The following is a 72,089-nucleotide window of genomic DNA, read 5'->3' on the forward strand; positions in this document are numbered from 1 at the left end:
TTACGACAACCCCGCCCACGTTCAGGAGGTACTATTTGCGGTGGAAAACGACCCGTGCTGCCACCAAACCAAGTTGAGTCGAGACCAGTTGAGTCGAGTCGAGCTACATGTGCGGTGGAAAAGCGCCATAAGAGACCAGTCTGGATTTTTTCTTAAATCTTTCTCTCTACATAACTTGAATGCTCAATACAATAGCATGAAAAGGCTCTAAATGACAATACTTTTATTGTGAATTTGGTAGAAATGTTGTCAGTAGTGTATACTATAAAATCAAAATGTTCATTTTACTCAAACATATGCCTCTAAAGACTAAAAAAAGAGACAATGAACATTTGGAGTTGTCGCTAATTTTTTTCCGGAGCGGTTTATATTTTCCTTGAATTAAATTATCTTATTTTGATACAGAACAGTGCAATTAAGCTGAAAACCTGTGACTCTCTTTTGACAGATTGATTGATTGATTGACATTTTTAGTTCGAACATGTAAAAGAAAAACAGAAATTATCGCACAGAAAATAAGATAAAAATGTTAATTGGAATAACATGTTGGAAAAGAAGTGGGAAGAAGTTTACACTTATTTAATCCCACCCCATATCCTTAACTTATTTAATTAAGCTTCCTTAGTCATAATTATTATTATTATTATTATTATTATTATTATTATTATTATTATTATTATTATTATTATTATTATTCACATTTTCATTTATTATTATTAATTATTATATATATATACAGTATGTATATATTTTTTTAAACTTTTTTAAGAGTTCTGGATGGTTCATAACGTATCGGCGGGTCAGAAATGCATTTTGGCACTAACTTCAGGCATGTGTGTTTCAGGAACGGGAGGTGAAAGCTTCCTGAAGCAAGCTGTGGTCCAGAACTACGAATATCTCAGTGGTCATAGGATTGGTGTTAAAGGAGGAGGAACTATCTGCTTTGTAAGAAACACTTCTTTTAAAATGTTGTTCAGTTTCCTTAAAGGTGAAGTAAGCGATTTATATATGTTAATATAAGTGTTAAATCGCTCTTTATTCATACAGTGATCACCTATAGGTTGCACGTTTCATAAAGCCGATCTCTCGGTCACTTGCTCTGCTTGTAATCATCAAATAAACTTTTCGGGGATCCCACTACTAATAACCAATCAGAAGAGAGAGCGCTACAAAGCGGCACCTGTCTCACTAACGGTGCACGCGCAGAGCAACAGATGGGTGAATGTGTATGCGCCTACAATGGTGGAGCAGGTAAAAATCCTTCCCAATATATATGAAGGTTTTTATTATGTTTTATCACACCTATGGATCTGAGATGATGCTAGATAACTCGCTGCTTGAAGACCGCAGTGCATTAATGTGGTGACGTGGGGACGAGGACAGGAAGTTAGCTAAACTGAACATTCCGCTTCCTGAACGTCTAAGGCGATGTGCATTGAAGAAATCAACATTTTATAAGGTACAGTTTAACTTAATATTGTTCTACCTGCAGGGGGACAGTGGGGGTCCTATGGTGTGTAAGTCCCAGGACGGGTATGTCCTACATGGTGTGGCATCATCGACAACACCAACATGCAGTGATCCCGGTTGGGCTTATTTCGTTCAAGTTTCCAGCTTCATGGACTGGATTGACAGCACCATCCAAAACAACTGAAAACTTTCCACCTTGAAAACATTACTAGAGCTTCAAATGTGATAGTCACATAAAAATGACGGTTCATTGTTTAAAAATACTTAAATATGTGTGTACTGTTATGGTTCCACAGCACTACTTAAGTGTGTTGCCTGGTGATAATATCTGACCCAAAACCCAATAGGATGTTTAGGATGTTTTGATTTTATTTGATTTATTAGAATCCCCATTAGCAACACACCGGAGTGAGAGCTAGTCTTCCTGGGGTCCGAAACATACAATATAGACAACAGACAATCACTTGTTTGACATTATGTCAAACCGAAATAGACAAATAATAACAACAATATTACACAACACTATGATTTAAAAACATCATAATTAAGGATGTAATGGTGTGATTATGTGAGAGCTGGAAAATAAAACATTGAAGTAGCATGTGGAACTGTTTCAAATTTGGTGTTGATTGTACAATTTACTCACTTTAAAATGATAGAATTGTGCATTGTCATATGCCTGCAGTTTAGCACTGGATGCAGTACTGCAGATCTTTTAAGAAGTGCATATCGCTTTACAGCACGAGCAGCGTTAGTTCCAAGCCCCAACCACAGCGAGTTCTACCAGCATCCAATGTGGAATTGACAAAAAATGCAGTTCATCAATGGCCACTAAGGGCAGGTAGCAAAACGGTACGGTAACGGATGCTACATCCATTTTACACACAACAACCTTCAGTTATATTGAAGCTAATGCTAAGGAAAGGAAGAGAACGGTAACAAATGAAGCCAGGAAAAAAAAGAAAAAAAGAAAGTGACTGAGCAAGAATGAATGATGCCTGACAAGCGTGAACATTGGGCAGCCTTTTACACTTTAGTGAGAGCTTCGATAAATAGTGGGCTGCAAGTCCAACACCGAGGTTAGCAGCTTTTTCAGGTGCCGGAAATCATCGAATAGAAGTTTTGCCTGTTTTGGAAACAGCCTACCAATGACCTTCCTCCTACATACTCAACATGTACAGTGGAGGAAATACGAACCTCGCATACACAATCGATCGTTGAGTGGATAGTATGGAGTGGAGGAAATAAGTATTTGATCCCTCACTGATTTTGTAAGTTTGCCCACTTACAATGAAATGAACGGTCTATAATTTTAATGCTAGGTTTATTTTAACAGTGATACACAGAATATCAAAAAGAAACTCCAGAAAACCACAAAAAGATAGCAATTATTTTGCATTTCATTGAGAGAAATAAGTATTTGATCCCCTATCAAAACATTGCTTAGTACTTGGAGGAGAAACCCTTGTTGGCAAGTACACAGGTCAGATGTGTCTTGTAGTTGATGACCAGGTTTGCACACATCTCAAGAGGACATTTGGACCACTACTCTTTGCAGATCCTCTCCTAATCTTTAAGGTTTCGAGGCTGTCGCTTGAGCTTCAGTTCCTTCCACAGATCTATTGGATTAAGGTCTGGAGACTGGCTAGCCCACTCCATGACCTTAATGTGCTTCTTCTTGAGCCACTCCTTTGTTGCCTTTGCTGTATTTTTAGGGTCATTGACGTGCTGGAAGACCCATCCACGACCCATTTTTACGGACTTAGCTGAGAGAAAGAGGTTGTCACCTAGTATTTACATGTACATGGCCCCATCCATGGTTCCCTCAATGCAGTGAAGTCCACCTGTCTATTTAGAACAGAAACACCCCCAAAGCATAATGCTTCAACCTCCATGCTTGACTGTGAGGATGGTGTTCTTGGGGTCATAGTCAGAACTCCTCTTCCTCTAAGCATGGTGAGTCACTATGATACCAAAGAACTTAGGGCTGCACGATATTGCCCAAAATGATTATCACGATTATTTTGGTCAATATTGATATCACGATATTTTACCACGATTATTCAGTAATTGTAGTGAGTAAAATATTTTTATTGGATTGTCACGTAAACATAACAGCGCTTTCATATCCATGTGATCGGCTATGCAATATTACTGATAATGTACATATATTTGCATAAATATAATAAATATTTACCTGAAGTCAATGCATTTCCACAAAGAAAATATAAATCAAAATATTGCACCAAAACTTTACTCAAAATCAAATCAACAGAGCACTGCTTTAACTTTTCCTTGTGCTACATTTCTGTTGAATAACACATCTTTGTTTCCTCACCTGACCTCATTGCATCTCCTAAAAGCAAAAATATAAAATATTTTACTCCATTCATTGTACCTGCATGATGGATGTGTATAAAACTTGATTTTGAACTAAATAAAATTGTGCCCACAATGTATAACTAAAATAAGTATATTATGAGCTGCGCCCTGTCAAAATAAATCACAACCTATATGGCTCTACTATGTCGGAATTTAATTTGAAAGGACGGAGACGGGAAGTGGCAGGTAACACTCAGCAACACGTTAGTTAAATGTTGCTGCCTCTCATGCCTTTACTCCCAACGCGAGGTTTCATCTTCGCTTCAGGTCGCTGAGGCACTGACTGTATGGAGTTATTAGCAACCCTGGGAGCTTGTCTAATAACTGGAATAGTCATTGCAAACCCACTAGGTTCTTATGTAATGAAAACGTAGTTCAATACGCCAGCAAATAGGAACGACCAAGGATACGAACTAGCAACGGTGGAATAGTCTACTCGCCCAGCTAGACTGCTTCAGCTGACTGAAGGCTCCGGCTCAGCTGTTAGCCACAGAGCTACTGTTTTGCTAACACAACTCAAGACTCGCACACTGTACAAACAGTAAATGTAATCGGCCAACATGCTTAACCAGAGCTCCATCTAGCTAACAAAGCATTATTCCCCAAAATCTATAACAATTCACGGAGAAAATGACTGCCGAACATTTACATGGCGGGCTGCAGCCTGAAGCAAAACGTACTCACGTCGTCTTGCTGGAGTCCTGTCGGACATTAACCATGACTCCTGTGTTCCCTGCTCTCCTGATACATGCAAAGACGTGTTGAAAAAGTATTCCATTGTTTTCTGAACGAGTAGCCCTGTTTGTGGACGTCTATCCATCAAAACTATGACGTAGGTCCTTAGGTGACCCATTCGCTATACTTTATACTCTTGACAGCGGTCTGTCTGGCTGGATAACAGACCTGGCAAAGTGTCATGTAATAATGGGTTATAAATCCGGTCCCACACAAAAAAAGAGACTAACAAGGGGATGTATGTGATTTCACAAGCGCAGATGTCTGCTCTCGCTCGCGCGATAAGCAGCAGCAGCTTGCTTCTTCGCGCGGCTCTTGGAGTGCTTTCTGTCTATGCGGGCAGAAAATTGTTCACACTTTGGGGGCGGAGCCACTGGACTTTGATTGACAGCTCTCGGGGAACCTGGGGTTGCCAGGTTGGAGCATGAACAGGCACATGATCAGCGAGTGGTTTGGGGAGGGATTGATTTGCTTCGCAGCTGAGCACACATTTAAAATATCGCACATTCATGTACACGTCATCGTGGGAAGCCAATATCGTCATCGCGATGAAAATTCGATATATTGTGCAGCCCTAAAATAACTTTTGTTCTTATCTGACCACATCACCTTCTCCCAAGCATTCTCTGAGTCGTTGAGGTGTTCATTTGCAAACTTCAGACGGTTCTGTACATGTCCCTTCTTGAGCAGGGGGACTGTACGGGCACTACAGGATTTCAATCCATTACGGCATATTGTGTTACCAATGGTTTTCTTGGTGACTGTGGTCCCAGCTGCCTTGGGATCATAAACAAGCTCCTCCTGTGTAGATCTGGGCTGATCCCTCACCTTTCTCATGATCATTGATACCCCACAAGGTGAGATCTTGCATAGAGCCCCAGACCCAGTTTCTTACCAATGGTCTTATAGTCTATTCCGGCCTTGCACAGGTCTACAATCTTGTCCCTGATGTCCTTAGACAGCTCTTTGGTCTTGCCCATGATGGAGATGTTGGAGTTTGATTTATTGACTCTGTGGACAGGTGTCTTTTATACAGGTGACAAGTTGAGACAGGTGTGTTTTATAGAGGAAACTAGTTGAGATTAGGAATACTTTTTTGAAGCACGAGGACTAATCTGTGGGAGCCAGAATTCTTTATAATTGGTAGGGGATCAAATACTTTTTTCACTCAATGAAATGCATAATAATTTATATATTTGTTTTATGTGATTTTCTGGATTTCCTTTTTGATATTCTATCCATCACTGTTAAAATAAACCTGGCTTTAAAATTATAGACCGCTCATTTCTTTGTAAGTGGGCAAACTTACAAAATCGGTGAGGGATCAAATACTTATTTCCTCCACTGTATATACTCCATACTATCCACTCAACGATCGATTGTGTATGCGAGATTCGTCGGACCGTTTACACTGAAGTATACAGAAGTAATAAAGAAAAAACTTCTGTGTCGTTTGAACAGACGCAATGCATTGTGGGGCGGTTGAGTAGGCAAAGTGACCTATCGATCCATACACAAATCTTGCATACACAAACACAACATACTCAAATTGACATAAAAATTAGTATGAGTAGGACGTACATATGGCTTTTCGAACACAGCCTATGTCTCAGGCTTGCATCAAAATAAATACTGTTACGTTGTGCGTACACTGTAAAAAAAAATCCCATTGTTTTTACAAAAAAAACTTGGCAGCTGTGGTTGCCAGAACAATTTTGTAAAAAAAAAATGAACACTCTCAACAACTTTACAGAACACACTACATTTTACAGTTCAAAACTGTAGTAATATACATGTTAAACCTGTAAACACAACAGCTCTTTTCTGCTGAATTAACATGACAAAGCTGCTGTTAATAAATAATTATTTCTCTGCAGAATACACACTTTTTATACTTTACAGAGAGATCTGTACTTTTAATCTAATCTGTACTGCTATTGTTCTTCTTAGCCCACACCTAGGCCTACACACACGTTCATTCTCACACATTTTATGCAGCTACAGTCCAAGTGGTGGGCAATTCTGGTGCCGACTAGAAAGGCAGCAGACGTTAACGGACAATGCATCCTTAATAAATTCACGCCAGGAACGCCGCCTGTGCGCTTGCTTGTGCGCGTGTCATCTCATTAGCATCTGCACTTTGGCCACGGCACACCTCTCCCAAGTGTGCCGTGGCCAAGGGGCTGTTCCGTGCTGGAATACGGATGGCGTGGTCACACTAGCCAAACGTTCTAGACTTTAGTATGCAAATGAGCTCGGGCACGGGGCCGCGGCCCTAGTGTGAGTGGCCCCTGACCCTGCGCTCTGACCCCCTCTGGAGTGTGGTAAAAGACAAGTTTCAATGTAGCCATTGACTAATAAAGTAACTTTACTTAACTGCCCTTCCACGCAGCATCTGAGGGAGTCCTGGGAGAGCGAAATAGAGGTAGAAATTTCAGAGAACGTGTGGTGTATTAGATGTTTCTTCACTTAATGACTAGGAGGGCATAAAGGGATGATCAAGAAGTAATTTTTTGAGATGTTACACGGTTAACGAACAAAAGTGTAGTACCTACTACATAGGTTTTTCTTAGGTAGGTAACACACATACAAAACAATTATATGGCAGGTAAAACATATCTATGTAGTAGGTATTACAATTTTGTAATTTTCGTAAAGTGTTACCCAAGCAGCTCTATATAGTTTACACTTTCAGATATTATCCCCTCACTTCCACCCCTCCCAAACAGAGCCTACTTTGTTATGACATGATCAACAGTTGTTGATTAGCTATCAGTATCTCTGTAACTTGGCTTAGCTAGGCCAGTACCGTTAAATGCTCCTGGGTCAATGTGGTAAGAAATGTAATGCGCTTTAGGGCTGAGAAAATTGGCTAAAAAGTTGGATGCAGAGTGTCTGTGAACAGCAATTTAAGTCTTTCCAGATATTCTCAATCGTATTTAGGTCTGGACTTTGACTGGGCCATTGTAACACATGACTATGCTTTGATCTAGGGGGTGCAGGGCTTTGTGTGGTTGGGAGAGATAAGGGGCCTATCCGAAAAGTATTTTTTGCATAGGAAATTTCCTTTCCTATCGAGATGAACAGGAAGTACTCGGCGGATAGGTGATCCGAATTCTCAAAATGCTTAGGAAAGGCATAGGAAAGGAGCCTCGATTCATCCTTTAACCCTCCTTTAGCATAGTTTACTCCGGACCAACCTATGCGAAAGGAAAGGAGATAGTGGTATCCCATAATCCTTTACGGCGGCAAGATTTAAAGCAACAGGCCACCGCCGGAGTTTACAGACTCTACACGAATACGAACGAGAGGTAAAACAGAAGAGAGGAGAAGAGAAGAGAGGAAGATTTAACTCGGCTAAAACAAAAGACAAACATCATAATAGATATTTTCGTAGCACATAATTTACACCATAAGAAAAGAAAATACCAACTTCACATTTAATGAAGTTACTGGGGGCAGTTCATTTCAACATCAACATAAGTGTAGCCTCTTTTTATTCCACATGTGAATTGGGATATATGGGAGTGATTCTCACTCTGTTGGCGACCACCTGATTAAAATCAATATGAAAAGAACGCATGGATCAAACGAGCGCTTGTTGTAGTCAATTTTCGGAGAATAGTGTAGTTTCACGCTAGTGACTCACGTCAGCAATACTCGCCGTCGCGCAATGATGTCGGTTAGGAAAAGTGGAGTCGAATTCATTTGAAACAGCGCTGTCCTTTCCTATGTTCGATAGGAAGCACCTTTCATCTCTCCTTAACCCCGATGACGTTTAGGGGTTAAGGTATAGGAAAGGAGGCTTATAGGTTAGGAGATTGGACTTTTCGGATAGGCCCAAGGCTTTGGATATGAGAGGGGTTTGCCGGGGTCAGAGTGTGACAGCAGGGCACACACACACACACACACGCACACACACAAACACACACACATGCACACACACACAAACGTAGCAAAAGGGTTTAGGATTGAGAGCTTGTTTTTTAATCTGTTTTAGATCTGGAAGAGGCAGAAACAGTCTAGAAGAAATAAGTTATTTTAGGAGCCCCAAGGTCTATTTAGTTTATACTTTCAGATATTATCCCCTCACTTCCGCCCCTCCCAAACAGAGCCTACTTTGTTATGACATGATCAACAGTTGTTGATTAGCTATCAGTATCTCTGTCTCTTGGCTTAGCTAGGCCAGTGTCCTTAAACGCTCCTCTAACCCTGTTTTCATAGAACATTTTATCAACAACAATTATTTGTACAAACAGGAACCCACGTTTTATATTGATTAAATGCTTCTTCCCACCACATTGGCTTGGGCTAAGGGTCACAGCAGTGTACACTCTTGCTCGATCAACTAGGGGTGGCAGTGGCAAAGTGGGTAGTAAGGTCGTCCACTAGGTTGCAGGGTCGGACGTTCGACCCACCCCCGCGCCACATGTCGAAGTGTCCCTGGGCAATACACTGTCCTCACATTGCTACTGCTGGTTCAGAAGCTACTGCCATCGGTGTATGAGTGTGTGTGTGAATGGGTCAATGTGGTAAGAAATGTAATGCGCTTTAGGGCTGAGAAAATTGGCTAAAAAGTTGGATGCAGAGTGTCTGTGAACAGCAATTTAAGTCTTTCCAGATATTCTCAATCGTATTTAGGTCTGGACTTTGACTGGGCCATTGTAACACATGACTATGCTTTGATCTAGGGGGTGCAGGGCTTTGTGTGGTTGGGAGAGATAAGGGGCCTATCCGAAAAGTATTTTTTGCATAGGAAATTTCCTTTCCTATCGAGATGAACCGGAAGTACTCGGCGGATAGGTGATCCGAATTCTCAAAATGCTTAGGAAAGGCATAGGAAAGGAGCCTCGATTCATCCTTTAACCCTCCTTTAGCATAGTTTACTGCGGACCAACCTATGCGAAAGGAAAGGAGATAGTGGTATCCCATAATCCTTTACGGCGGCAAGATTTAAAGCAACAGGCCACCGCCGGAGTTTACTGACTCTACACGAATACGAACGAGAGGTAAAACAGAAGAGAGGAGAGGAGAAGAGAAGAGAGGAAGATTTAACTCGGCTAAAACAAAATACCCCCCTCCCCTCCCCCATTAAGATAATAAAGAACTCATAAAAGACCAACATCATAATAGATATTTTCGTAGCACATAATTTACACCATAAGAAAAGAAAATACCAACTTCACATTTAATGAAGTTACTGGGGGCAGTTCATTTCAACATCAACATAAGTGTAGCCTCTTTTTATTCCACATGTGAATTGGGATATATGGGAGTGATTCTCACTCTGTTGGCGACCACCTGATTAAAATCAATATGAAAAGAACGCATGGATCAAACGAGCGCTTGTTGTAGTCAATTTTCGGAGAATAGTGTAGTTTCACGCTAGTGACTCACGTCAGCAATACTCGCCGTCGCGCAATGATGTCGGTTAGGAAAAGTGGAGTCGAATTCATTTGAAACAGCGCTGTCCTTTCCTATGTTCGATAGGAAGCACCTTTCATCTCTCCTTAACCCCGATGACGTTTAGGGGTTAAGGTATAGGAAAGGAGGCTTATAGGTTAGGAGATTGGACTTTTCGGATAGGCCCAAGGCTTTGGATATGAGAGGGGTTTGCCGGGGTCAGAGTGTGACAGCAGGGCACACACACACACACACGCACACACACGCACACACACACATGCACACACACACAAACGTAGCAAAAGGGTTTAGGATTGAGAGCTTGTTTTTTAATCTGTTTTAGATCTGGAAGAGGCAGAAAGTCTAGGCAAGGCAAGGCAAGGCAAGTTTATTTATATAGCACAATTCAGACACAAGGTCACTCAAAGTGCTTTACAGGGGCAATATTAGAATACATAAAACACATTATATAACATTTAATTATAATAATTAATTTATAATAATTGATAGGTTTTATATAGCGCTTTATTGCCTAGGCACTCAAAGACGCTTTACAGGGTTCCTGGTTCAATTCATTCACACACAGTCATACCGGTGGTGGTAAACTACGAAAGTAGTCACAGCTGCCCTGGGGCAGACTGACGGAAGTGTGGCTGCCATTCAGCGCCAACGGCCCCTCCGACCACCACCTCAAACATACAGCAATCATACACATTCACACAAGTAGCACTATCTTCGCCAGGAAGAGGTAAACCTAGTGGCATGGGTGGTCCCAAGACAACCAGTCCCCACCCTGACTGCAGGAGGCTGCCGGGTCCTTGATATGTTAAGGCCCGCCTATTGTGCACCGCCAACACACTGCTTTTCTGTCAGGGTTTGCTCCCTTAGCATTTGCCTAAAGAGGCTGACCCACAATGCAGTGGAGCTATATCCATAGCAGGGTGTGTGTATTCCTGGAACTTCCAACAAAACAGCTGCTTTTATAATTATTTATTTTACATTGACCCTATCATCAAAAAAAAAAAAAAAAAAAAAAAAAAAGCAGCATATTTTATTTACCTGTTCTGCACTTTACTGATGTAAGACCTGACAGGACTACATGAACTATTCTATTCTGTTCTTGTGATCACCATGGACATGTGATTCTATTTTTGTTTTGTTCTGAAATATTTAGAATATTCAAATAAAATGTTCTTTTAGTATCCTTATTGCCATGGTAACATACTTTAACCTATGAATGAAAAGTTTGAAAAATGCCTTTTTTAACAAATATAATGCTTTTATAATATTCTTGCCGATATTTAACATATTGCAATTTTTTTTCAATATTAACACCAGCATATAAGTGTTCCTTAACAACATAGTGATTTAATTCAGCTTCTATCTCAAAAAACAAGTAAAAGAGTGCAGTTACACTTTAAAATAATAATAATTATGTATATATTATGTAATCATGTATATGTATATGTAAAACACTTCTGAAAATTATGTTTATGGCTAGGATTATGATACAATATTACTTAATTTACTCTGTAAATACAGACGATGTCAGTCTCACTGAGACAACATACTAATTCATCACAGACTATAATTTGACAAAATATTCCACTGTTTTGGATGCCGTTTGATAATTATCTTCTATACATATTCATACATCTATTTAACAAGTTTCATCCAAACATTTTAACTTTTAACCAAAATTATCACTAAATTATCAAAAAGAAATAAGTTATTTTAGGAGCCCCAAGGTCTATTTAGTTTATACTTTCAGATATTATCCCCTCACTTCCGCCCCTCCCAAACAGAGCCTACTGTGTTATGACATGATCAACAGTTGTTGATTAGCTATCAGTATCTCTGTCTCTTGGCTTAGCTAGGCCAGTGTCCTTAAATGCTCCTCTAACCTTGTTACTAACATTTTATCAACAACAATTATTTGTACAAACAGGAACCCACGTTTTATATTGATTAAATGCTTCTTCCCACCACATTGGCTTGGGCTAAGGGTCACAGCAGCATACACTCTTGCTCGATCAACCCACAGTGGCAAAGTGGGTAGTAAGATCGTCCACTAGATTGCAGGGTTGGAGGTTCGATCCCCCGCCTACCCGCCACATGTCGAAGTGTCTCTGGACAGGACACTGAACCCCACATTGCTCGTGATTGGTCAGAGAGCGCCTTGCATGGCAGCTACTGCCATCGGTGTATGACTGTGTGTACGAATGGGTCAATGTGGTAAAAAATGTAATGCGCTTTGGGGCTGAGAAAATTGGCTAAAAGCGCTATATAAGTCAAGTCCATTTACCATTTAACTCAAGGCACCAATTCATTCATTATAAGGTTGTACATCGGCTCCACTATTTGCGTGTCAAATTGCATTCATTCTATCCCTCCTCGTCCTCACCCTTTGCATTAGGTGCAAACACTCTGATGGAACTCTGGCTCATATGTTTTGGTTCTGTCCCAGACTCCACAGTTCCTGGTCAAGCATGTTTCATTTATTATTCAGATGTCCATGGACACACTGACCATCCCAACCCAGAAACAGACATTCTAGGCTCACCACAACAACCAGAGACTTTAGGTCGTAAGAAAGCTTCGTCAATCCAGTATGGGGAAACAATATTCTTAAGGTTTGGAACAAAGAGAGAGTCCCCTGTTCTGATATCTGGCTCATAGTTTTCCGGTACAAAGTGGAGCAGAAAAGTGCTACGATCTTTTAATTTGTAAAACAAGCATGAAAATTGGTATGAGCAGTCTCCATGGGTCACATTGTCTGAGACAATGAAGTAAAAAAAAGAAATTATGAAAAAAACAATACATTTCTATGATTTTTTTTCTATCTTGAAATATCATACGTCTCGGACAATTTTCTTGTCAAGTGACCCATGGAGACTGCTCATGCCGATTTGCACGCTTGTATCGTCAACTGAAAGATTCTGACGAAAATAAACACTTAGCCACTCGACTAATATGGAAGAAATTTGTAAAGACATTTCAGGGAAAGCAGAGATGTGTTTAGATATGACAGCCTTTCCTTGTCTATATAACAGTACTGAAGGGACCTAAATGCCACTTAGTTGACTTATTTTTTTATTAACATTTACTTCTAGTTTAAACAATGTATTTGGAAGTCCTTAGAAACCAGTAAAGAGTATGCCATGTTAGTCTATTATTTTATTTTGTCTTAAGTTTTTGTGTTCCTTTTTTTGTCTGTGTATGTGTGCTATGATATGATGTAATAAATAAAATAAAATAAATAAATACAGAGTATACATGAAGTCTTTAAAATGGGTTAGACCTGTGCTTTAGGGATGGATTTAAATGTTTTTAACATTTAGAGTCCCACACATTCCCTTGAACAGAAGTCAAAATCCACCACCCACGTTTTGTAAACAACTGCGATCCAAAAGTTCAACTTAAGGCAACTTCCAAGTCATATGTGTACAACAGCCTGTAATGCCAGTCATTGGCTGTGTTCCAAAACCCCTGCTAATGTCCTACTCATACTCATTTTGACCTCAATTTGAGTGTGTTGTGGTTGTGTATGCGAGTTTGTGTGGGCGAGAAATGCCCGGATGAGTACTTACTCCTACTCAACCGCCCCACAGTGCATTGTGTCTTTTTAAACAACACATACATATTTTAAAAATTCTTTATTGCTTCTGTATACTTCAGTGTAAACCGTCTGACGAAACTCGCATACACAATCGATCGTTTGGTAGACAGTATGTAGTACAAACATCTTGGGTAGGGGAGACAGGGGCCAGTAGGCACACTTTTCCCTCTGGTGAGAATTGCTCATCACCTAAAAATCTTTCAGTAGTCATTCCTACATTAAATCAAAGCTTAAGGTGTTGGCCCCTCACTGTTTCTAACTTATTGTAAAAAAGAAGAAATTAATCATCAAAGACACTCTAACACATTGTGACATCCAAACCCATCTGTCACAATGTTATCTTAATGGGAATAATCTTAAAAAGAAGGCAAAGAAGGGTCTGATAAAGCCCATCTGAAATCTGCAGCATTATAGTCAAATAATGCCCCTAAGCTTGCATGTATTAAGTTCACTGAACACCATTTAACACCAACCAGGACACAGAGGTGAAACTCGAAAAATTTGAATATCGTGCAAAAAATCATTTATATCAGTAATTCAACTTAAAAGGTGAAAATAATATATACTCATTACATGCAAAGTGAGATATTGTAAGTAGTGCTGTCAAACGATTAAATTATTTAATCACGATTAATCGCATGAATGTCATAGTTAACTCACGATTAATCACATTTTTATTTATTCTAGCCTGAATGTCCCTTGATTTCTTTTTGTCCCATTATTTTTTCTCATTTTAATGCTCTTATCACACCCATTCTAATTATGATAATTTAGAAGAAATACACTGAATTACAAGTAGAGTCTACACCATTGTAATTCAGTGTATTTCTTCTAAATTATCATAATTTGCAATTCAGTGCAAATAACAATATGAAAAGCTTTCTTTTCTGTTCTTTTTCCGCGTAGTCCCCGAGTCACACACGGAAGACTAGTGAAGGTCGCGCACAGCTGAGCTAGGAAGTTTCCGGTTTCTGCTTCAAAATAAAAGTCAGAATTGACTTAACGTTTCGCGGTTTTGCTAGTTAAATGATTTTAATGTGAAATTACGCTGTAGGACATGTTCCGTTTGAATTAACAGTAACTTACGTGCGAGCCATATGAATAGTTTGTGGTGTTTCAGTTGTTCTAACATTACTAGTTGATACAACAGCATGTGAAAAAAACACAACGTTTCCTAGGCCATGAAGAGCGTTAATCGCTCGTTTAAAAAATTGACGCCGTTAAAATGGGTTTGCGTTAACGCCGTTAATAACGCGTTAAACTGACAGCACTAATTGTAAGCCTTTATTTGTTATAATTTTGATTATTATGGCTTACAGCTTATGAAAACCCCAAATTCAAAATCTCAGAAAATTTAAATATTACACAAAGTCAATAAAAAAGGCATTTTTAATACAGAAATATCGGCCCCCTATAAAGTATAATCATGCATATGTACTCAGTACTTGGTTTGGGCCCCTTTTGCATGAATTCTTGCCTCGATACCGATTCCTTTTCCATGATATTCTAATAGTATCAGTTTCACCTTAACTGTACAAACATGCTTTGGATCTGTGTGAGTGAGTGAGTGAGTGAGTGAGTGAGTGAGTGAGTGAGTGAGTGAGTGAGTGAGTGAGTGTGTGTGTGTGTGGTGTAAATCATTTGCTTTGCCAGGCTAATGATTGACTGCTGATTGAGCTGTATTATGGACATGCCAAAAGGAACCCAATATAAGTCAGGGGCTACATTGGTAAGTTAGTCGACTTATACTTTACCTAGTATAAGGGCGAAACCATGGACCTGTTCAAAGTGGCATTCTGTCTGGGAGCCCTGGTCTGCACTGGTAAGATATTGTATAATAACATTTAATTTAATTAGACAGACAGACAGACAGACAGACAGACAGACAGACAGACAGACAGACAGACAGACAGACAGACAGACAGACAGACAGACAGACAGATAGATAGATAGGTAGATAGATGGATAGATAGAACATTTCTGTAAATATGCCAGATTTAGCCAGAAGGCTATTTTCCATCAGCAGTCCTTGGCCAGATGTAACAATAGGCAAATAACTTAAAAGCAAATAACAGGAAGAGTTGTAAAAAAAACACATTAACTAAGATGAAAGCAACAGATAAAACATTCATTGTTACATACATTTACTTGTGATTTCAGTTAGCAGTACTGAGGTGGATGGCTACACTAAAACCAAGGGAGCATGGATCCCCTCTCTAAACCAAGAGTACCCTGCAGACTCCGCGACACAGTGCGCTGCGAAATGTGAGGCTGAGACATCCTTCCCATGCAAGTAAGATCACACTTTCAACAGCAGATTAAGTTACCTTTTAAACTGCTACATTGATAGATGGATGGATGGATGGATGGATCGACGGACAGACAGACAGGCAGTCAGACAGACAGATGTAGCAAAGCGGTTTTGTGAATATTCTGTTAAATTACAGAGGAATGTATTAACTGCAAAGGAGAGAACTACTAAATCCACAATGCTTTTTACTTTTACACTTCGATTACAATATCAATGTTTCATGTAAAGCTGTATCTAATATTTATGCTTTCTATTTTGTGTAAAAAATAACTTGTCATCCCAACCTGACACCTGCTCTGTGTTCTCAGGTCTTTCATGTTCGATGGAAAGAAAGAACAATGTTGGACAACAGCAGACAACTCTAAAGCTATGATCCTCCATCGCAGAAGTGGCTCAACCTTATATGAAAAAAATGGCAAGTCTATCTATCTATCTATCTATCTATCTATCTATCTATCTATCTATCTATCATCATTATTTATCTATATAAGTAGCCCTGACTCTTATGATTTTATTATTGTACCTTTTTCTTCATAATTTAGATTTTACTTGATACTTTTTCAGGCTTGATTACATTGTGGTTAATATATTGTGCACCAGAAACAGTGATGTTTGCGCTGTGTGTTTGTCTGCAAACACAATCAGGTGAGGACACACACATTGAACAAACACAAGTCACTCAAACTTTGGGGCTTAACATCAGTCTTGTCTTGTATATTTTGTCCAACGGATAATAATAGTTTATACACAGGTGAAACTCATATTATTAGAATATTATGGGAAATTAATTGGAATTGAGGCAATAATTCATGCAAGTGAACTTTTGCACGATATTGAAATTTTTCGAGTTTCACCTCTGGTTTTATATTTTACTGTGCAGTGAAGGTTTAATGATTTATTTTCAAGTGCCACATTTCTTTTAACTTAATAGCTGGTTAATTTGATTGAATAATACAATGTTGATAGTGTCTTTTGGTGTGTATTGTGTATATGTGTGTGAGTGAGTGTATTGTGTATGTGTGTGTGTATGTGTGTGTGTGTGTGTGTGTGTGTGTGTGTGTGTGTGTGTGTGTGTGGTGGTGGTGTGTGTGTGTGTGTGTGTGAGAGTGTGAGTAGGTTCCTTTCATTGAGTATTTGGTGTTTATGTGTTTTACTTGTTTAGCCTACCTCCTGGAATGTGTGAACGGAATAGGAACAGATTACAGAGGATCTAAGGCCGAGACGAGATCTGGAAAGACATGTGAGAGATGGGCAGCAGAAGAACCACACAAACCAAACGCAAAGTTTAGGAAATGGTAAATGGACTTGTATAGCGCTATATCTCCGTTTATCACAGACCCAAAGCGCTTTACATTGTTTTTGTACACATTCACCCAGTCACACACACATTCATACACCGATAGCAGCAGCTACCACGCAGGGTAGGCTTAGCACTAGGGTGCTAAGCTAACTAAGCTAACTATCGGGAGCAATTCGGGGTTCAGTGTCTTGCCCAGGGACACTTCGACATGTGGCGGGGGATCTCCGCCCTGCACACCAGAGGCGAACTCCTTACCCACTTCGCCACTGCCGCCCAAAGTTTGTATTTAAATTATATAATAATCCTCATTATTAGTCATTTTCCATATTGCTTCATATGCTTTTAAATCTGTTTGTGCATGCACTCCTCCTAAAGGTTCCCCTGAGCTCACTCCAGCAGCCTAGGAATGACTGCTTGTGTGTGTGTGTGTGTGTGTGTGTGTGTGTGTCTTTTCATGGTGTGCCCCTAACTCGTGGAATTTTCTGTAGTGCAACTTACAAATGACTGCTCTTCCTACTTTTGGTTTATTTAAATCTATGATTTCTGAATGTTACACATCTGATATTCATTGTTCATTTAGTTTTCATCTTATTTTATTCTTGCTCTTTTTTGTATTTGATATACTTTATTGAAATTAATAATAATAATAATAATTTGAATTTATATAGCACATTTCAAGGTACCCAAGGTCGGTTAATTCAGTATATTAATGTTTAACTTATTGTATTTCTGTTTTCTCTGTTCATTATATGTTATCCTTGTAATTGTGTTTAGTGTGCTCGCTCATTGTCAATGTAAATGAGGGAAACCTCAGTGTCTTTTGAGTGACAGTAAAGGTTAATGATTGATTGATTGTTTCACCTCACCTGCAGTTACATTCCAGAGAACAATCCCCCAGGATATTTAGAGTCTAACTACTGCAGAAACCCTCGGGGAGACGAAGAAGCACCGTGGTGTTACACTACCGATCCCAACACACGCTGGGAATACTGCAATTTACCCAACTGCACTGGTAAAAATGTATTCATTTATTTATATAGGTAAATCCCATTGAGATCAAAAATCCTTCCCATGCAAGTAACACTTTCAACATCAGATTAAATTACCTTTTAAACTGCCACATAGATAGATAGATAGATAGATAGATAGATGTAGCAAAGCGGTTTTGTGAATATTCTGTTCTTTTACAGAGGAATGTAAACACTGCGAAGGAAAGGACTACAGAGGGAATCAATCCACTACGGAACTCGGCTTTACCTGCCAACGCTGGGACTCCGAGACACCGCACAACCACTCTTACAAACCTGACGCGTAAGACGAAAGAACAGTACACCTCCCAAACCCTTTTCTTGAATAACTACACTGTGTTCCAATTGATTATGCAAATTGGAATTAAGTGTCATAAACATTTACTTTTTTGTATTTAATTTAAATTCATGTATGGTATTGTGTCTCAGGGCGCTTTGGATCATTGAAATCAATCTCATACACCTGTGACAATCAGTTTTATAAGTAAGCCCAATCAAAGGAAATCTACTTAACAAGGACGTTCCACATTATTAAGCAGGCCACAGGTTTCAAGCAATATGGGAAAGAAAAAGGATCTCTCTGCTTCCTAAAAGCGTCAAATAGTGCAATACCTTGGACAAGGTATGAAAACAATAGATATTTCACAAAAACTTAAGTGTGATCATCAGTACTGTGAAGAGATTTGTGGCAGAGTACAGACGGGTTCGTTCGGATAAAGGTAATATGAGGAAGGTTTCTGCCAGACAAATTCATCGGCATAGGAGAGCAGCTACTAAAATGCCATCACAAAGCAGCAGACAGGTATTTGAAGCTTCTGGTGCCTCTGGAGTCCCGCAAACCTCAAGCTGAAACAGTTGCAGTGGGCTCAGGAATACATGAAGACTCATCTTCAAACAGTCTTGTTTACTGATGAGTGCCGTGCAAACCTGGATGGTCGGATGGATGGAGTAGTGGATGGACTCTAACGGTTGATGACTTGAAAATTATGCTGACTGTGATTTGCATCGACTATTTAGGAAAATCTTGGAAAATCTAATTTGCCTTATAATAATTTGCAGTGTAAATTGTCAGATGTGATCAGAGGGGTGTTTCAGGAAGCGGGTTTTGAGGCAACTCAGAGAATGTTCGCTCCGAGTTAGTGGAAACTCTGGGTTTGTAATATCCCCATTAATTCTTCTCCGTACCATATGCTCATTCGTTAATAATTCTAACTCTAGTGGGAGAAGCGGAGAAGTTTTTTTTTCACTAATTTTTTTTAAGTTAAAACATTGCTTTTGTATCTCATAGATTGTTTCTGGTTCTATTCCTTCAGTTATCCAGAATGGTCTCTTGAGGAGAACTACTGCAGGAACCCGAATGGAGATGAGCCCCGACCCTGGTGCTACGTCACCAACAAAGACCCATCTTGGGATTACTGTGACATACCACACCTAGCCTGTGGTAAGACCTCTTATTAAGGCTGCCTTCCAATATCCATACTATGGTAGAAGACAACGATTTAGGATGTCCTGATTCTTGTGGCCATATTTAGTATGGTTAGGAAGACCCGGATGTCTACAATATTTTTAGTGTTGAAATCAGCACCCTAACTCTGCGCACCGGAAATTTTATTTATTATTATTTTCTTTTTTATTCAGCATCTGAGAATGTCCCTTCCCCCGTCAACACAGAGATGACCTGTGCCTCGGACAATGGAGCAAACTACAGAGGAACAATGGCTGTGACAGAGTCGGGCAAAACCTGCCAGAGCTGGTCTGAACACACAGTACACTCTAGCAAATTTACACCCAAAAACTACCCCTGCAAGTAAGAGCTACTAGCCTGCCACCGCCTGCCTACCCACTTCCGCTTAATTTTCATTTCCCTTCAGTAGTCAGTCTGGGTCCGTGCTATATTAGCGGGTGTTCACAGCCAGATTTCTGCCAGTCCAATCTGCGAATAGAGGGAATGGCTCAGAAGCCGGCGCATGACATACGTCACGACCAAACGTTATGCGATTGGTTGGCAGATCCAGAGTGGCACTTGGGCAGATCCAATAGTTTTAAACTTCAACAGACACCCGCCTTCAAGTGAGTTAACGTTTGTCAATTGAGCGATTCCAGACCTTCTGTACAAATAAAATGAAGTACGATGGTCTGGTAGGACCAGGCTAGAGGGCTACTCTAACAGAATAGAAATGTATTCATAGGAGGGCGGTGAACCTTTTGGAATCCCATGATTGGATTAGATTCTGATTCCTGGGGTCACGATTCCTGATTCAAAATCGATTTCTGAATTCAGTTTAAAGCGACACTTACCTTTGTTGCATTTTTACACTTTTTTTGGATTAGGTTAAAATGGTATTAATAAGGTAATGATACCTTAAAATGCAAGACAGACCCACCAGGAGTAAAAACAAACAATGATTTCAATCTCATAATATTTTGTGAAAACTTCAACCAATGATATTATTCGGACCGAACAATTTGATTGGCCGACAGACCTGTCTGTTTGCCGTTGCGCATTCTCAACTAGAGGGTTTGTTTTGATTCCACGGCAGATAGTAGCGAGTAGCGACCATTGTAGAAAAGGCCCCAACGTTCATAAGTTACAGTGTCGTTATTTCTTACAGTGTGTTAAGATGTGTTTTGTTCAGTGTGGATAGCTGTCAGTTAGGGCCGTGACGTCAGTCGGCCAGAGAGCCTGTTAAGTAAGTTTCCTTTCTCTTCTCCCTCGGTCAGATGTGTGAGCGTGCAAGTTGCCGCAGTAAGCGATCATTCCACATGGAAACGTGTTTATCTGAGTTTAAATGTGAATCACCCGTGTGTGAGTATGTACATGCAGTCCCGATCGCTGTTATAATATAGTTTGCATGTTATTAACGGCTGCGATTTGCGGGTCGCAACAGCTGTTCTAACGATCTCCTCACGAGCGGAGTTTAAGCCTTTGTTCTTTTCCCGCGGTCTATATGCGGATGTGCCTGTGAAAGAAGGAAAATAAAGAGCGGATAAAACCCTACTCCTCCTCTCCTAGTCTCATGCTTATAATCTGACGCCTTTGGCCATAAGTGGTGTTTTGGCCGACACCTCTGAAGTGAAACCAGTGATACAAGCGGATCAGCGTGGTACCGGTACATCCACCAGTTTCCTCCGCTACAATATAAGTCACGTGTGTGTGCGGTAGGTTGTAAGTCTGCTTGTGTAAACAAAGTTTCTTCAAAAAAAAAAAAACACCGGGGATGGGAATGAGGGGGTGGGGCATTGGAGGGATTTCAGGATCTCCTCCAGTCCACTGTGTGCTAAGAGGCGCTGTGTCAAATGATGTCATGAAAGCAAATTAAAGTCCATGTCTTGTCTATCTACCTTTAAGTCTATTTTAATGTGAAGATTCTAATGCAAACATATTTTCTTTACTATGCTTTCATTTTCTCTGCACATTGTAAAGCACTTTTTGACCCTGTCTGTGAAAAAACGCTATATAAATACATTTTACTTACTTACTTTTTTTCTATTGTTTTTCAGAGGCCTTGTTAACAATTACTGTCGGAACCCGAGCAGTGATGACAAACCCTGGTGTTACACTACCGATACCAACACACGCTGGGAATACTGCAATTTACCCATCTGCACTGGTAAAAATGTATTTATTTATTTATATAGGTAAATCCCATTGAGATCAAAAATCCTTCCCATGCAAGTAACACTTTCAACATCAGATTAAATTACCTTTTAAACTGCCACATAGATAGATAGATAGATAGATAGATAGATAGATAGATAGATAGATAGATAGATAGATAGATAGATAGATAGATAGATAGATAGATAGATAGATAGATAGATAGATAGATAGATAGATAGATAGATGTAGCAAAGCGGTTTTGTGAATATTCTGTTCTTTTACAGAGGAATGTAAACACTGCGAAGGAAAGGACTACAGAGGGACTCAATCCACTACGGAACTCGGCTTTACCTGCCAACGCTGGGATTCCGAGGCACCGCACAACCACTATTACAACCCTGACGCGTAAGACGAAAGAACAGTACACCTCCCAAACCCTTTTCTTGTATAACTACACTGTGTTCCAAATGATTATGGAAATTGGAATTAAGTGTCATAAACATTTACTTTTTTGTATTTAATTTAAATTAATGGATGGTATTGTGTCTCAGGGCGCTTTGGATCATTGAAATCAATCTCATACACCTGTGACAATCAGTTTGCTAAGTAAGCCCAATCAAAGGAACTCTACTTAACAAGGACGTTCCACATTATTAAGCAGGCCACAGGTTTCAAGCAATATGGGAAAGAAAAAGGATCTCTCTGCTTCCTAAAAGCGTCAAATAGTGCAATACCTTGGACAAGGTATGAAAACAATAGATATTTCACAAAAACTTAAGTGTGATCATCAGTACTGTGAAGAGATTTGTGGCAGAGTACAGACGGGTTCGTTCGGATAAAGGTAATATGAGGAAGGTTTCTGCCAGACAAATTCATCGGCATAGGAGAGCAGCTACTAAAATGCCATCACAAAGCAGCAGACAGGTATTTGAAGCTTCTGGTGCCTCTGGAGTCCCGCAAACCTCAAGCTGAAACAGTTGCAGTGGGCTCAGGAATACATGAAGACTCATCTTCAAACAGTCTTGTTTACTGATGAGTGCCGTGCAAACCTGGATGGTCGGATGGATGGAGTAGTGGATGGACTCTAACGGTTGATGACTTGAAAATTATGCTGACTGTGATTTGCATCGACTATTTAGGAAAATCTTGGAAAATCTAATTTGCCTTATAATAATTTGCAGTGTAAATTGTCAGATGTGATCAGAGGGGTGTTTCAGGAAGCGGGTTTTGAGGCAACTCAGAGAATGTTCGCTCCGAGTTAGTGGAAACTCTGGGTTTGTAATATCCCCATTAATTCTTCTCCGTACCATATGCTCATTCGTTAATAATTCTAACTCTAGTGGGAGGAGCGGAGAAGTTTTTTTTTCACTAATTTTTTTTAAGTTAAAACATTGCTTTTGTATCTCATAGATTGTTTCTGGTTCTATTCCTTCAGTTTTCCAGAATTGTTTCTTGAGGAAAACTACTGCAGGAACCCGACTGGAGATGAGCCCCGACCCTGGTGCTACGTCACCAACAAAGACCCATCTTGGGATTACTGTGACATACCCGCCTGTGGTAAGACCTCTTATTAAGGCTGCCTTCCAATATCCATACTATGGTAGAAGACAACGATTTAGGATGTCCTGATTCTTGTGGCCATATTTAGTATGGTTAGGAAGACCCGGATGTCTACAATATTTTTAGTGTTGAAATCAGCACCCTAACTCTGCGCACGGAAATTTTATTTATTATTATTTTCTTTTTTATTCAGCATCTGAGCATGTCCCTTCCCCCGTCAACGCAGAGATGACCTGTGCCTCGGACAATGGAGCAAACTACAGAGGAACAATGGCTGTGACAGAGTCGGGCAAAACCTGCCAGAGCTGGTCTGAACACACAGTGCACTCTAGCAAATTTACACCCAAAAACTACCCCTGCAAGTAAGAGCTACTAGCCTGGCACCACCTGCCTACCTACTTCCGCTTAATTTTCATTTCCCTTCAGTAGTCAGTCTGGGTCCGTGCTATGTTAGCGGGTGTTCACAGCCAGATTTCTGCCAGTCCAATCTGCGAATAGAGGGAGTGGCTCAGAAGCCGGCGCATGACATACGTCACAACCAAATGTTATGCAATTGGTTGGCAGATCCAGAGTGGCACTTGGGCAGATCCAATAGTTTTAAACTTCAACAGACACCCGCCTTCAAGTGAGTTAACGTTTGTCAATTGAGCGATTCCAGACCTTCTGTACAAATAAAATGAAGTACGATGGTCTGGTAGGACCAGGCTAGAGGGCTACTCTAACAGAATAGAAATGTATTCATAGGAGGGCGGTGAACCTTTTGGAATCCCATGATTGGATTAGATTCTGATTCCTGGGGTCACGATTCCTGATTCAAAATCGATTTCTGAATTCAGTTTAAAGCGACACTTACCTTTGTTGCATTTTTACACTTTTTTTGGATTAGGTTAAAATGGTATTAATAAGGTAATGATACCTTAAAATGCAAGACAGACCCACCAGGAGTAAAAACAAACAATGATTTCAATCTCATAATATTTTGTGAAAACTTCAACCAATGATATTATTCGGACCGAACAATTTGATTGGCCGACAGACCTGTCTGTTTGCCGTTGCGCATTCTCAACTAGAGGGTTTGTTTTGATTCCACGGCAGACAGTAGCGAGTAGCGACCATTGTAGAACAGGCCCCAACGTTCATAAGTTACAGTGTCGTTATTTCTTACAGTGTGTTAAGATGTGTTTTGTTCAGTGTGGATAGCTGTCAGTTAGGGCCGTGACGTCAGTCGGCCAGAGAGCCTGTTAAGTAAGTTTCCTTTCTCTTCTCCCTCGGTCAGATGTGTGAGCGTGCAAGTTGCCGCAGTAAGCGATCATTCCACATGGAAACGTGTTTATCTGAGTTTAAATGTGAATCACCCGTGTGTGAGTATGTACATGCAGTCCCGATCGCTGTTATAATATAGTTTGCATGTTATTAACGGCTGCGATTTGCCGGTCGCAACAGCTGTTCTAACGATCTCCTCACGAGCAGAGTTTAAGCCTTTGTTCTTTTCCCGCGGTCTATATGCGGCTGTGCCTGTGAAAGAAGGAAAATAAAGAGCGGATAAAACCCTACTCCTCCTCTCCTAGTCTCATGCTTATAATCTGACGCCTTTGGCCATAAGTGGTGTTTTGGCCGACACCTCTGAAGTGAAACCAGTGATACAAGCGGATCAGCGCGGTACCTGTACATCCACCAGTTTCCTCCGCTACAATATAAGTCACGTGTGTGTGCGATAGGTTGTAAGTCTGCTTGTGTAAACAAAGTTTCTTAAAAAAAAACAAAAAAACACCGGGGATGGGAATGAGGGGGTGGGGCATTGGAGGGATTTCAGGATCTCCTCCAGTCCACTGTGTGCTAAGAGGCGCTGTGTCAAATGATGTCATGAAAGCAAATTAAAGTCCATGTCTTGTCTATCTACCTTTAAGTCTATTTTAATGTGAAGATTCTAATGCAAACATATTTTCTTTACTATGCTTTCATTTTCTCTGCACATTGTAAAGCACTTTGTGACCCTGTCTGTGAAAAAACGCTATATAAATACATTTTACTTACTTACTTTGTTTCTATTGTTTTTCAGAGGCCTTGTTAACAATTACTGTCGGAACCCGAGCAGTAATGACAAACCCTGGTGTTACACTACTGACCCTAAAACTCCCTGGGAGTACTGCAATGTGACGACCTGTGAGGACATCAATCAAGGTAGGACATCAATCAACAATGATGATATTTAGTTAGATTAAGTTACTTTATTAGTCACTGGTTACATTTAAATTAATCTTTTCTCATATCCCCTCTCAAGTTCCCACACTCTAGAGGGGGTCAGAGCGCAGGGTCAGCCATAGTACAGCGCCCCTGGAGCAGTTTGAGGCTAAGTGTCTTTCTGAAGTACACAATGGTAGAGATGGTGGGCACCGTAGATGTAATAGTAGCCACCAGTAGTTTTACTACTAACACCCTCCTGTCCGGTGCCGGGGATCCAACCAGAGACCTCATGGTTCCTGAGAGGAACCAGAGACCTCATGGTTACTGGGAGGAACACCTTTCCTCTAGGCTACAAAATTGTATTTGGCCAGATACAAAATTATTTCTCTATGAACAACTTGACAAGCAACTATCAGCACGCTTATAGAGAAGGACACTCAACCTGCACAGCGCTCACTCAAATGACGGATGATTGGCTAAAAGACATTGATCAACAAAATATTGTAGGAGCAGTCCTGTTAGACTTCAGTGCTGCCTTTGATGTCATTGATCTTAACTTACTATTAAGTAAACTTAAGTGTTATGGCTTTACTCAATCTGCCTCAGCATGGATAGAAAGCTACCTAACTAACAGAACACAGAGGGTTTCCTTTAACGGAAGCCTCTCAAAATACAAGACAGATACAGTGTGGGATTCCGCAGGGTTCTTCACTTGGACCACTGCTCTTCTCGATTTTAACAAATGATCTCCCACTTGCTTGTAAGGAAGCCTGTGTGTCTATGTAAGCAGATGATTCGACAATCTACATGTCTGCTCGAACAGTTAAAGAAATTACCTCAGCTCTCAACAAAGAGTTGCAGACAGTATTTAACTGGATCACTGATAATAAACTTGTCCTGAACATATCTAAGACTAAGAGCATTGTATTTGGATCAAAACACTCACTAATCTCTCAACCTCAGCTGAATCTGGTACTGAACAATGCTGATATTGAGCAAGTACAAGAAACAAAGCTTCTTGGTGTAACTTTAGATAGTAAACTGACATGGTCAAGACATATAGATTTAGTGGTGCAAAAAATGGGGAGAAACATATCTGTTGCCAAGAGATGCTCTTCTTTTTTAACACCACATCTGACCAAACAGGTCCTGAAAACCTTAGAGTTATACCACTTAGTGTTAGAGCCATGGAGAAGATAAGGCTGTTTGCCTTTTGTGCCTTATTTGTTTAATAATATATTTTGCTTTAATTAATAATAATTATTCTTAACTTATTTTTGTTGTACATTGATATCTATTTAGTGGATTAGGTCTTGGCATGTTATTATTTTTTGTCTTTCTCCCACAGGTGGTTACTGTCGTAAAGCGTTGGAAAGTGTGGTAAAACGGTGGTAAATTGATCACTTGTGGGCTTCCCGCATTGTTATTGTATTATTGAGCAGGACGGGAGCTACACCTTCTGACCGTAGCCAGTATATTTTTGTTCAGTATCTTTTGAGAATAAATTGACTACTTTTTCATTGTACATCGGCATTGGATTTACTTTTTTTGAGCACGAGTCTAGAAACCACGTCCTGCATAAAGTGGCAAACAGGTTGCCACTACACTTAGATTACTGCACGGTGGTCTGGTCAGGTACCACAAAAGCAAATCTAGGGAAGCTACAATGGGTTCAGAACAGAGCAGCTCGCCTTGCCCTTCAGTGCACAATGAGAGCTAAAATAAACGTCATGCATCACCAACTCCTCTGGCTAAAAGTAGATGAGAGGGTAAAAGCATCCCTTCTCTCATTTGTGAAAAATATCAATGTACTTAAAACCCCTGATTGTTTGTATAGGCAACTCACACTCAGCTCTAATGCACACACATACCCCACTAGACATGCCACCAGTGGAAACTACACTATTCCACAAGCCAAAACAAATTCAAAACAACGTACAGTGTTGTATAGAGCTATGGTTGAACGGAACTCCCTCCCAAAGCATATCTCTAAAAATCAGAATAAAACTGGGTTCAAAAAACATGTGAAACAACACCTAATTGCTGTCCGCATTAGAGACCTGCTATTTTAAAATGTTTAAATGCTGTTTGTTTTTTGTTTTTTTGTGTATTAATGGTTTCGTTCCTATATGTTTTGTGATTGTTCTTCTTTGTATAAATTTTTTTTATATGTTTTTCTTTTTTGTATATGTTTTGTGTGGACTCCGGGAAGAGTAGCTGATGTTCCTCCAACTTTCAGTAAGTTTACAGAAGTGCCACACTGTCTTTGACCTTTGGAGAAATGTATTTAGTCATTTTAAGGGGAAAACACATTGTATTTATTATTTCAACTATTGAGTTATTAACAGCATGCTAGTGTAGACCAAGAAGATTTATTTTCTGAATTTTCAATGCTGCTTTATTTTTATGTTTTAAATTGGGAAATACATGTTCCAAAACAACCAATAAACTCTGTATTTAAAAGGAAATCAAGCAAGTAGGCACAAAATAACCATTAATGAATTATAGGCTATCGCATCACAGTAGGCCACAATATTGTCCACAATAATCGCACAACATTAATGCTATTCAATTAGGCTACCTCCAGGGCAGCAATACATTTCACACATGATTGCTTGAATAAAAAAAAAAAAAAAAAAAAAAAAAAGAAATCGGCAAAAAAACGAACGATGCCGATAATTACGAAATATGCGAAAATCGGCTGATATAATCGGTCGGGCCCTAATCATAACATACTCAAATTGACGTCAGAATGAGTATGAGTAGAATGTTAGTATGAGTAGGACGTTAGCATGAGTAGGACTTAAGTTTGGCTTTTCGAACACAGCCTCAGCCTGATTTCTTCTCTCTTACTGCAGTGCCCCCGTTTGAGAAGACTGAAGAGAAGAAAGAAGACTGCTATGAGGGGGACGGCTCAAGTTACCGTGGCCGAATGTCAGAGGCCATCAGTGGGAGGAGCTGTCAAGACTGGAGCTCAATGGTTCCTCACAGACATAATGTAACTCAAGAGAACTACCCCAAAGCGTGAGTATTTAGTGGATGGATGGATGGATGAATGGATAGATTCAAGAGTAAAATGTAAAAAACCTTGGAGGATGCTGCCTAGCTATAATAACTTCTTACTGAAGTTCCAGGATTTCTCTCTTTCTACAGGGACCTCAGAGGGAATCTGTGCAGGAACCCTGATGGAGACAAAGCCCCTTGGTGTTACACCACAGACTCTAGGGTCCTCTGGGAATACTGCAACTTAAAGAAATGCCCAACTTCAGTGAGACCAACCCAAACACACACGGAGAACGCAGGTCACTACTAAACTTTTGTGTCAGATTTTGAGTTTTTTTTTAAATATTTTGTTAACCTTTATTTGTGAACATTTCTTTTTATCTGTGATGCTTTGTTAGACTGTAAGGTTGGAAATGGAGGATCATACCGGGGCCCAATCTCTGTCACGGCCAACGGTGTGACATGCCAGGCCTGGACTGCTCAAACTCCTCACAAACACGTTTCCTACACCCCACAATTTTACCCCACTAAAGGGTTGGAGGGCAATGTAAGTGTGTGTGTGTGAGTGTGTGTGTGTTCCTGCATGAACCAATTTAATGCAATGATTTTGTAGAGCGGTCCCGAATACCATTTTACCGGCTCAAATACTTTTTGTTTTTTCCGAGCGAGTATTCGAATACTTGTTCTAAAAAACAAACCATCAAAAACAACATTAACTATCCCAATGTAGGCTACTCCCTGAAAATGAAACTCACCGGTCGCGCTGTGAAAGGTCAGCGGCAAACTAGGTCTAAGTTCAAATATTTCGATAATTTATTTTAAATGTCTGTTTAATGTGTATTTTACAGTTGTTGTATAATTTGTGTATTTAATTATTATATGCTGACAACATACACTCACCGGCCACTTTATTAGGTACACCTGTTCAATTGTTTTTGCAAAATTAAAAGTTAATCTTCCAATCACATGGCAGCAACTCAATGCATTTAGGCACGTAGATGCGGTCAAGACAACATGCTGAAGTTAAAACCGAGCATCAGAATGGGGAAGAAAGGGGATTTAAGCGACTTTTACCATGGCATGGTTGACGGAAGGATGTAGCCATGCTTTCATGTTGTTCACGCCAAATTCTGACCCTACCATCTGACTTTCACAACTGAAATCGAGACTAATCAGACCAAGCAAGACTTTTACAATCTTTTATAGTCCAATTTTGGTGTGCCTGTGCAAATTGTAGACTCAGTTTCCTGTTTTTAGCTGACAGGAGTAGCACCCGATGGAGTCTTCTGCTGCTGTAGCCCATCTGCTTCAAGGTTGGTCGTGTTTTGCGTTCAGAGATGGTATTCTGCATACCCTGGTTGTAACGAGTGGTTATTTGAGTTACTGTTGCCATTCTATCATCTTGAACCAGTATGCCCATCCTCCTCTGACCTCTGACATCAACAAGGCATTTTACGTCCACACAAATGCCGCTCACTGGATATTTTTTCTTTTTCGGGCCATTCTCTGTAAGCCCTAGAGATGGTTATGCGTGAAAATCCTAGTAGATCAGCAGTTTCTGAAATACTCAAACTAGCCCTTCTGGAACCATCAACATTGCCATTTTCAAAGTCACTTACACCCCCTTTCTTCCCCATTCTGATGCTTGGTTTTAACTTCAATAAGTTGTCCTGTCCAGGTTGCTTTCATGTGATTAGCTGATAAGTTATGTGTTAACAAGAAAATGAACTGCTGTACCTAATAAAGTGGCCGGTGAGTGTATATTGCAGTTGAAGCTACTTTTGCAACAAAAGAAAGGATGAAAATAAATAAGAGAACAAATATTCCAAATGCTGAATTGAGTTTGGAATACTAACTTAACAAACAAATACTTATATATTCAAATAATTCAGAACAGCCCCATGACTTTGTAATGATTACTCCTCACTCCGGATTTCATAAACACACTATTGTTACTCAAATAGTTTACAATGTATGTATTAATTTCTCCTTTGCATAATTTTACAGAGCTGCAGAAACCCAGATGACGATGAAAACGGACCGTGGTGCTACACGACTGACCCGGATAAGACATTTGACTACTGTGATATCCATGAATGTAGTAAGTCAACAGTACAAAACATAACTGTTACTACTATAGCTATGTGGACTGGCTTTACAAATTACAATATCAGACAGTCAGGCCATAAAAAGAAAGGAACAGTATCCAGAGGAAAAAAATAAATAAAAATATTTGGTGGATTGTCAAAACATTAATTTTTTCCTATAAGATTACTTTAGTGTTCCCATTCACTTTTCATGCATTGCCACTAGGAGTGTGCACATGTGTACACGTGTAACCGTTTAGGAAAAATCAATAAACGAAAACCATTTTTATATATTTTTTATTTAAAATGTAAATTTTTTAAATTTCTTAAATATGTTCTGGAGACACACATTTATTGATTTTACATCACTAATAAACTAATTGGGGAGGATAAAAGCTAGTCTGCCGAATCTGTCTGTCCCTTGGCGTGTGTGTGTACCTCCTGTTGTAGACCCTACAACCAACACAACCGGGTGAGTTTAGCGAAAAATAGTCTCCGGTCTCATTGGGCTACACCTGTAAAAAAATAAAGGTTAAAAAATTAAAAAGAGAAAAAAATTATTCAAGTTGAACAATGTTTAACATTGTCTAACATGTCTAACATGCGACGACTGAATATGTTTGTGTTTCCCTTCATATTTTAAATATTTTTTGTTTGTTTGTTTGTTAGATGTACTGAAGTGTGGGATGCCATTCAAGCGACCAAACTTGTGTGAATTCCGCAAGGTCGGCGGCTGTACGTCCAACGCTAACTCATGGCCCTGGCAAGTCAGCCTCCGTAGGCTGTAAGTAAAACAATTCTGAAACATTTTCAAACTATGATAAAGCTTTATATATGTAATAACGTCCTCTGTAATAATGCAAACTATAACCTACCCCGGTTAGTTCATCACACAGAACATTGTTTTATCCAGATGGATTAGATTGATATAGCAATTTTCTAGGCACTCAAAAGGCTTTACAGGGTTCCAGGTTCGATTCATTTACACAGTCATACTGTTGGTGGTATAAACTACGATAGTAGCCACAGCTGCCCTGGGGCAGACAGACTAAAGCGTGTCTGCCATTTTTTCGTCCCCTCCGACTACCACTTCAAACATACAGCAGTCATACACATTCAAACGAGGCAAGGCGGGTGAAGTGTCTTGCCCAAGGACACAACAACCATGACACAAGTGACAGGTTCGATCATCGGCAACTGTGGCCCTTCCACCTGAGCCACAGTCGCCCCAATGGTTAGAAGAGTCTTTGAGGATGCTGAATTATTTCATGACGAGGGTTAATGTATTTGAATTGCCTTTTGTGTTTTTCCAGATATCTGCTGTTACCGTAATATTTCAAAGAAATGGGATTGATAATTGGATTGTTTTACTCTGAGCATGACCCTCTTACTATATCAATGTCTAACTGCAAACAAAGAGCAGTTAATAAAATTACTAAACCATTGAAAGGGCTACTTATGAACTGCCGGTCTTTTGTTCAAATTAAAATTAAGCTAAAAGAGGAATGTGAATTATTCTACATTGTTGTACATAGGGCTGGCCCGAATTATTCGAATATTTGAATACTCGTTCGGAAAATTAGTATTCGGAGCTTAAATTAGTATTCTTTTTTTTTTAATTTTTCATTTTTTATTATTATTATTTTTATTTATTTTAAATTTTTTCAAAAAAAAATTTGCAAGAAGCTAGTACTGCTATATAATGTCATCAAATAATTTTATATTTGGATATAAAAGATAGCAATATTGTAGTAGTAGTAGTATTGCTCATTTAGGAGGATATTACATCACTAAGTGTCATAGTGCATCCATTACTTCACCTCCGAGCGCGTAAATCTTCAACATAATATGCAGATACTGTCAAAATCGGTTCCAGGGAGTAAATAGGGATTATTAACGTTTTTTTTTAAATTATTCTTTTAATTTTTAATTTTTATGTTGTTTTTGATGGTGTGTTTTTCTGGAACGAATATTCGAATATTCGCTCGGAAAAACCAACAAATATTCGAAGCCTGAAAAATGGCATTCGGGCCAGCCCTAATTGTACAACATTATTCGACTATCATGAGACACTGAAACTCTTAACAGAAATACTAAATATATTCAAATGATATCATATTTGAAGACATTGAAAACCTAACATTAGCTTTACCTGTGTTAGTTTATTTTCTCTAGTGTTTCCTCAGTGCAGTTTCCTTCACGTTTTTAATGATTTTTTAAAAACATTTTGGGAAGTTATTGCTTTTGGTATGGATGGGTGGGAGGGAGGGATTGGTTTAGCATGTGTGAATATCTCTGGGTGTGTCGTGGAGAGGGGGGGGGGTTATATAGATATGTAGATAAAGTTTGATGATCTTTGATTGACCTACCGAAATAGGCCATAATTTTGAATATTTTCTCCTTCAATACATTTCTTTCTGTGTCTTTCCACCAGGAGTAACTCTCATTTCTGCGGAGGAACTCTGATTCACCGTCAGTGGATCGTTACTGCTGATCATTGTCTGAAGTGAGAGACATTAGTACAAATAACTCTGTCCTCAACTGTACAGTATATGGTAATTGCACATCCCCTGAATAACTAGTCCAATGTTTACATATGTGTTGTGCACAGTGAGAAAGACATCGCCCCAGATTTCTTGGTGAATGTGGGTAGCCACAGAAAGTGGGGCATTGAGAATTCAATACAAGTGAGGAAAGCTGAGAGAATTTTCCGGGAACCCAGCGGAGCCGATATAATGCTAATCAAACTGGAGAGGTGAGTACTGGGTTTAACTATTTCTTAAATATACATATAGTCTTAGATGTATTTTTACTATTTATTTATCATTTTGCGTCGCAAATCGCAATATTGGCCACTATAATCGCAATCGCACTAATTCTCCAAAATATATACTGGTGCTCCTTGATGAAAAAGTTAGGCGACCAATGAAAAAGTTAGTCTGGAGTCCTGTTTCAATGGGAATTATCTATTATTATCTGTGAAGAAAGACAGGGCTTTTAGAAGAGACGTTGCATACCTGCATCCAATTGTTGCTGAATGTAGTGGAGCAGCTAAGTGCTTATTTTCATCAGAATCTTTCAGCTGATGATACAAGTGTGAACATTGGCATGAGCAGTCTCCAAGGGTCACTTGACAAGAAAATTATTCAAGATATTTGAAATTGTGAATTTGAAAATTTCTCGTAAAAATGTTTTTTTTCAAAGATTGTAGCACTTAGCCAGACATGTTGTATATGAAGCTGTTATTGGATTTTAAAGGTAGATTAATCAGTTTGAAAACAAATCATTTCTGACTTCTTGATTGTCCTGTGTGTGTTTGTGTGTTTGCGTGTGTGTGTGTGTGTGTGTGCGCGTGCTTTCAGGCCTGTAAAAATAAATGACAAAGTCATGCCAGCGTGTCTGCCAGAGAAGAACTCCGTTGTTCCAGAGGGGACAGTGTGTGTGATGACTGGATGGGGTAAAGTACAACATGTCTATGTGTGTGTGCTCCTCTACAACACTGATATCTTTATTTAGACCAATTTGAGCTTTAGGTACAGTATTTACAGCCCCAGAAAAAATCAAGAGACCAGTCTGGATTTTTTCTTAAATCTTTATCTCTACATAACTGATCTAAATGACAATGGAAAAAATTAACACACCAGTCTGGATTATTTTTTTTCTCTACATTACTTAATGAAAATGCTCTAAATGACAATATTTTTATTGTGGATTTGGTAGAAATGTTGTCAGTAGTTTATATTATAAAATCAAAATGTTCATTTTACTCAAATGCCTCTAAACAGTAAAACAAGAGACACTGAACATTTGGAGTGGTCCCTCATTTTTTTCCGGAGCTGTATATATTTTCCTTGAATTAAATGATCCGATTTTGATACAGCACAGTGCAATGAAGCTGAAAAACTGTGACTCTCTTTAGACAGATTGATTGATTGATTGACATTTTTATTTCGAACATTTAAAAGAAAAACAGAAATTGTCGCACAGAAAATAAGATAATAATGTTAATTGGAATAACATGTTGGAAAAGAAGTGGGAAGAAGTTTACACTTATTTAATCCCACCCCATCTCCTTATCTTATTTTAATTAAGCTTCCTTAGTCATAATAATAATAATAATAATAATAATAAGTATTATTATTATTATTATTATTATTATTATTATTATTATTCACATTTTCATTTATTATTATTAATTATTATATACACTCAAAAATATAAACGCAACACTTTTGTTTTTGCTCCCATTTTTCATGAGATGGACTTAAAGATCTAAAATTCATTCCAGATACACAATATTACCATTTCTCTCAAACATTGTTCACAAATCTGTCTAAATGTGTGAAAGTGAGCACTTCTGCTTTGCTGAGATAATCCATCCCACCTCACAGGTGTGCCACATCAAGATGCTGATCTGACATCATGATTAGTGCACAGGTGTGCCTTAGACTGTCCACAATAAAAGGCCACTCTGAAATGTGCATTTTTTTGCTTTATTGGGGGTCTGGGGAATCAGAACCAGTCAGTATCTGGTGTGACCACCATTTGCCTCATGCAGTGCAACACATCTTCTTCGCATAGAGTTTATCAGATTGTCAATTGTGGCCTGTGGAATGTTGGTCCACTCCTCTTCAATGGCTGTGCGAAGTTGCTGGATATTAGTGGGAAGTGGTGCACGCTGTCGTATACGCCGGTCAAGCACATCCCAAACATGCTCAATGGGTGACATGTCCGGTGAGTATGCTGGCCATGCAAGAACTGGGACATTTTCAGCTTCCAAGAATTGTGTACAGATCCTTACAACATGGGGCCGTGCATTATCTTGCTGAAACGTGAGGTGATGTTCATGGATGTATGGCACAACAATGGGCCCCAGGATCTCATCACGGTATCTATGTGCATTCAAAATGCCATCAATACAATGCACCTGTGTTCTTCGTCCATAACAGATGCCTGCCCATACCATAACCCCACCACCACCATGGGCCACTCGATCCACAACACTGACATAAGCAAAGCGCTCACCCACACGACGCCACACACGCTGTCTGCCATCTGCCCTAAACAATGTAAACTGAGATTCATCCGTGAAGAGAACACTTCTCCAACGTGCCAGACGCCATCGAATGTGAGCATTTGCCTACTCAAGTTTGTTACGGCGACGAGCTGGAGTCAGGTCAAGACCCCGATGAGGACGACGAGCATGCAGTTGAGCTTCCCTGAGACGGTTTCTGACAGTTTTTGCAGAAATTGTTTGGTTATGCAAACCAATTGTTTCAGCAGCTGTCTCAGTGGCTGGTCTCAGACGATCTTGGAGGTGAACCTGCTGGATGTGGAGGTCCTGGGCTGGTGTGGTTACACGTGGTCTGCGGTTGTGAGGCCGGTTGGATGTACTGCCATATTCTCTGAAACGCCTTTGGAGACGGCTTATGGTGGAGAAATGAACATTGAATGCACGAGCAACAGATCTGGTTGACATTCCTGCTGTCAGCATGCCAATTGCACGCTCCCTCAATGCTTGTGGCATCTGTGGCATTTTGCTGTGAGACAAAACTGCACATTTCAGGGTGGCCTTTTATTGTGGACAGTCTAAGGCACACCTGTGCACTAATCATGATGTCAGATCAGCATCTTGATGTGGCACACGTGAGGTGGGATGGATTATCTCAGCAAAGCAGAAGTGCTCACTATCACACATTTAGACAGATTTGTGAACAATGTTTGAGAGAAATGGTACAATTGTGTATCTGAATTTTAGATCTTTAAGTCCATCTCATGAAAAATGGGAGCAAAAACAAAAGTGTTGCGTTTATATTTTTGTTGAGTGTATACAGTATGTATATATTTTTTAAACTGTTTTAAGAGTTATGGATGGTTCATAACGTATCGGTGGGTCAGAAATGTATTTTGGCACTAACTTCAGGCATGTGTGTTTCAGGAACGGGAGGTGAAAGCTTCCTGAAGCAAGCTGTGGTCCAGAACTACGAATTTGATGGTCGAGAGATAAGGGTTGAAGGAGGAGGAAATGTCTGCATTGTAAGAAACACTTCAAACGTCTTTTAAAATGTTGTTCAGTTTCCTTAAAGGTGAAGTAAGCGATTTATATATGTTAATATAAGTGTTAAATCGCTGTTTATTCATACAGTGATCACCTATATAGGTTGCGCGTTTCATAAAGCCGATCTCTAGGTCACTTGCTCTGCTTGTAATCATCAAATAAACTTTTCGGGGATCCCACTACTAATAACCAATCAGAAGAGAGAGCGCTACAAAGCGGCACCTGTCTCACTGCCGGTGCACGCGCAGAGCAACAGATGGGTGAATGTGTATGCGCCTACAATGGTGGAGCAGGTAAAAATCCTTCCCAATATCTGTTATGAAGGTTTTTATTATGTTTTATCACACCTATGGATCTGAGATGATGCTAGATAACTCGCTGCTTGAAGACCGCAGTGCATTAATGTGGGGACGAGGGAGGGGACTGCTAACTGCAGTCACTGACAGGAAGTTAGCTAAACTGAACATTCCGCTTCCTGAACCTCTAAGGCGATGTGCATTGAAGAAATCAACATTTTATAAAGGTACAGTTTAACTTAATATTTTTTCTACCTGCAGGGGGACATTGGGGGTCCTATGGTGTGTAAGTTCCAGGACGGGTATGTCCTACATGGTGTGGCATCAAACTCAACATGCATGGATCCCGGTTGGGCTTATTTCGTTCAAGTTTCCAGCTTCATGGACTGGATTGACAGCACCATCCAAAACAACTGAAAACTTTCCACATTGAAAATATTACTAGAGCTTCAAATGTGATAGTCGCATACAAATGACGGTTCATTGTTTAAAAATACTTAAATATGTGTGTACTGTTATGGTTCCACAGCACTACTTAAGTTTGTAGCCTGGTAATAATATCTGACCCAAAACCCAATAGTCAGATTGAACATATCTGATTTTAGGATGTAATGGTGTGATTATGTGAGAGCTGGAAAATAAAACATTGAAGTAACATGTGGAACTGTTTCAAATGTGTTTTTTATTGTACAATTTACTCACTTTAAAATGATAGAATTGTGCATTGTCATATGCCTGCTGTTTAGCACTGGATGCAGTACTGCAGATCTTTTAAGAAGTGCATATCGCTTTACAGCACGAGCATCGTTAGTTCCAAGACCCAACCACAGCGAGTTCTACCAGCATCCAATGCGGAATTGACAAAAAATGCAGTTCATCAATGGCCACTAAGGGCAGGTAGCAAAACGGTACGGTAACGGATGCTACATCCATTTTACACACAACAACCTTCAGTTATATTGAAGCTAATGCTAAGGAAAGGAAGAGAACGGTAACAAATGAAGCCAGGAAAAAAAAAAAAAAAGAAAGTGACTGAGCAAGAATGAATGATGCCTGACAAGCGTGAACATTGCGCAGCCTTTTACACTTTAGTGAGAGCTTCGATAAATAGTGGGCTGCAAGTCCAACACCGAGGTTAGCAGCTTTTTCAGGTTCCGGAAATCATCGAATAGAAATTTTGCCTGTTTTGGAAACAGCCTACCAATGACCTTCCTCCTACATACTCAACATGTACAGTGGAGGAAATACGAACCTCGCATACACAATCGATCGTTGAGTGGATAGTATGGAGTGGAGGAAATAAGTATTTGATCCCTCACTGATTTTGTAAGTTTGCCCACTTACAATGAAATGAACGGTCTATAATTTTAATGCTAGGTTTATTTTAACAGTGATACACAGAATATCAAAAAGAAACTCCAGAAAACCACAAAAAGATAGCAATTATTTTGCATTTCATTGAGAGAAATAAGTATTTGATCCCCTATCAAAACATTGCTTAGTACTTGGTGGAGAAACCCTTGTTGGCAAGTACACAGATCAGATGTGTCTTGTAGTTGATGACCAGGTTTGCACACATCTCAAGAGGACATTTGGACCACTACTCTTTGCAGATCCTCTCCTAATCTTTAAGGTTTCGAGGCTGTCGCTTGAGCTTCAGTTCCTTCCACAGATCTATTGGATTAAGGTCTGGAGACTGGCTAGCCCACTCCATGACCTTAATGTGCTTCTTCTTGAGCCACTCCTTTGTTGCCTTTGCTGTATTTTTAGGGTCATTGACGTGCTGAAAGACCCATCCACGACCCATTTTTACGGACTTAGCTGAGAGAAAGAGGTTGTCACCTAGTATTTACATGTACATGGCCCCATCCATGGTTCCCTCAATGCAGTGAAGTCCACCTGTCTATTTAGAAGAGAAACACCCCCAAAGCATAATGCTTCAACCTCCATGCTTGACTGTGAGGATGGTGTTCTTGGGGTCATAGTCAGAACTCCTCTTCCTCTAAGCATGGTGAGTCACTATGATACCAAAGAACTTAGGGCTGCACGATATTGCCCAAAATGATTATCACGATTATTTTGGTCAATATTGATATCACGATATTTTACCACGATTATTCAGTAATTGTAGTGAGTAAAATATTTTTATTGGATTGTCACGTAAACATAACAGCGCTTTCATATCCATGTGATCGGCTATGCAATATTACTGATAATGTACATATATTTGCATAAATATAATAAATATTTACCTGAAGTCAATGCATTTCCACAAAGAAAATATAAATCAAAATATTGCACCAAAACTTTACTCAAAATCAAATCAACAGAGCACTGCTTTAACTTTTCCTTGTGCTACATTTCTGTTGAATAACACATCTTTGTTTCCTCACCTGACCTCATTGCATCTCCTAAAAGCAAAAATATAAAATATTTTACTCCATTCATTGTACCTGCATGATGGATGTGTATAAAACTTGATTTTGAACTAAATAAAATTTTGCCCACAATGTATAACTAAAATAAGTATATTATGAGCTGCGCCCTGTCAAAATAAATCACAACCTATATGGCTCTACTATGTCGGAATTTAATTTGAAAGGACGGAGACGGGAAGTGGCAGGTAACACTCAGCAACACGTTAGTTAAATGTTGCTGCCTCTCATGCCTTTACTCCCAACGCGAGGTTTCATCTTCGCTTCAGGTCGTGTGTACGCTGAGGCACTGACTGTATGGAGTTATTAGCAACCCTGGGAGCTTGTCTAATAACTGGAATAGTCATTGCAAACCCACTAGGTTCTTATGTAATGAAAACGTAGTTCAATACGCCAGCAAATAGGAACGACCAAGGATACGAACTAGCAACGGTGGAATAGTCTACTCGCCCAGCTAGACTGCTTCAGCTGACTGAAGGCTCCGGCTCAGCTGTTAGCCACAGAGCTACTGTTTTGCTAACACAACTCAAGACTCGCACACTGTACAAACAGTAAATGTAATCGGCCAACATGCTTAACCAGAGCTCCATCTAGCTAACAAAGCATTATTCCCCAAAATCTATAACAATTCACGGAGAAAATGACTGCCGAACATTTACATGGCGGGCTGCAGCCTGAAGCAAAACGTACTCACGTCGTCTTGCTGGAGTCCTGTCGGACATTAACCATGACTCCTGTGTTCCCTGCTCTCCTGATACATGCAAAGACGTGTTGAAAAAGTATTCCATTGTTTTCTGAACGAGTAGCCCTGTTTGTGGACGTCTATCCATCAAAACTATGACGTAGGTCCTTAGGTGACCCGTTCGCTATACATTATACTCTTGACAGCGGTCTGTCTGGCTGGATAACAGACCTGGCAAAGTGTCATGTAATAATGGGTTATAAATCCGGTCCGACACAAAAAAAGAGACTAACAAGGGGATGTATGTGATTTCACAAGCGCAGATGTCTGCTCTCGCTCGCGCGATAAGCAGCAGCAGCTTGCTTCTTCGCGCGGCTCTTGGAGTGCTTTCTGTCTATGCGGGCAGAAAATTGTTCACACTTTGGGGGCGGAGCCACTGGACTTTGATTGACAGCTCTCGGGGAACCTGGGGTTGCCAGGTTGGAGCATGAACAGGCACATGATCAGCGAGTGGTTTGGGGAGGGATTGATTTGCTTCGCAGCTGAGCACACATTTAAAATATCGCACATTCATGTACACGTCATCGTGGGAAGCCAATATCGTCATCGCGATGAAAATTCGATATATTGTGCAGCCCTAAAATAACTTTTGTTCTTATCTGACCACATCACCTTCTCCCAAGCATTCTCTGAGTCGTTGAGGTGTTCATTTGCAAACTTCAGACGGTTCTGTACATGTCCCTTCTTGAGCAGGGGGACTGTACGGGCACTACAGGATTTCAATCCATTACGGCATATTGTGTTACCAATGGTTTTCTTGGTGACTGTGGTCCCAGCTGCCTTGGGATCATAAACAAGCTCCTCCTGTGTAGATCTGGGCTGATCCCTCACCTTTCTCATGATCATTGATACCCCACAAGGTGAGATCTTGCATAGAGCCCCAGACCAAGGGAGATTGATGGTCATTTTGTGTTTCTTTCATTTTCGAATAATCGCACCAACAGTTGTCTCACCCAGTTTCTTACCAATGGTCTTATAGTCTATTCCGGCCTTGCACAGGTCTACAATCTTGTCCCTGATGTCCTTAGACAGCTCTTTGGTCTTGCCCATGATGGAGATGTTGGAGTTTGATTTATTGACTCTGTGGACAGGTGTCTTTTATACAGGTGACAAGTTGAGACAGGTGTGTTTTATAGAGGAAACTAGTTGAGATTAGGAATACTTTTTTAAAGCACGAGGACTAATCTGTGGGAGCCAGAATTCTTTATAATTGGTAGGGGATCAAATACTTTTTTCACTCAATGAAATGCATAATAATTTATATATTTGTTTTATGTGATTTTCTGGATTTCCTTTTTGATATTCTATCCATCACTGTTAAAATAAACCTGGCTTTAAAATTATAGACCGCTCATTTCTTTGTAAGTGGGCAAACTTACAAAATCGGTGAGGGATCAAATACTTATTTCCTCCACTGTATATACTCCATACTATCCACTCAACGATCGATTGTGTATGCGAGATTCGTCGGACCGTTTACACTGAAGTATACAGAAGTAATAAAGAAAAAACTTCTGTGTCGTTTGAACAGACGCAATGCATTGTGGGGCGGTTGAGTAGGCAAAGTGACCTATCGATCCATACACAAATCTTGCATACACAAACACAACATACTCAAATTGACATCAAAATTAGTATGAGTAGGACGTACATATGGCTTTTCGAACACAGCCTATGTCTCAGGCTTGCATCAAAATAAATACTGTTACGTTGTGCGTACACTGTAAAAAAAAATCCCATTGTTTTTACAAAAAAAACTTGGCAGCTGTGGTTGCCAGAACAATTTTGTAAAAAAAAAATGAAAACTCTCAACAACTTTACAGAACACACTACATTTTACAGTTCAAAACTGTAGTAATATACATGTTAAACCTGTAAACACAACAGCTCTTTTCTGCTGAATTAACATGACAAAGCTGCTGTTAATAAATAATTATTTCTCTGCAGAATACACACTTTTTATACTTTACAGAGAGATCTGTACTTTTAATCTAATCTGTACTGCTATTGTTCTTCTCGGTCCGCTGCTGCGGGATCAATCAGCTGATTAGCTCACAAGAAACCGCCTTACCGATGTTAATAAATAATTATTTCTCTGCAGAATACACACTTTTTATACACAAAAGGCGGATTAAATACTATATCAACTGTGTTCCATCCAAAAATTTTAATTCTTAACACCCTCCAACCAAAGATGGAGTCTGCACTGTTTGTCAAAATCATTAAATATCTCCGCTGCTACCTGTCCTTACTGTGTGTGCACCGAAAAAGAAATCTGGTGTTAATACAAAGCCTAAACTTGTAGATAAAGGGTATGTAAACAAAGGGGGCCCACTCTAGCTAGTAACATGCCAGATTACAGAGCCTAGACTGTGTCTTGACAATGGATTTATTTTTCAGCGCACACACAGTAGGGAAGCAAATCAAATGAAAGAGAGCCAGACAAGGCTGCACCCGGTGAGACAAAATACACTCGAAAAGTCCTGGAGAGTTTGAGAATATACACAACAGAATAAAGCTAGTATCTCACGACTTCACTTTTTAGCATCACCTCAGCTCTCCTGGAACATCGAGCGAGGGAATTCCAAAAAAGCAGCCGCTAACAGGTACCATGTTTTTGCAGTGGAAAGTTGAGTCGAGTTGAGCTCATACTATGCAGTGGGAAGGCACCATTAATCCAAAACTGCTCCCGGGGCGCTGTACTATGACTGAGGGCCCACTCACACTAGGGCCGTTTGCCTGTTCCGTGCTGCAGGAAGATTCAGCACGATTCCCCCCTCCCCTCTCCCCCCGCTGGCCCGTGGTCACACTGCTCGTGGCCTGGGCACGATTGCACCTTGCCTACGTCACCGTGTGCGTTTAGGATTTGGAGCGTAGTCTACTTGTAGGCTATACGACCAAATTTGCATCATATATTCCACTTCCACATTAGAGCAACAAGAATCCTTAAGCTATTGTTTTTAAAAAAAAATGTAGCCTTGACGTAATAGGTCGCGGTGGACAGTCTCATATTTGTGCAGCACGCTGTTTGTTATTGATATAACGGCCCGTCATCAGACCATACGTACCGGATGGTTTTATACACATCGATCGCTCCATCAAGTAATCCAAGTCAGAACTTTTTGTATGGGCAGAGATCACATTTTTTTCCTTATCACCGGGCCGCGGAGTCCCGCGGTTGTTTTGGGTTTGTCTCCACCGCCATGCGTAAAGGCAGTATTATGACAGCTGACAGGAGGAAAAAGAAAAAAATCATCTGACGAACGTGAGTAAACACGAAAACCTTTTTGCTTTGCTTTCTGCGCTCACCTATTTAGCTCTCTCCCTCTTTTATTAGCCCACACCTAGGCCTACACACACGTTCATTCTCACACATTTTATGCAGCTACAGTCCAAGTGGTGGGCAATTCTGGTGCCGACTAGAAAGGCAGCAGACGTTAACGGACAATGCATCCTTAATAAATTCACGCCAGGAACGCCGCCTGTGCGCTTGCTTGTGTGCGTGTCATCTCATTAGCATCTGCACTTTGGCCACGGCACACCTCTCCCAAGTGTGCCGTGGCCAAGGGGCTGTTCCGTGCTGGAATACGGATGGCGTGGTCACACTAGCCAAACGTTCTAGACTTTAGTATGCAAATGAGCTCGGGCACGGGGCCGCGGCCCTAGTGTGAGTGGCCCCTGACCCTGCGCTCTGACCCCCTCTGGAGTGTGGTAAAAGACAAGTTTCAATGTAGCCATTGACTAATAAAGTAACTTTACTTAACTGCCCTTCCACGCAGCATCTGAGGGAGTCCTGGGAGAGCGAAATAGAGGTAGAAATTTCAGAGAACGTGTGGTGTATTAGATGTTTCTTCACTTAATGACTAGGAGGGCATAAAGGGATGATCAAGAAGTAATTTTTTGAGATGTTACACGGTTAACGAACAAAAGTGTAGTACCTACTACATAGGTTTTTCTTAGGTAGGTAACACACATACAAAACAATTATATGGCAGGTAAAACATATCTATGTAGTAGGTATTACAATTTTGTAATTTTCGTAAAGTGTTACCCAAGCAGCTCTATATAGTTTACACTTTCAGATATTATCCCCTCACTTCCACCCCTCCCAAACAGAGCCTACTTTGTTATGACATGATCAACAGTTGTTGATTAGCTATCAGTATCTCTGTAACTTGGCTTAGCTAGGCCAGTACCGTTAAATGCTCCTGGGTCAATGTGGTAAGAAATGTAATGCGCTTTAGGGCTGAGAAAATTGGCTAAAAAGTTGGATGCAGAGTGTCTGTGAACAGCAATTTAAGTCTTTCCAGATATTCTCAATCGTATTTAGGTCTGGACTTTGACTGGGCCATTGTAACACATGACTATGCTTTGATCTAGGGGGTGCAGGGCTTTGTGTGGTTGATAATTATCTTCTATACATATTCATACATCTATTTAACAAGTTTCATCCAAACATTTTAACTTTTAACCAAAATTATCACTAAATTATCAAAAAGAAATAAGTTATTTTAGGAGCCCCAAGGTCTATTTAGTTTATACTTTCAGATATTATCCCCTCACTTCTGCTCCTCCCAAACAGAGCCTACTGTGTTATGACATGATCAACAGTTGTTGATTAGCTATCAGTATCTCTGTCTCTTGGCTTAGCTAGGCCAGTGTCCTTAAATGCTCCTCTAACCTTGTTACTAACATTTTATCAACAACAATTATTTGTACAAACAGGAACCCACGTTTTATATTGATTAAATGCTTCTTCTCACCACATTGGCTTGGGCTAAGGGTCACAGCAGCATACACTCTTGCTCGATCAACCCACAGTGGCAAAGTGGGTAGTAAGGTCGTCCACTAGATTGCAGGGTTGGAGGTTCGATCCCCCGCCTACCCGCCACATGTCGAAGTGTCTCTGGACAGGACACTGAACCCCACATTGCTCGTGATTGGTCAGAGAGCGCCTTGCATGGCAGCTACTGCCATCGGTGTATGACTGTGTGTACGAATGGGTCAATGTGGTAAAAAATGTAATGCGCTTTGGGGGTGAAAATTGGCTAAAAACGCTATATAAGTCAAGTCCATTTACCATTTAACTCAAGGCACCAATTCATTCATTATAAGGTTGTACATCGGCTCCACTATTTGCGTGTCAAATTACATTCATTCTATCCCTCCTCGTCCTCACCCTTTGCATTAGGTGCAAACACTCTGATGGAACTCTGGCTCATATGTTTTGGTTCTGTCCCAGACTCCACAGTTCCTGGTCAAGCATGTTTCATTTATTATTCAGATGTCCATGGACACACTCACCATCCCAACCCAGAAACAGACATTCTAGGCTCACCACAACAACCAGAGACTTTAGGTCGTAAGAAAGCTTTGTCAATCCAGTATGGGGAAACAATATTCTTAAGGTTTGGAACAAAGAGAGAGTCCCCTGTTTTGATATCTGGCTCATAGTTTTCCGGTACAAAGTGGAGCAGAAAAGTGCTACGATCTTTTAATTTGTAAAACAAGCATGACAATTGGTATGAGCAGTCTCCATGGGTCACATTGTCTGAGACAATGAAGTAAAAAAAAGAAATTATGAAAAAAACAATACATTTCTATGATTTTTTTTCTATCTTGAAATATCATACGTCTCGGACAATTTTCTTGTCAAGTGACCCATGGAGACTGCTCATGCCGATTTGCACGCTTGTATCGTCAACTGAAAGATTCTGACGAAAATAAACACTTAGCCACTCGACTAATATGGAAGAAATTTGTAAAGACATTTCAGGGAAAGCAGAGATGTGTTTAGATATGACAGCCTTTCCTTGTCTATATAACAGTACTGAAGGGACCTAAATGCCACTTAGTTGACTTGTTTTTTTATTAACATTTACTTCTAGTTTAAACAATGTATTTGGAAGTCCTTAGAAACCAGTAAAGAGTATGCCATGTTAGTCTATTATTTTATTTTGTCTTAAGTTTTTGTGTTCCTTTTTTTGTCTGTGTATGTGTGCTATGATATGATGTAATAAATTAAATAAAATAAATAAATACAGAGTATACATGAAGTCTTTAAAATGGGTTAGACCTGTGCTTTAGGGATGGATTTAAATGTTTTTAACATTTAGAGTCCCACACATTCCCTTGAACAGAAGTCAAAATCCACCACCCACGTTTTGTAAACAACTGCGATCCAAAAGTTCAACTTAAGGCAACTTCCAAGTCATATGTGTACAACACCCTGTAATGCCAGTCATTGGCTGTGTTCCAAAACCCCTGCTAATGTCCTACTCATACTCATTTTGACCTCAATTTGAGTGTGTTGTGGTTGTGTATGCGAGTTTGTGTGGGCGAGAAATGCCCGGATGAGTACTTACTCCTACTCAACCGCCCCACAGTGCATTGTGTCTTTTTAAACAACACATACATATTTTAAAAATTCTTTATTGCTTCTGTATACTTCAGTGTAAACCGTCTGACGAAACTCGCATACACAATCGATCGTTTGGTAGACAGTATGAAGTACAAACATCTTGGGTAGGGGAGACAGGGGCCAGTAGGCACACTTTTCCCTCTGGTGAGAATTGCTCATCACCTAAAAATCTTTCAGTAGTCATTCCTACATTAAATCAAAGCTTAAGGTGTTGGCCCCTCACTGTTTCTAACTTATTGTAAAAAAGAAGAAATTAATCATCAAAGACACTCTAACACATTGTGACATCCAAACCCATCTGTCACAATGTTATCTTAATGGGAATAATCTTAAAAAGAAGGCAAAGAAGGGTCTGATAAAGCCCATCTGAAATCTGCAGCATTATAGTCAAATAATGCCCCTAAGCTTGCATGTATTAAGTTCACTGAACACCATTTAACACCAACCAGGACACAGAGGTGAAACTCGAAAAATTTGAATATCGTGCAAAAAATCATTTGTAATTCAACTTAAAAGGTGAAAATAATATATACTCATTATATGCAAAGTGAGATATTGTAAGTAGTGCTGTCAAACGATTAAATTATTTAATCACGATTAATCGCATGAATGTCATAGTTAACTCACGATTAATCACATTTTTATTTATTCTAGCCTGAATGTCCCTTGATTTCTTTTTGTCCCATTATTTTTTCTCATTTTAATGCTCTTATCACACCCATTCTAATTATGATAATTTAGAAGAAATACATTGAATTACAAGTAGAGTCTACACCATTGTAATTCAGTGTATTTCTTCTAAATTATCATAATTTGCAATTCAGTGCAAATAACAATATGAAAAGCTTTCTTTTCTGTTCTTTTTCCGCGTAGTCCCCGAGTCACACACGGAAGACTAGTGAAGGTCGCGCACAGCTGAGCTAGGAAGTTTCCGGTTTCTGCTTCAAAATAAAAGTCGGAATTGACTTAGCGTTTCGCCGTTTTGCTAGTTAAATGATTTTAATGTGAAATTACGCTGTAGGACATGTTCCGTTTGAATTAACAGTAACTTACCTGCGAGCCATATGAATAGTTTGTGGTGTTTCAGTTGTTCTAACATTACTAGTTGATACAACAGCATGTGAAAAAAACACAACGTTTCCTAGGCCATGAAGAGCGTTAATCGCTCGTTTAAAAAATTGACGCCGTTAAAATGGGTTTGCGTTAACGCCGTTAATAACGCGTTAAACTGACAGCACTAATTGTAAGCCTTTATTTGTTATAATTTTGATTATTATGGCTTACAGCTTATGAAAACCCCAAATTCAAAATCTCAGAAAATTTAAATATTACACAAAGTCAATAAAAAAGGCATTTTTAATACAGAAATATCGGCCCTCTATAAAGTATAATCATGCATATGTACTCAGTACTTGGTTTGGGCCCCTTTTGCATGAATTCTTGCCTCGATACCGATTCCTTTTCCATGATATTCTAATAGTATCAGTTTCACCTTAACTGTACAAACATGCTTTGGATCTGTGTGAGTGAGTGAGTGAGTGAGTGAGTGAGTGAGTGAGTGAGTGAGTGAGTGAGTGAGTGAGTGAGTGAGTGAGTGAGTGAGTGAGTGAGTGAGTGAGTGTGTGTGTGGTGTAAATCATTTGCTTTGCCAGGCTAATGATTGACTGCTGATTGAGCTGTATTATGGACATGCCAAAAGGAACCCAATATAAGTCAGGGGCTACATCGGTAAGTTAGTCGACTTATACTTTACCTAGTATAAGGGCGAAACCATGGACCTGTTCAAAGTGGCATTCTGTCTGGGAGCCCTGGTCTGCACTGGTAAGATATTGTATAATAACATTTAATTTAATTAGACAGACAGACAGACAGACAGACAGACAGACAGACAGACAGACAGACAGACAGACAGACAGACAGACAGATAGGTAGATAGGTAGATAGATAGATAGATAGATAGATAGATAGATAGAACATTTCTGTAAATATGCCAGATTTAGCCAGAAGGCTATTTTCCATCAGCAGTCCTTGGCCAGATGTAACAATAGGCAAATAACTTAAAAGCAAATAACAGGAAGAGTTGTAAAAAAAACACATTAACTAAGATGAAAGCAACAGATAAAACATTCATTGTTACATACATTTACTTGTGATTTCAGTTAGCAGTACTGAGGTGGATGGCTACACTAAAACCAAAGGAGCATGGATCCCCTCTCTAAACCAAGAGTACCCTGCAGACTCCGCGACACAGTGCGCTGCGAAATGTGAGGCTGAGACATCCTTCCCATGCAAGTAAGATCACACTTTCAACAGCAGATTAAATTACCTTTTAAACTGCTACATTGATAGATGGATGGATGGATCGACGGACAGACAGACAGGCAGTCAGACAGACAGATGTAGCAAAGCGGTTTTGTGAATATTCTGTTAAATTACAGAGGAATGTATTAACTGCAAAGGAGAGAACTACTAAATCCACAATGCTTTTTACTTTTACACTTCGATTACAATATCAATGTTTCATGTAAAGCTGTATCTAATATTTATGCTTTCTATTTTGTGTAAAAAAAAGCTTGTCATCCCAACCTGACACCTGCTCTGTGTTGTCAGGTCTTTCATGTTCGATGGAAAGAAAGAACAATGTTGGACAACAGCAGAAAACTCTAAAACACTGATCGTCCATCGCAGAAGTAGCTCAACCTTATATGAAAAAAATGGCAAGTCTATCTATCTATCTATCTATCTATCTATCTATCTATCTATCTATCTATCATCATTATTTATCTATATAAGTAGCCCTGACTCTTATGATTTTATTATTGTACCTTTTTCTTCATAATTTTGATTTTACTTGATACTTTTTCAGGCTTGATTACATTGTGGTTAATATATTGTGCACCAGAAACAGTGATGTTTGCACTGTGTGTTTGTCTGCAAACAGTCAGTTGAGGACACACACATTGAACAAACTGTCACTCAAACTTTGGGGCTTAACATCAGTGACATGACTCAATAAATTAATTGTCTCGTATATTTTGTCCAACGGATAATAATAGTTTATACACAGGTGAAACTCATATTATTAGAATATCATGGGAAATGAATTGGAATTGAGGCAATAATTCATGCAAGTGAACCTCTGCACGATATTCAAATTTTTCGAGTTGTACTGTGCAGTGAAGGTTTAATGATTTATTTTCAAGTGCCAACAACATTTTAACTTAATAGCTGGTTAATTTGATTGAATAATAAAATGTTGATAGTGTCCTTTGGTGTGTATTGTGTGTGTGTGTGTGTGTGTGTGTGTGTGTGTGTGTGTGTGTGTGTGTGTGTGTGTGTGTGTGTGTGTGTGTGTGTGTGCGTGTGTGTGTGTGTGTGCGTGTGTGTGTGTGTGTGTGTGTGTGTGAGCAGGTTCATTTCATTGAGTATTTGGTGTGTATGTGTTTTCCTTGTTTAGTCTACCTCCTGGAATGTGTGAACGGAATAGGAACAGATTACAGAGGATCTAAGGCCGAGACGAGATCCGGAAAGACATGTCAGAAATGGGCAGCAGGAAAACCACACAAACCAAACGCAAAGTTTGTATTTAAATTATATAATAATCCTCATTATTAGTCATTTTCCATATTGCTTCATATGCTTTTAAATCTGTTTGTGCATGCACTCCTCCTAAAGGTTCCCCTGAGCTCAATCCAGCCTAGGAATGACTGCTTGTGTGTGTGTGTGTGTGTGTGTGTGTGTGTGTGTCTGCCTTTTCATGTTGTGCCCCTAACTCGTGGAATTTTCTGCAGTGCAACTTACAAATGACTGCTCTTCCTACTTTTGGTTTATTTAAATCTATGATTTCTGAATGTTACACATCTGATATTCATTGTTCATTTAGTTTTCATCTTATTTTATTCTTGCTCTTTTTTGTATTTGATATACTTTATTGAAATTAATAATAATAATAATAATAATAATAATAATAATAATAATAATTTGAATTTATATAGCACATTTCAAGGTACCCAAGGTCGGTTAATTCAGTATATTAATGTTTAACTTATTGTATTTCTGTTTTCTCTGTTCATTATATGTTATCCTTGTAATTGTGTGTATTGTGCTCGCTCATTGTCACATTAAATAGGGAAACCTCAGTGTCTTTTGAGTGACAGTAAAGGTTAGTGATTGATTGATTGTTTCCCCTCAACTGCAGATACATTCCAGAGAACAATCCCCCAGGATATTTAGAGTCTAACTACTGCAGAAACCCTCTGGGAGACGAAGAAGCACCGTGGTGTTACACTACCGATCCCAACACACGCTGGGAATACTGTAATTTACCCAACTGCACTGGTAAAAATGTATTTATTTATTTATATAGGTGAATCCCATTGAGATCAAAAATCCTTCCCATGCAAGTAACACTTTCAACATCAGATTAAATTACATTTTAAACTGCCAGATAGATAGATAGATAGATAGATAGATAGATAGATAGATAGATAGATAGATAGATAGATAGATAGATAGATAGATAGATAGATAGATAGATAGATAGATAGATAGATAGATAGATAGATAGATAGATAGATAGATAGATAGATAGATAGATAGATAGATAGATAGATAGATAGATAGAGCAAAGCGGTTTTGTGAATATCCTGTTATTTTACAGAGGAATGTAAACACTGCACTGGAGAGAACTACAGAGGGACTCAATCCACTACGGAACGCGGCTTTACCTGCCAACGCTGGGACTCCCAGACGCCACACAACCACTCTTACAAGCCTGACAGGTAAGACGAAAGAACAGTACACCTCCCAAACCCTTTTCTTGAATAACTACACTGTGTTCCAAATTATTATGCAAATTGGAATTAAGTGTCATAAACATTTAATTTTTTTGTATTTAATTTACACTCATGGATGGTATTGTGTCTCAGGGCGCTTTGGATCATTGAAATCAATCTCAGACACCTGTGATAATCAGTTTGCTAAGTAAGCCCAATCAAAGGAAATCTACTTAACAAGGACGTTCCACATGATTAAGCAGGCCACAGGTTTCAAGCAATATGGGAAAGAAAAAGGATCTCTCTGCTTCCTAAAAGCGTCAAATAGTGCAATACCTTGGACAAGGTATGAAAACAATAGATATTTCACAAAAACTTAAGTGTGATCATCAGTACTGTGAAGAGATTTGTGGCAGAGCACAGACGGGTTCGTTCGGATAAAGGTAATATGAGGAAGGTTTCTGCCAGACAAATTCATCGGCATAGGAGAGCAGCTGCTAAAATGCCATCACAAAGCAGCAGACAGGTATTTGAAGCTTCTGGTGCCTCTGGAGTCCCGCAAACCTCAAGGTGGAGGATCCAGAAGTTTGCAGTTGTACATAAACCTATTATTCGGGCCACCCCTAAACAATGATCACAAGCTGAAACAGTTGCACTGGGCTCAGGAATACATGAAGACTCTGACTCACCACTTTCTTCCGTGGTATAAAAAGAAGGACAGTGCCTTCCGTAGTAAAATCATCTTCATGCATGACAATGCACCATCTCATGTTGCAAAGAATACCTCTGTGTCATTGGCTGCTTTGGGCATAAAAGGAGAGAAACTCATGGTGTGGCCCCCATCTTCCCCTGAAATCAACCCTATTGAGAACCTTTGGAGCATTCTCAAGCAAAACCTCTATGAGGTTGGGAGGCAGTTCACATCAAAACAGCAGCTATGGGAGGCTATTCTGGCATCCTGCAAAGATATTCAAGCAGAAACTCTCCAAGAACTCAAAAGTTCAATGGATGCAAAAATTGCGAAGGTGATATCAAGGGTCCTATGTTAACATGTAACTTGGCCTGTTAAGATGTTTTTGATTGAAATAGCTTTTGATTTCACTAAATATGAGCTCCACATTCTGCAAATTCAACAAATGACCATTTTTAGTTGTTTACAACCTATAAAATGTTTTGAAACTCTGTTGTGCATAATAATTTGGAACAGTGCATTTGGAGTTTTATATTTTTGAAAAAAATACTTTTATTATTTGGAGGTTTGTTCAATAAAATTCGAAATATACTCTAACGGTTGATGACTTGAAAATTATGCTGACTGTGATTTGCATCGACTATTTAGGAAAATCTTGGAAAATCTAATTTGCCTTATAATAATTCGGAACACAGTGTAAATTGTCAGAAGTGACCAGAGGGGTGTTTCAGGAAGCGGGTTTTGAGGCAACTCAGAGAATGTTTGCTCTGAGTTAGTGGAAACTTTGGGTTGGTAATATCCCCATTAATTCTTCTCCTACCATAAGCTCATTCGTTAATAATTCTAACTCTAGTGGGAGGAGCGGAGAAGTTTTTTTTCACAAATGTTTTTAAGTTAAAACATTGCTTTTGTATCTCAAAGATTGTTTTTGGTTCTATTCCTTCAGTTTTCCAGAATCGTTTCTTGAGGAGAACTACTGCAGGAACCCGAATGGAGATGAGCCCCGACCCTGGTGCTTCGTCACCAACAAAGACCCATATTGGGATCACTGTGACATACCCGCCTGTGGTAAGACCTCTTATTAAGGCTGCCTTCCAATATCCATACTACGATTTAGTATGGTAGAAAACAAAGATTTAGGATGTCCTGATTCTTGTGGCCATATTTAGTATGGTTAGGAAGACCCGGATGTCTACAATATTTTTAGTGTTGAAATCAGCACCCTAACCCTGCGCACCGGAAATTTTATTAGGGTCCGAGCACCGACCGGTGCGAAGCCCTATTGAAATGCAAAGGATTCTTATTCTTTATTAGGGCCCGAGCACCGAGTGTGCGAAGACCCTATTGAAATCGGTCAGATTATTATTACGTTAATTTTTAGGGTTTAAACGCACTTTTCACCCACTTCTTCTGGTGCAATAGTTGGAAAACTTTGCGGTAACTCTAATCCTGCAAAAAATTGTAACTAATCGTTGATTTCCAAAAAAAACGGCACCCCCTGTGGCCAAAACAGTTTTTCAGGAAATGCATGCTCAAAAAATGGGATAGAAGCCTGAAATTTTAGGACGCCATGTAATGGCCCAAGGCGCACATAAATCCAATTTTATGTCCTGGGCCAAAATTAACAGGAAGTCGGCCATTTTGGATTTCGTGCCTAAAACCGCCAAAACCATCATTTCGCATTTCGACGAAAGGCTCCTAGAGATTTTACGGCAGGAACGTCAAACCACTTCTCAAATACTAAAGACACTTGCCCAATGTTAAATTGCGGAAAGATTTCAAACTTATAAGAGAACCAGGGATCTTTTTGGGGTCCAAGTTGACCCACACATCATAAAACGAACCTCATTTAAACCCCAAATGTATCTTTGCAGGCCCCACAAAAAAGCCTCTTGAAGCCCCACCCCAAAATCAACAGGAAGTCTTTTAATTTGAAATATGTGAATTTCTGGCTCTCAAATCATCAAAATGTTCAAAAAGTATTAACTCCTAGCAGGAACATATTTAGAAGAACGAAAACTCTAGGGACACTCACATGACATGGAATACATACCAAAATGTTTTTGTTTGATTCCGAATAACTATGACGAGATGGCAGCCGATATTCGCCAAAATGTCGCCAAATGTCAAAACTCCACATTACTCTGCAGGATTGCAGAGTAAAGTGGACTCATAACAACTTTTTGTGCAAAAAAAAATATGATACGGTAAGTCCTCCGACATGGAAGATGATATACCCGAAAGCTTGTTTTATCCGGAATAACCGTCTTGCAGAACGGGCGACACATTCGCCAAAAAACATAAAAAATTAACCTGATGAACCCTTTGAATGATCATAACTCAGGCTGTGGTATACTTAGAACCACACTTTTTATACAGCAATGTACAATCCCAGAACAAACAAAAAAGCCTCTTGACGCCCCGCCCCAAAATCAACAGGAAGTATTCGCCAAAAAAACAGGAAGTTGGCCAAACTCACCCAAACTCTATCTCATCTTCTCCAAATTTTTTATGGCTAATGAGACCCAAGGCCTGAAGAAGCCCGCACGCTAATATTCATACTAAGTTAGAGCGCCACCTGCTGGGCAAAGCAAATATTGAATGTTGGTTATTTACCTCCACGTCCTACACACTTGATCAAATCAACCTCAAAGCAGCTCAGGGAGGTCTACAGACATCCACCATGATAAAACTGGAAGCTGGTTCCATTGGCTGAAAGGCCTTCGCCATAGCTTGGCGTCTTTTTCACTAAACAGGAAGTCGCTGTAACTTCACTATACTTTGTCTGATCATCTCAAAATTGTATATGGTTAATGAGACCGAAGAACTGAGGAAGCCTGCACGCTAATATTCATAGAAAGTGAGAGCGCCACCTGTCAAAACGCCTTCGCTGTAGCTTGGCGTCTTCGCCAGTAAACAGGAAGAAGCTGTAACTCCACTATACTCAGTCTGATCTTCTCAACATCTGATATGCTTAATGAGACCCAAGGCCTGAGTAAGCCCACACAATAATATTAAGAAAAAGTGAGAGCGCCAACTGCTGGGCAAAGTAAATATTGCATGCTAGTTATTTACCTTCAAGTCCTACACACTTGATCAAATCAACCTCAGAGCAGCTCAGGGAGGTCCAGAGACAACGATAACACGGGAAGCCGGTTCCGTCGGCTCCGTGGCCTTCGTAGTTTCTCGGCGTCGTCGCCACGAAACAGGAAGTCGCTATAATTTTGCTCTGCACTGTCCCATGCGCTCCAAACTTCACCCGCCTGGTAAGAGCCCAGGCCCGAGGTTGTCCTCGCATCCGTATCGAGCGCGTCGCGGCAACTTCCGCGCTTCCGGTGACAGGTATTACTGTGCCGCGCGCTCCGAAGAGGAGGATACCGCAGCGCGTTCTCTCGCCCGGAGCGCCGAGGCCGGCCGGGACGGCGTCCAGCACGATGAGGTGCGAGGGCCCGGTCATCACTGCTCGCAGTTTTAATTTATTATTATTTTCTTTTTTATTCAGCATCTGAGCATGTCCCTTCCACCTTCGTGCCAGAGATGACCTGTGCCTCGGACAATGGAGCAAACTACAGAGGAACGATTGCTGTGACAGAGTCGGGCAAAACCTGCCAGAGCTGGTCTGATCAAACGGTGCACTCTGGCAAATATACACCCAAAAACTACCCTTGCAAGTAAGAGCTACTAGCCTGGCACCGCCTGCCTACCTACTTCCGCTTAATTTTCATTTCCCTTCAGTAGTCAGTCTGGGTCTGTGCTACATTAGTGGGTGTTCTCAGCCAGATTTCTGCCAATCCAATCAGCGAACAGAGGGAGTGGCTCAGAAGCTGGCGCATGACATACGTCACAACTAGGGATGCACCGATCCACTATTTTTAGTTCCGATCCGATTCCGATATCTGGGTTTTGGATATCGGCCGATACCGATACTGTCCGATACGATATCATAATTATTGTACATTTCTTTGTTTGTGGTGACTTTATGTGTAAGGCTAGGAAGGCTTAAGCAATTCTGAGCAAGAAATATACACGAATGCATTAGGGCCGAATAATTCGAATATCGAAAAACTTGTTTGTTAAGTTTGTATTCGAAGCTCAATTCAGTATTCCAAATATATATATATATATATTTTTTTATATATTTTATGTTTTTTTTTGCACAAGTAGCTTAAACTGCAATATATGTTGTCAGCAAATATTACTACTCAGATATACACGTTATATATACAACAATTGTTAAAATATAAATGTAATGCTCATTTAAAGTAAATTATCAAATTATTTGAACTTTGACCTAGTTGGCCACCGTCCTTTCAAAGAGCAATCGGTGATACATCAGCTGTTGGCTACGTGACATTGTCAGAGCGAGGCAAACTAAAAGCGGCACCAAGCGCAGTAGGAATACAGAGTGGGAGGAAGAATATCAGCATATGTGTTTCCCTTAACTTTATACCACAACATTAGCGTGATCTCGGAAGGGAAAGCAGTGCTCGGCGAAATGCTAACATTAGCTTAGCTTAGCTGTTTGTTTAAATTCCCTATGCAGTGCTGCTATTGCCAATCAACAGTGACTGCCTTGCATCATAGGAATACGCGGTCAACAATGGATATAATATGGATACAAAAGACTATCAATATTGGATCTTTTGTATGGATTTATAAATCCCCGAAAATGCATGTTCCAGGATGGATTAATAAACTTTTAGTAGTTTAAGCTACGATGGCACAGCTGATTTGGAACGGAACAACAGCTCTGTTCGCTTCCATGGGAAAAAGTAAGAAACTCAGACTTTGGTGTTTTTTTAGAACGAGTATTCAAATCATATCTCCCTCCACCGAACGTCGGCATCTGCTCGCGCGGGGCTTTCGCCCTTTCATAGTTTAAAAAAAAAGAATAAAAAAAAAAAATTAAATTAATTTAATTTTTTTTTTTTTTTTTTTTTTTTTTAAATCGGATTTTATATTGGAGCTGTCAGTCCGATATCCGATCCGTAGATTTCGCCCATATCGGACCCGATACCGATACTGGATCGGACCCATCCCTAGTCACAACCAAATGTTATGCGATTGGTTGGCAGATTCAGAGTGGCACTTGGGCAGATCCAATAGTTTTAAACTTCAACAGACACCCGCCTTCAAGTGAGTTAACGTTTGTCAATTGAGCGATTCCAGACCTTCTGTACAAATGAAATGAAGTACGATGGTCTGGTAGGACCAGGCTAGAGGGCTACTCTAACAGAATAGAAATGTATTCATAGGAGGGCGGTGAACCTTTTTGGAATCCCACGATTGGATTCGATTCTGATTCCTGGGGTCACGATTTAAAATCGATTTCTGAATTCAGTTTAAAAGAGGATTTCAGGATCTCCTCCAGTCCACTGTGTGCCAAGAGGCGCTGTGTCAAATTATGTCATGAATAGGGCTGTCGCAATGAAGGAATACCCCGTGCGGTGAGTCAGGGTAGCTAAACCGTGCGGTATGCGATATAATTGCTCCACCCCTTTTTTAGGCCTAATTATAGGTCTATATGTATTAAGTCAACTTGTTTGTCCCGAATATAAGACGGGGTTTTTTTCCCCATTCAGCTTAATAATAATAATAATAATAATAATAATAATAATAATAATAATAGGCTATATTTAATATATAGAGTGCATTCCTCGCACTCAAAGCGCTTTACATAGCTTCAGTTGTGTTTATTTTATTTTTTTTATCGGTTGGAACCAACACTGTCTGTGCTCTCGGAAGCGGCCGGGGCATGCGTGTGTGCAATGGGAGAGAGAATACTTTGTGTGGAGAGAAAAGAGGCACGGGACATCGCAAAAACCAATGCAAAGCCTCAAATCATTATGTTGTGAGTCAACGTGTCAGAGGCAGGAATCGGCTGTGCGATCGACTTTTGCTGTGGCAGTAAGGAGAGATCAGATTGCCAACTGCGCTTTTCCTTTTACGCACACCACAGCCGCCGTAATGTTTAGATTTCATCATTTGCATCACAGCCCTAATGATAATAAGAATGGGAGGCTTTGTTTAAACGCTGTCCATGCGGTCGTTGTGATAGTAACTTTATCGGCTGTAAAGTGAAACTAACGGAGATCGCGGAAGCCTTCCAAACGACAACTGTAACGTGCCCAGGTTATCATTTCAGCCTTAAACCACGGCGTTGATAGCTTTCGTTTCAGCACTAGGCTATGTGATTAACTATGAGCATTAAATAAATGTTGCGTCTCAGATGCCGAGGACAGCAGCGAGGATGACCCGCGACCGAACCAGAGCATAGAGAGATGACAGCAAGAGCGATCACAGTGGAGCAGAGGAATAAAGTCTGTAGTAAACACATCAGAGTTCGGTCTATTTGTACTGCTGTTCATTTGCAATGAAGGAAAATGTTTTATTAAATGTTCGTATATGATTTTAATAAATACAATTAATTTCCTTTTAAAAACAAGATCTGGTCTTCAAATCTTCTTTCCAAATATGAGTTTTGAAAAACGGGGGTTCGTCACCTTTTATAACAGGTCCATGGACGTCACGTGCGGTTGTTGCGGTGACCGCCCATGCTCTGCGATTGGCTTGAAAATATTGCAGTATTTCATCTGTGCGGTTATCGCGACAGCCCTAGTCATGAAAGCAAATTAAAGTCCATGTCTTGTCTATCTACCTTTAAGTCTATTTGAATGTGAAGATTCTAATGCAAACATATTTTTTTTACTATGCTTTAATTTCCTCTGCACATTGTAAAGCACTTTGTGACCCTGTCTGTGAAAAAACGCTGTACAAATACATTTTACTTACTTACTTTTTTTCTATTGTTTTTCAGAGGCCTTGTTAACAATTACTGTCGGAACCCGGGCGGTGATGCCAAACCCTGGTGTTACACTACTGACCCTGGAACTCGCTGGGAGTACTGCAATGTGACGACCTGTGAGGACATCAATCAAGGTAGGACATCAATCAACAATGATGATATTTAGTTAGATTAAGTTACTTTAGTAGTCACTGGTTACATTTAAATTAATATTTTCTCATATCCCCTCTCAAATTCCCACACTCTAGAGGGGGTCAGAGCGCAGGGTCAGCCATAGTACAGCGCCCCTGGAGCAGTTTGAGGTTAAGTGTCTTTCTCAAGTACACAATGGTAAAGATGGTGGGCACCGTAGATGTACAGTATCTCACAAAAGTGAGTACACCCCTCACATTTCTTCACATTTTTCTTTATATCTTTCCATGGGACAACACTGAATAAATGACACTTTGATACAATGTAAAGTAGTCAGTGTACAACTTGTATAACAGTGTACATTTACTGTCCCCTCAAAATAACTCGACACACAGCCATTAATGTCTAAACTGCTGGCAACAAAAGTGAGTACACCCCTTAGAAAAAATTTACAAATTGGGCCCAAAGTGTAAATATTTTGTGTGGCCACCATTATTTTCCAGCACTGTCTTAACCCTCTTGGGCATGTAGTTCACTAGAGCTTCACAGGTTGCAACTGGAACCCTCTTCCACCTATTTATGACAGCATCACAGAGCTGGTGGATATTAGAGACCTTGCGCTCCTCCACCTTCCGTTTGAGGATGCCCCAAAGATGCTCAATAGGGTTTAGGTCTGGAGACATGCTTGGCCAGGCCATAACCTTTACCCTCAGCTTTTTTAGCAAGCCACTGGTCGTCTTGGAGGTTTGTTTGGGGTCGTTATCATGTTGCAATACCACCCTGCGGCCCAGTTTACGAAGGTTGAGTGCACGTGGTCAGCGTCGTACACAGAGGTTGGCTTTGGAAAATAGACGTATGAGTGCTGCCAGCATTGCTGAAGGGCTTGAAGGGGTGGGGGGTCAACCTGTCAGTGCTCAGACCATACGCCGCACTCTGCATCATACTGGTCTGCATGGCTGTCATCCCAGAAGGAAGCCTATTCTAAAGATGATGCAAAAGAAACCCCACAAAAAGTTTGCTGAAGACAAACAGACTACGGACATGGATTACTGCAACCATGTCCTGTGGTCTGATGAGACCAAAATACATTTATTTGGTTCAGATGTTGTTTAGAGTGTGGAGCGGCAACCAGGTGAGGAGTACAAAGACAAGTGTGTCTTGCCTAGAGTCAAGCATGGTGGTTGGAGTGTCATGGTCTGGGGCTGCATGAGTGCTGCCAGCACTGGGAATCTACAGTTCATTGAATTCTAACATGTACTGTGACATACTGAAGCAGAGCATGATCCCCTCCCTTCATAAACTGGGCCGCAGGACAGTATTGCAACATGATAACGACCCCAAACACCCCTCCGAACGACCACTGGCTTGCTAAAGAAGCTGAGGGTAAAGGTTATGGACTGGCCAAGCATGTCTCCAGTCTTAAACCCTATTGAGCATCTTTGGGGCATCCTCAAACAGAAGGTGGAGGAGCGCAAGGTCTCTAATATCCACCAGCTCTGTGATGCTGTCATAAATGGGTGGAAGAGGGTTCCAGTTGCAACCTGTGAAGCTCTAGTGAACTACATGCCCAAGAGGGTTAAGGAAGTGCTGGAAAATAATGGTGGCCACACAAAATATTTACACTTTGGGCCCAATTTGTAAATTTTTTCTAAGGGGTGTACTCACTTTTGTTGCCAGCAGTTTAGACATTAATGGCTGTGTGTCGAGTTATTTTGAGGGGACAGTAAATGTACACTGTTATACAAGTTGTACACTGACTACTTTACATTGTATCAAATTGTCATTTATTCAGTGTTGTTGCATGGAAAGATATAATTAAATATTTGAAGAAATGTTAGGGGTGTACTCATTTTTGTGAGATACTGTAATAGTAGCCACTAGGGTTGCTGAAAATTCCCAGAATTGAGCCTTTTCAAATCCCGGGAAAAAAGAGCCTCCTCCCGGGAGATCCCGGGAATTCCCGTTAAACCGGAAGTGCCTTTTTAATACTTTATTTTGTACCCACGTACTCGGCCGAGTGGTTTATTGGGCACGTTATAGCCTCATATGCACAGGGCAGACTAGATGCTAGCTCTAGAATGAACTAAGGGCGCAGAAAGGGCTTCCTTCTCATCACCCGGCCATACAGATGTTTTGGTGCAAATTGCACTGAATTGTAGAACCATGTACAGATACACAATCTGCAGCCAGATGTTCTTGCAGGTCTTTGGAGGTGATCTTTGGGTTGTGTGCAACCATTCTCACAATCCGCCGCATATGCCGCTCTTGTACTTTTCTTGGTCTGCTAGACCTGGGTTTAACTGCAACTGTGCCTGTGTCCTTCCATTCCCTGACAACGTTCCTTACAGTAGAAATTGACAATTGAAACCTTTGGGAAAGCATCTTGTAGCCTTCCCCTAAACCATGACAATGAATAATCTTTGTTTTTAGTCTTAGTTTTTTGGGAGCTGTTTTGATGATTGCATTCTGTCTCACTTCTGCAGAGAGTCAAAGAGAAGTGGAACTTGCATTTAGGCACCTAAAATACATTTTCTCATAATTGAACAGACAATTCTATGAGGTTCAAGGCTTAACAACATAATCCAACCAACTTTGTGTTTAAAGTCATCAGTTTTACATGCTGTTACAGGCATTAAAATCAACAAAACCACAAGGGTTCCTATATTTTTGCACAGCCAGTTTTTCACATTTTATTTTATTTCATACAACCAAATACTGCTTTTCAAAAAATCTTTGTTTGGAAAACATCCCAGTACTTGGCTGTTCCTGGTAAATTAAAGACATACCACTTTTATATTTTTTTTGTGAAAGCAGAGTCAATTATAATGCCGGCTGAGAGGGGTTCCCAAACTTTTTCATATGACTGTATATCCATAACATACTCAAATTGACGTCAGAATGAGTATGAGTAGGATGTTAGTATGCGTAGGACGTTAGCATGAGTAGGACTTAAACCTGCAGTGTGTAGAATTTTGTGTTTTATTTCCTAGCAGATTTTGTAGAAAGTAATTATAATATCCATAAGTACGTTTAATTTAGTGCATAATAGCTGAAAAAAAAATTTTAGAATGATTTTTTTTCTCTTAGAAAGGGTCTCATATATGTCCATATTTCTCCATACCTTGGACCAAGGCCCAGTGGCCGCCATGTTGGAAGCATCATGGTTGGAATGTCATCAGGTGCATTGTTTAGAAATTAGAACTGCTCTTGTCCTTGAAGGCCACTGTAGCTTCTGTGATTATTCTAGCATGATTTCCTCCCTCTTACAGCAGTGACCCCGGTTGAGAATGACTGCTATGAGGGGGACGGCTCAAGCTACCGTGGCCGAATGTCAGAGACCATCAGTGGGAGGAGCTGTCAAGACTGGAGCTCAATGGTTCCTCACAGACATAATGTAACTCAAGAGAACTACCCCACAGTGTGAGTATTTAGTGGATGGATGAATGGATAGATTCAAGAGTAAAATACAAAACCTTGGAGGATGCTGCTTAGCTAGAATGACATGCTGCTTAGCTATAATAAACTGTTACTGAAGTTCCAGGATTTCTCTCTTTCTACAGGGACCTCAGGGGGAATCTGTGCAGGAACCCTGATGGAGACAAAGCCCCTTGGTGTCACACCACAGCCTCTAAGGTCCTCTGGGAATACTGCAACTTAAAGAAATGCCCAACTTCAGGGAGACCAACCCAAACACACACGGAAAAAGCAGGTCACTCACTGACTAAACTTTTGTGTCAGATTGAGTTTTTTTACAGTTTTTTTTTTACCTTTATTTGTGAACATTTCTTTTTATCTGTGATGCTTTGTTAGACTGTAAGGTTGGAAATGGAGGATCATACCGGGGCCCAACCTCTGTCACGGCCAACGGTGTGACATGCCAGGCCTGGAGTGCTCAGACACCTCACAAACACAGCGGCCACACCCCAGAATTAAACCCCACCAAAGGGTTGGAGGGCAATGTAAGTGTCTGTTCCTGCATGAACCAATTTAATGCAATGATTTTGTAGAGCGGTCCCGAATACCATTTTACAGGCTCAAATACTTGTTGTTTTTTCCGAGCGGGTATTCGAATACTTGTTCTAAAAAAAACACACCATCAACAACAACATTAACTAATCCAATGTAGGCTACTCCCCGAAAATGAAAATCACCGGTCACGCTGTGAAAGGTCAGCGGCAAACTAGGTCAAAGTTCAAATATTTTGATAATTTATTTTAAATGTCTGTTTAATTTGTATTTTACAGTTGTTGTATAATTTGTATATGTAATTATTATATGCTGACAACATACAGTATATTGCAGTTGAAGCTACTTTTGCAACAAAAGAAAGGATGAAAATAAATAAGAGACAAATATTCCAAAATGCTGAATTGAGTTTGGAATACTAACTTAAACAAATACTTGAATATTCAAATAATTCAAAACACCCCCATGATTTTGTAATGATTACTCACTCCGGATTTCATAAACACACTATTGTTACTCAAATAGTTTACAATGTATTAGGAATTATTTGAATATTCGAGTATGTGTTTGTTAAATTAGTATTCGAAGCTCAATTCAGAATTCGGAATATTCGTTATTTTTGAAACTACAATATGTTGTCAGCAAAAATATTAAGATATACAAGTTATACAACAATTGTAAAATACAAATTAAACGCTCATTTGAAATGAAATATAAAATTATTTTGACCTAGTTGTCCGCTGACCTTTCCAAGCGCAACCGGTGATTTTCAGTTTCCGGTAGTGGGCTACATTGGGATAGTTGTGTTTATGTTTTCTTTGACGGTGTGTTTTTTTAGCACAAGTATTCAAATACTCGCTTGGAAAAAACAACAACTACTAGAGGCCTGTAAAATGGTATTTGGGGACAGCCCTACAATGTATTCATTTCTCCTTTGCATCGTTTTACAGAGCTGCAGAAACCCAGATGACGATGAAAACGGACCGTGGTGCTACACGACTGACCCGAATAAGAAATGGGACTTCTGTGAGATCCGTGAATGTGGTAAGTCAACGGTACAAAACATAACTGTTACTACTATAGCTATGTGGACTGGCTTTACAAATGACAATATCAGACAGTCAGGCCATAAAAAGAAAAGGAACAGTATCCAGAGGAAAAAATATAAAGAAATATTTGGTGGATTGTCAAAACATAATTTTTTTCCCAAAAAGAGTCTCCGGTGTCATTGGGCTACACCTGTAAAAAATAAAGGTTAAAAAAAATTATTCAAGTTGAATTTTTTTTAAATTAGTCTAAGATGCGACTACTGAATATGTTTGTGTTTCCCATCCTTTTTTGAAAATTTGTGAGTGAACCTTTTTAAAATATTTTTTGTTTGTTTGTTAGATGTATTGAAGTGTGGGACTCCATTCAAGCAACCAAACCTATGTAAATTCCGCATGGTCGGCGGCTGTGTGTCCAACCCTAACTCATGGCCCTGGCAAGTCAGCCTCCGCAACCCGTAAGTAGAACAATTCTGAAACATTTTCAAACTATGATACAGTTTTATATCTGTAATAAAGTCCTCTGTAATACTGCAAACTATAACCTACCCCGGTTAGTTCATCACACAGAACATGTTTTTATCCAGATGGATTTGATTTATAAAGCGCTTTTCTAGGCACTCAAAGGGCTTTACAGGGTTCCAGGTTCGATTAATTCACACAGTCATACCGGTGGTGGAAAACTACGATAGTAGCCACAGCTGCCCTGGGGCAGACTGACGGAAGCGTGGCTACCATTCAGCGCCTATGGCCCCTCCGACCACCACCTCAAACATACAGCAGTCATAGACATTCACACCAGGCAAGGTGGGTGAAGTGTCTTGCCCAAGGAAACAACAACCATGACACAAGTGGCAGGGTGGGGATCGAACCGCAAACCCTTCGATCATTGGCCGAGCCGCACTACCACCTGATCCACAGTCGCCCCAATGGTTAGAAGAGTCTTTGAGGATGCTGAATTCCTTCAGGACGAGGGTTGATGTATATGAATGTCCTTTTGGGGTTTTCCAGATATCTGCTGTTACCGTAATATTTCAAAGAAATGGGATTGATAATTGGATTGTTTTACTCTGAGCATGAACCTCTTACTAAATCAATGTCTAACTGCAAACAAAGCTCAGTTAATAAAATGACTAAACCATTACAAAGGCTACTTATGAACGGCCAGTCTTTTGTTCAAATTACAATTACAATTCAGCTAAAAAGAGGAATGTGAATTATTCTAGATTATTGTAAAACATTATTCGACTATATTGAGACACTGAGACTCTTTACGGAAATACAAAATATATTAAAATGATAGGCAAGGCAAGGCAAGGCAAGTTTATTTATATAGCACAATTCAGACACAAGGCCCCTCAAAGTGCTTTACAGGGGCAAGATTAGAATACATAAAACACATTATAAAACATTTAAAAGCAAATAAAAGAAGCAAATAAAATTAAAATTGCAGGTTAAAATGGAAACAAAAAAGTCTTCAGACTCGATTTAAAAGAACTGAGAGTTGCAGCAGACCTCAAGTTCTCTGGGAGTTTGTTCCAGATTGTTGGTGCACAATAACTAAAAGCTGCTTCTCCTCGTTTAGCCCTAACTCTAGGGACTGTAAGTAGACCTGTCCCAGACGACCTAAGGGCTCTGGACGGTTCATAACGTATCAGCATATCAGTAATGTATATTGGCCCTAAACCATTTAGTGCTTTATAAACCAACATCAGTATTTTGAAATCAATTCTTTGAGTGACTGGAAGCCAGTGTAAAGACCTCAGAACTGGGGTAATGTGATCTACTTTTTTGGTCCTAGTGAGGACTCGAGCAGCAGCGTTCTGAATTAGCTGAAGCTGTCTGATAGATTTTTTTGGAAGGCCAGCAAGGACACTGTTACAGTAGTCAAGTCTACTAAAGATAAATGCATGGACAAGTTTTTCTAAATCTTGCTGAGACATAAGCCCTTTAATTCTTGATATGTTTTTTAGGTGGTAGTAGGCTGATTTATTAATTGATTTTATGTGTTTCTTGAAATTCAAGTCGGAGTCTACAACAACACCAAGATTTCTGGCTTGGGGTGTAGTTTCTAACATAATGGATGTAAGCTGTGCGCTGACTTTTAATTGTTCATCTTTGGCACCAAAGACAATTACTTCAGTTTTATCGTTGTTTAATTGAAGGAAATTTTGGCACATCCAATCATTGATTTGTTCAATGCACTTACTCAGTTCCTGTATTGGACTGTAGTCTCCTGGTGATATGGTTATGTAGATTTGTGTGTCGTCTGCATAATTATGGTAGCATAATTTGTTCTTATTCATAATCTGAGCTAGTGGGAGCATGTAGATGTTAAATAGAAGAGGGCCAAGAATGGAACCTTGGGGGACCCCGCATTCAATATTTGTCCGCTCAGATGTGAAATTGCCTATTGACACATAGTAGTCTCTATCCTTTAAGTAGGATTCAAACCAGTTTAGTACAGTTCCAGAGAGCAGTGTTTCCCACAGAATTCTTTGAAAGTGTGGGGGGGGGACCCCGACCCCCCTAGGAGGGTCCGGGGGTATGCTCCCCCGGAAGAAAATGTTGTACCTTTTAAATGTTAAATGCATCAATCTGGTGTACTTTGAGGAACACTATTCCTATATAAATGGTGATTAAGATGGAGTTTGAATAATGAATAAATAATTTTCTATGATACACATTTGAGCCATCAAAAAAATTAAGCAAAGGTGGTGGTTACCTGTGGTTCAAAAGAGTGAACACAAGCGCCCTTTTGTTTTATTAGATTGTTGAATTACTAGTACTCAAATAACTGTGACTACAATCACGAAAGGATAGCTCACAATATTCTTTCCAGCAGAGGGTGCTCTGCTGGAAAGGCAGCAGGCGCGCAAATTACCCACTCCCGACTCGGGGAGGTAGTGACGAAAAATAACAATACAGGACTCTTTCGAGGCCCTGTAATTGGAATGAGTACACTTTAAATCCTTTAACAAGGATCCATTGGAGGGCAAGTCTGGTGCCAGCAGCCGCGGTAATTCCAGCTCCAATAGCGTATCTTAAAGTTGCTGCAGTTAAGCTCGTAGTTGGATCTCGGGATCGAGCTGACGGTCCGCCGCGAGGCGAGCTACCGTCTGTCCCAGCCCCTGCCTCTCGGCGCCCCCTCGATGCTCTTAACTGAGTGTCCCGCGGGGTCCGAAGCGTTTACTTTGAAAAAAATTAGAGTGTTCAAAGGCAATACAGTCACAGCGCGTGTTGACACCGCAGGGGGAGGGGCTGATTGACTCGGGGAGATGGAAGCCTCGATCCCTCAAGCGGCGCTTTGATAATACGTCCATGATTGAAGGAAATATTGTTTCTTGAGATCACAGCGCGAATCACACGTTAAAGATTTTTATGCGGAAATGCTATTGTTTCCAAGTGAAACTTGCGCATTGCAAATGAAATGTATAGGCCTACATGTATATTTTTTAAATAGTAAAATATACATATATATAAAAAAAAAATGAAAGTGTGGCGGGGCAAAATGAAAGTGTGGCGGCCCGCCACGGAATGATACATTAGTGGGAAACACTGAGAGAGTCCAACCCAGTTTGCTAGTCGATCTAGTAATATGCTGTGGTCAACTGTGTCAAAAGCGGCACTGAGATCCAGTAAAACTAAGACAGAACTTTTGCCACTGTCTGTGTTTAAATGGATGTCATTGAGGACCTTAACCAGAGCAGTCTCAGTGCTGTGGTGTTGTCGAAATCCTGACTGGAAGACATCAAAGCAGTTATTCATTGCTAAGTAGTTATTTAGCTGTTGATAAACAGCTTTTTCAATTATTTTACTTAAAAATGGTAGGTTAGATATGGGCCTATAATTTTTCATGAGTGATGTATCTAGATTGTTCTTTTTTAGGAGTGGCTTGATGACTGCTGTTTTCAGGGCCTGTGGGAATACACCTGTCTGAAGGGACATGTTGACAATTTGTAGAGCATCTGAGGCCATACAGCTAAAAACTGTTTTAAAGAAGCCTGTGGGCAGAATGTCAAGACAACAGGATGAGGAGTTCAGGTGTTGTATAATGTCCTCCAGGTTTTTGTGGTTTATAAGATAAATACAACTATGATATCTTCAATTATGATATCATAATTGAAGACTTAGACAAACTAACATTATTGTCTCTAGTGTTTCCTCAGTGCAGTTTCCTTCATGTTTTTAATGAATTTCTGATTTCTCGGAAAGTTGTCGCTTTTGGTATGGATGGGTGGGAGGGGGGATTGGTTAAGCATGTGTGAATATCTCTGGGTGTGTCATGTGGAGGGGGGAGGGTTGTATTAAGCACTTTGTGCTTATGAGAAAGTGCTATATAAATAAAGTTTGATTGATTGATTAATTGATTGATTGACATACCTAAACAGGCCATAATATTTAATATTTTCTCCTTCAATACTTTTCTTTCTGTGTCTTTCCACCAGGTCTAACTTTCATGGCTGCGGAGGAACTCTGATTCACCCTCAGTGGGTCGTTTCTGCTGCTCATTGTCACAGGTCAGAGACATCAGTACAAATACATCAGGACTGTCTACTGGGAGAGATTTGGCCACACCGTTTATACCTCAGAGAAAAAAATGTCATGTCGCGGGAGGCAGCTGTCCCTCCGAGTCCCTACAGTTACACTACAGTAACACCGCATCGCCACATGGGGCACCACAGCACACCTCCATGCTGTTGCCGTGACGCAGAGTTGGCTTGTTTAAGCAGCTTACTGCATGGGTTAGCTCTTGTGAGCTAGTTGGCTAACACTAACTCTCTAGCATCTATTCAGGACCCCCCGTGCTGTTATTAGTGGAGACAGCTATCAAGGCTAGTTTCATGTTTCAAACATGTCAAACTTGAAAAAATGATTTGTGTTGAAGCTGGAGTGAAATTATTACCATACATTTGCAAACTAGCTCCAGCGCATTCTTCTTTGGCGAATCCAAATTTGATGGTCAGTTATGAAGAGGGCTAATCATTTTGACCCTGGTAGATTTTTTTTTTGTGAATTATTTTTTTGCTTCTGAGTGCAAAGTAAAATAATGTAATCATCCACAATGTAAGTAGGATGTTTGGAAAAGCTGGGTTAAAATGTCTTAGCACTTGGGAAATACCTGGGGGGAGGGGCTAATAACTCTGTCCTCAACTGTATATCGTAATTGCACATCCCCTGTATAACTAGTCCGATGTTTACATATGTGTTGTGCCCTGTAGGACAAACATCACCTCAGATTTCTCGGTGAATATGGGTCGCCACACAAATTTGGGCTATGAGAATTCAATACAAGTGAGGAAGGCTGAGAAGCTTTTCCATGAACCCAGCGGACACGATATAATGCTAATCAAACTGGAGAGGTAAGCGCTGGGTTTATCATCCTGCTAACAGAACTTAAACTACTGGTACTACTTATATATTCTTAGATGTATTTTTTACTATGCTTTTATTTTCTATGCACATTGCAAAGCACTTTGTGACCCTGGCTGTATACGAAAAGCTCTACTAACGTCCTCCCTCGCCTATTTTTTCCAGGGAGACGCGCGTCTCTCTCTCAAATCTCTATTCTTTAACTGATAGAGAAATACTCTGTTGACCAGCAGCATTTACTGTAGTTTTACGATTTCCCTGTTTGTTTATTTCAAAATGAAACTCCCCACAAGCGAAAATGTATAAAAAAAAAAAGAAAAAAAAAAAAAGGCAAGGAGGCACTAGGATTTCTGTCAGAACTCAATATTAATCATATGCATCATACAATGACATGAAACTTCATATTAAAAGGGCTCCAGAGTGCGCCTGTTTTGGAACACGTGCGCCCAAAAATCTGCAGAGTTCTTGATGATCCTGTGTGTGTGTGTGTGTGTGCGTGTGTGCGTGTGTGCGTGCGTGCGTGCGTGCTTTCAGGCCTGTACGTATAAATGACAAAGTCCTGCCAGCTTGTCTGCCAGAGAAGGACTCCGTTGTTCCAGAGGGGACATTGTGTGTGATCAGTGGATGGGGAGAAAATCGTGGTAAAGTACAACATGTCTTATGTGTGTGTGCTCTGGTCAACACTGATATCTTTGTTAAGACCAATTTGTGCTTTAGGTACAGTATACAGCCCCAGAAAGAAATTAAGAGACCAGTCTGGATTTTTCTTAAATCTTTATCTCTACATAACTAAATTGCGAATTTGGTAGAAATGTTGTCAGTAGTTTGTTTTATAAAATTTAAATTTTCATTTTACTCAAACATATGCCTTTAAAGAGTAAAACAAGAGACACTGAAAATTTGGAGTGGTTGCTAATTTTTTTCCGGGGCTGTCTATATTTTCCTTGAATTAAATTATCTAATTTTGATACAGAACAGTGCAATTAAGCTGACAACTCTTTAGACAGATTGATTTATTAATTGACATATTTATTTCGAACATAAAAGAAACAAAAGAAAAACAGAAATTGTCGCACAAAAAATAATATAATAATGTTAATTGGAATAACATGTTGGAAAAGGAGTGGGAAGAAGTTTACACTTAGTTATTCCCATCCCATCTCTTTATCTTATTGTAATTAAGCTTCCTTAATACATAATAATAATAATAATAATAATAATAATAATAATAATAATAATAATAATAATAATAATAATAATAATAATAATAAGTATTATTATTATTAACATTTTCATTTATTATTCATAATAATGATTATATATATATGTGTATATATATTTTTTTTTAACTTTTTTAAGAGCTCTGGACAGTTCATAACATATCGGCGGGTCAGAAATGTATTTTGGCACTAACTGCAGGCATGTGTGTTTCAGGTACGGGAGGTTACGGCCTCCTGAAGCAAGCTGTGGTCCAGAGCTACATCTTTGAAGGTCGAAGGATTACTGTTCAAGGAGGAGGAACGATGTGCTATGTAAGAAACACTTCAAACGTCTTTTACAATGTTCTTCAGTTTCCTTAAAGGTGAAGTAAGCGATTTATTAACGTTAATATAAGTGTTAAATCGCTCTTTATTCATACAGTGATCACTTATATAGGGTGCGCGTTTCATAAAGCCGATCTCGCGGTCACTTGCTCTGCTTGTAATCGGCAAATTAACCTTTCGGGGATCCTACTACTGATAACCAATCAGAAGAGAGAGCGCTACAAGCCGGCACCTGTCTCACTAACGGTGCACGCGCAGAGCAACAGATAGGTGAATGTGTATGCGCCTACAACGATGGAGCACGTAAAAATCCTTCCCAATGTCTGTTTTGATGGTTTTTATTATGTTTTATCACACCTATGGATCTGAGATCAGTGTTTCCTCTACCATTAGACAGGCCTGGCGGGGCAAGACGCCCCGCCAGGCTAACAGCAGCCTGACTTAAATTATTATTATTTCTTCTAAAATCAATCTTTCATTGATTCCGTAATACTAATTTTCGAGCGTCTGCACGGCACTGTCAGTCTACTGTCTTGAACTAGTGGCAAAATCAAACCCAGTGCCTGCTCTATGGAGATATTAAGGACTCAGTAACAGGGACATTGAACAGGAAAAACTGCTGAGCAAAACTTAGAAAGTTAAAATCGCTGCGTCGCCCTGGCAACACAACAATCTCTATCAACAGCAGAGATAGCGCAGAAAAAAACGGCATGCACTCGTTTCAGTAAGTTTACAGAAGTGCCACACTGCTACTGCCTATGACATTCTCAGAAAAACCTTAATTTATTTTCAAGGGACATATTAATGTATTTATTGTTTAAACTGTTAAAGCGGCAACGAGTAACTTTTAAATATTTTTTAAACAGCCTCATGTTTCCTCTCATAATCATAAATTACCTTTAACAGCAAACGAGACCATCAGTGCAAAGAAAGACGTTTTTATATAGTTTTTATTACTGCATTTGATCTGGTCGTACACCCAGTCCGATTTTCGGTTCACGCGTGCATGCTCTATGGTCACATATCCGTATTGGTCACAGATTTCAGTGTGGCGCAGTTACGCGATTTGAGAAGCCTATCCCTCCAGGTGAGGGAAGGGGAGCGGGAGCCTTGTTTGAGACA

General features: G+C 39.9%; 2 protein-coding genes across 2 annotated transcripts in view; both read left to right on the forward strand.

Moving 5' to 3' along the window:
- Positions 1–15,382: 15,382 nt before the first annotated feature.
- LOC307253937 (plasminogen-like) lies at positions 15,383–37,454 on the forward strand (the record flags this gene model as incomplete). The annotated part of the gene is made up of 19 exons (XM_080032160.1): positions 15,383–15,431; positions 15,770–15,902; positions 18,093–18,232; positions 18,411–18,531; positions 19,562–19,689; positions 19,887–20,055; positions 23,285–23,406; positions 23,603–23,771; positions 25,469–25,590; positions 28,452–28,617; positions 28,747–28,895; positions 28,995–29,143; positions 30,604–30,697; positions 31,353–31,467; positions 33,118–33,189; positions 33,295–33,438; positions 34,046–34,140; positions 36,622–36,719; positions 37,299–37,454. The coding sequence occupies 19 exons, from the start codon at positions 15,383–15,385 to the stop codon at positions 37,452–37,454; spliced, it is 2,391 nt and encodes a 796-aa protein (XP_079888286.1).
- A 10,953-nt stretch (positions 37,455–48,407) lies between these two features.
- The window catches only part of LOC307253939 (plasminogen-like), a gene marked incomplete at both ends in the record, with an annotated part of 26,973 nt that continues 3,291 nt past the window's right edge, over positions 48,408–72,089 (forward strand). The window contains 15 exons of the mRNA XM_080032162.1: positions 48,408–48,456; positions 48,795–48,899; positions 50,093–50,213; positions 50,834–50,973; positions 51,296–51,416; positions 53,048–53,169; positions 55,604–55,772; positions 58,919–59,040; positions 62,308–62,458; positions 62,599–62,771; positions 62,849–62,997; positions 63,955–64,048; positions 64,394–64,508; positions 68,499–68,570; positions 69,273–69,413. Of these exons, the coding sequence (XP_079888288.1) occupies positions 48,408–48,456; positions 48,795–48,899; positions 50,093–50,213; positions 50,834–50,973; positions 51,296–51,416; positions 53,048–53,169; positions 55,604–55,772; positions 58,919–59,040; positions 62,308–62,458; positions 62,599–62,771; positions 62,849–62,997; positions 63,955–64,048; positions 64,394–64,508; positions 68,499–68,570; positions 69,273–69,413 (1,844 nt within the window). The remainder of the gene's footprint in view (positions 48,457–48,794; positions 48,900–50,092; positions 50,214–50,833; positions 50,974–51,295; positions 51,417–53,047; positions 53,170–55,603; positions 55,773–58,918; positions 59,041–62,307; positions 62,459–62,598; positions 62,772–62,848; positions 62,998–63,954; positions 64,049–64,393; positions 64,509–68,498; positions 68,571–69,272; positions 69,414–72,089) is intronic.

This window comes from Ammodytes marinus, assembly GCF_949987685.1.
Source record: "Ammodytes marinus genome assembly, chromosome: 8".
NCBI lineage: Eukaryota > Metazoa > Chordata > Actinopteri > Uranoscopiformes > Ammodytidae > Ammodytes > Ammodytes marinus.